Below are 72,089 nucleotides of genomic sequence, written 5' to 3'. Positions count from 1 at the left end.
TGGATGAAACAGGACAATCAAATATACCTATATGATTCATTTATTGAATTTTAGTAGTGGGGTGCCAAATACTCAGGTATAGTCAGTGTAATAAGGGTGAAACACATTGCTATCCTACTTTCAAAAATTTACATTCCACAGAATTGTGATTCTCATTTACCCAAAATATTTTAAATATGGACATATGTTTTCCTATCGACTTTAGAAAGGAAAAAAGACGTAATCCACACAAATCAAACTTTACAGGAGGCATAAAAACGTTTTGTTATGGTGTTCAGTTTAAAATACAAAATACACATAATCATCAAGCGCATGTTAATTAATAATTTAGTTTTTATATTCCCAATCTGATGTTAATTATTGAGCTAATTATAGAAAAAGCCACAGTTTTCCCCTTCCTTCTTTTTTTAAAAATTGTCAGCTCAATTTAGATAATAAATCGGCATTTACAGCTTACATCCTTTGGACACAACGTGTCTTTAGTTGTCTACAGCGATATTATCCAATAAAACCTATTTTGAAAAAAAAATGGGGTTAACTCCTTTTTCCTTACTGTAGTCGATATGACAAACTTTATAGTGAGTTAATTTATAGCATTTTTTTCTTTCAAGCTCTTACCTAACCTAACCTAACTTGATCATATTGTATTCTCTTCATTCGTCAGTTCACTGACCACATGGTTAACTTTTGACTGACTTCGTTCTATATATTTGACACAAAATAATGACTTAATTATCAATTTATTATTTAAAGTCATTAACTTTTTTTGACTGCTTGTCTCTCTATTTAATTAAATCTCGGTATAGTATTCAATCTCATTTGTTTATTTATTATTATAAAAAAAAAATTATTATTAATTACACTTTACAATGAGTGATTTTATTCATTATTGCCAGCAAATATGAATAAAATTTGGATTTACAATAAACAAACAAACAAAAAGTTAGCTGTTTCCACCATTATAGTTTCGTAAGGTCAATATTATTATAGTATGTACCTACCATTGAAATTTTATTTGCCCCTATCACCCAAATTCAATACACACCTATAATAGTAATATTCACGACTGGTGTACATATCACGTCCTGGTACCGTTATGTTATAACCAATTCCTACTTTTTGTCGAGACAACAAAATTTTTTAAGACAAGCTTAGACAGTGCAGAAAAGTAATACATTCGAGTATTAATACTATCGACTGAAGGTACTTGATGGAATTTAAATTCTAATGGATTTAAGTTTTGTACTATACCATTCAAGTCGTTTTTTGCGACTCCGGTTTCGCCTTTCGGCACCTTCAGGCGCAGTGTACACTCACCAAAGGTAAACATACACTGACAACGAACACTCTTCAAGACAAGAGTGTTCGTTGACAACAAGCAAGAGTAGATTATGAGAAACTTCCTTATTTTTTTTAAATCGGTCATTAAAATTTATACTTATAATAATTGTAGTAGTGACAAAAACGTGTTGCAATTTGTTTTTCAATTTAATAATCTACAAATTTTATTTAAGTGTAAGTATTCCTTTAAAAACTTGTCAAGTAGGTACAGAGAAGATGTTTATTGAAATATTTTAACAACAAGTCTTGTTTTGTGGAAGAATTACAGTCAAGATGAGTACTTGGCTAACAAAAATATGAAGTTGGCACATCAACAATCTCATTTATAAAATAAAATAATGAGTCATATAATATTTAAACATTGGGATTAATCATTATATGGACTACCTTCATTGTCAATAATTAGTTAATCCAGATAATCGAGTTCATTATTATTGACTTTGTAATGGAACTGATAATTTTATGTTAAAATTTGTCATTGTTTTTTGTTTGATGTAAAAATGTTAATTTAAGTAATTATACCTAATCATATAAGTATCTATTATTTATAGTAACAACCTACTGTAATTTACTCCACCATTATTGTTTACTATTAATTAATTAATGTATTATGATTAAAAAAACATGATGTGATGATTTTGATAAACCAGTTAGGTAAGTAGGTAATAAGCAAAATATAATTATTATATTTCAATGACCCAATCTTTTACATTACCCTTTACCTCTGAATCAATGTTATGTGAAATATCATTACCCACCCACCCGTCTTTGTAATGAAATATTTACTCACCAACGCTTATGACTAGGGATGTTACATCGAAAGAGAAGTACCTATTGGTATTTTAAGTAAAGTATCAATATTACTTGCAACTTTAAGGAATAAGTGACGCTTGTCTATGAAAACTTCTCAATAATTATTATGGTGACAGTTTTCCATTAACCTTTTCTATGGCTTACGATATTACCATGGCAGTATCCGACGGGCCACAGAATTTTAATGACACATGTTGAATGTAGAGCCAAGCTTTACTGTAATCGCTGTAATACCAATAATTTGTGGCTCCGGTTCGTAAGACTTTCCATTTGTGTGTATTAGTGTAGTATTCAGTGGATCTCTTTTAAGTGGGCAACACAGTGCGCTGTTGTCAATCACAAAGGCCTACCGTAAAACTTCAACGGACATGCTCCCTGTTTTGGCTGGGGTTTTCTCTCTTGATCTGCATGTACGGGTACGCAGCGCATCCACTATCCTCCTCAGAGGTGAGGAGGCGGATGTCAGTGACTTTCATCTTATGCTGCCTCCCCGCCTTGATAGTGAAAAACTATTTATGAGGAAGCAGACTATCTGTCTATGACGCTGGATACGGCGTTAAAGACCTGGCAGAAAAAATGGGATAGCTCCACTAAAGACAGGCATACATATATGTTTTTGCCAAATATCAAATGGCGAATGCAGATAACTGCTTTGGCTCCAGATTATTACACCAGTCAATTCTTGACTGGATATGGTGGCCCCGCTGGCAGGCTCTTTGAGCTTGTCTTGTTACTCATTCAACATGTCCATGTAGCCGAAAAATACAGGATGCAAACCACATACTCTTGGAATGTCCTAAAATGTCTACGGAAAGGGAAGGTTCAATCAGCATTGGGTTCATTGGACTGTCCAACCTGGTCGCCACAATGACAAATTTTGTTGCATTTAGAAAATTCATTCCGAACATTCAGTGAAGATCTCTTCACTGAATGTTCGGCAGTTTTGTATTAGCTTTTAGTAACTGCAATTTTTAATATTGCCTCTATGTGATCATCTCTTCCATGGGGAGGTACTCTTAACTTAAAGTCATGTAAATTCAGTCAAAGCCCATTTGAGTACATGGCGACCTCGACGCAAGACTTGGGTAACTGCTCCTGAGACATTCCCAGTCATAAAAAAAATATGCTTCACAGCCAAACGTAGGGTCCCGTGACACACCCGATTAAGACCGGGTGTGGTGCGGGGCGGTTGTGGTTTGGTGAGGCCATTAACTTCAGTGTCTAAATTAAACACTTTAAAAAAATACTGAATATAAACCACCGGAATACTAAGGAAAAACAATAAAATAGGTAGGTAAGTAAATTAGAAATATAATCAATTTAATCATGATATTTATATAAAATTCTGAATGATTCAAAAGTACCTCTGAAATATCTGATGAGTGATGAATATTTGATACCATTAAATATTAAATTAATGTTCTTTTAATCTAATAAATTTGGAACATTACTGTCTGCAATGCTCCACAAACAATGCGTCATTGATCTTAATCATCTCATATTTATTTTCTCCTACACCATCGCTACAATGAAAACTGTCTGGATTGGAATAGTCATATTCATAAATCAAAACTGGCCGCAATGTTACAACTTTCTTCTGTGCGCATAGGCGAGACTATGCCGGGACAGTAACGTCACGCGGCTAGCCGAAATTACTGAAAAAGCAGCTCCTGCATATGGGCCGGTGCGACATTTTGGTATTATCCTACGCCCCATGTCGGGTGAAATTTTTTGCTTGAAAAACAGCAGTTCTTTTTAAACTAACATGTCGCATTCGAGCTTTGTGCGTAGGTACATTAAATTTCATGTGTTTTGTGAATACCGACAAAATCACATCCACATATTCAACGCGTTGCAGTCGGACGAGTTTAGATGTGCGACACGGCTTAGGTAGGTACCAATATCTATAACTATACATGTACCTAGGTCTGGCAGGATCCTTAGTCCATCTTATGTATGGCTCTTGAAACGCAATAAAAATGTCTAATTTTTGATGTCTCAGAATGAGATTTGACATTATTATAAAATCAACCACCATTTCTCTTAGCAAGGTTTTTGTATTTTCTGTCACGGTCCAGTATTTTATTTGTGGGCAGGGATTTTAAACGGTAAGCCGTGTAAGCCTTAAAAAGACACCAAATATTATTATAATAATATGTAGATACTTACCCACTCGTACAGTGATTACCTATTGAATAATTAATCTGCCATTAAATTTATTAGTTGAGTCTCAAAGCTAACGCCACGCACAGACAACTAAATTCAACCTCTGGTGAAGCCTATAACGTTTCAGAGGTAAATTTCGCACTTGTTTCTTTATGCCCATTCAAAAGTGAATTACGTCACCTAGCTTGCTCACTGCCAAATGAACCGCGTTATATGGGCGCAGCACTTTTTTGGTACACTACGTCTTGCGTGAGCGACGTCGGCGAAGCGATGAGCGGCGCGCACAACTCAAACGTATAAACGTACAACCAAAAAAAGACTGTTTTCGAACATTTTCACACACGGTTATACGTTTGAGTTGCGCGTGCCGCTCAACGCTTCGCCGACGTAGCCTACGTAAAACGCCCCGTAAGACACGTCCCGATCTTATGTATGCATACGCAAAGAAAACGAATTCCTATAGCGGTATAGCCGGACAATATCGACACTTTTTAGTTTTAATCCTTTAAAATTCATTCACATTACTTACTTCACTTGCATACGTAATTACCCTACTGCAAAGTTTTTATACATAATGTACTTATATTTATAATAATATCCATCACAACTACAATCTCATATTCCAAAATCTAAATAGTAAATAATAATGATATTACGGAACCGCGTGTATGAGATATTTGCAACCCCTTATTCTTACAGAAATAAAAAAAAACGTAAAAAGAAATGAACCCGAAACCTACGCGCTGTGTAGGGCCATCAAATAATGGGATGACAAGGGTTGACGGTGGTTGATGTTCACCCTTTGATCGTCTAATGTTGCCATTGTGTAAATAAACAACAAAAAAACGTGGATGTTATCCAATATGCCATAAAACTGAAAGCTTTTGCGGCGATTGGAATTTAATAATGAATCTACATACCTATTCCGTCAATCGAGTCACCATCATAGGATGCATTGATCACCATTTACGAAATTATGACGATATAGGTACTTTATTGATCTAATAAGTTCACAGTTCACGAAAAATTGATTGCCTACGAAAAACTTGAATAACTCGAAATATTGAATAATAGTGACCTAGGTATACTTTCGACCTACGTCCTATAAATAGTAAGATAGATATTATATTTGGTTACATGTAAATTGTAACATTCGACTCGATGCGGAGTGTCTGTGACTCACGACTGTATCGACGTTTGCATTCTGACGGTGCTGCTTTACGGTAGGGAATCATAGCACCTTACGAAGGCTGGTGACCAAACAGATGTTTGAGGAGATAAGAGAATGCACCAAGCAGCTTATCATCACGCTGAGACTGAAGATGCAACGTTGGACCTGGCTTGGCCACGTGCTGCGGGTACCAGACGAGAAATTCAACTTGGCTTACCTGTTTTTCAAGCCAACCGATTCCGGCGTACTGACCGGCCACTAAATACTATCTATATAGTAGGTATATACGGCGGAGCTACGGAATGCGGAATTTGACATGGAACGATGCAAAAAAACTGGCGAGCGACAGGGATTCTTGGAGGCGCCGCGTGGTGTCCATATGCTCCATGTAAGTGGCGGATATGGCCAAAGAAGTGTACGTATGTAGTTCTCCGTAATACTGTAAAGAAATGGTCGTATAGTATTGATATCCAAAACTGACGCGTTGTTCGTGGAACATGATAACAATACGGATACATATTATATGGTTACAAAACCATTTAGATGCGACGCTTGTTTACAGAGAGTTAGTAAGTACTATTGCAAATTTATTAGATTCAATACGAACATTAATTTGATATTGAATGGTATAAAATATCTGATAATAATGCCATCATTATTATGATATTTGATAGGTAAGACTTGATCCAACTTATTTTAAATTCATTAAGTAATTAGATTAATTTACTTATTAGGTTTTAAATTTTTTATTTAAACATGCATTTCATCTCAATGCTATACTTCGTCTGTTACTGATCAACAGTACACGGTGAACTGTGGTACGGCGAAATGCATACGTACAATATTAAGGACACGATTATCTTTTGCCACCTTGGTTCTAATTTTCACCTATTGGCATTTTTAGCTTGTCTTTATATTAGGGTCCAGGAATAAATTTATACTGAAATTAGTCAAACTTACCACCGTAGGTACTGAATAAGTTTTATATAATATTTTTTTTATTAATTGCGGTGAAGTTTCGTCTTATCATTCCGTCCCATCTTCAAGGATATTCTTAAAACTCCACGAAACGGGTTATTAAAATGTTGAAAAGTTTTCTATTGTCATTTTAGTAGGTAATAAAATTTACTATTTGGTTCGAAGTATGTGTTTATTTTATAACTATATAGCAAAGTTTGAGGTAGGTAGGCAGATAATAATTATTACTAGGTATCTATCACCATATTATTATTCTATTCTCTGAACTAGGCAATATTATTATTTTGATATAAGCAAGGTATAATGAGGATTTTTTAGAGTTAATCTATTAATTATATCTATAAACAGCTGTAAAAATTACATATTATTTTTAATATAATCCAATACAATATCATTTATTATATTGATAAAAAGCAGTGCATTTTTTATCACCTAGGTACACCCACGGTGGCCGCGCGGCATAAGCGTTGGACTATCATGCCGTGGGTCCCAGGTTCGAATCCTGGGTCTGGCAAGTACACATATTGTTTTTCAATATGTGTGTGAGTCAGGGTATGGACCTAATAGGTTGAGCAAGTGGCTGACATCCATTTCTCGTAAAAAAATCTGTTAATACAAAACCTCTACTCTGTGGAGGCCCATATGATCCTATTAGGATCGGACATGGTCGAAAAAAAAAAAAACTTAATTTAAAATATTATTCTGTGCGGCTTAAGCGTTGGACTATCAGGCCGTGGGGGTCCCAGGTTCGAATCCTGGGTCTGGCAAGTACATATTATATTGTTTTTCAATTTGTGTGCGATTCAGGGTATGGACCTATGGACATAATAGGTTGAGCAAGTGGCTGACATTCATTTATCGTAAAAAACAAAATCTGTTGATACAAACCTCTACTCTGTGGAGGCCCATAGGATCGGACATGGTCGGAAGGATCTTTCAAAATCGAACGAACTAAAATTCATCGAGGTTTTTAGGCTATAGAGCACGGATTCCTAACTTTTATTTTGTATAGCGGAACTAAGAGCGGCCTTTGAAGCATTTCGTAAAACCTCACGGAACCTAGCTGGTCCAGAAAGGAAAATTAACTCAAAATGCCGGCTACGCAGTGGCGCACCCAGGGGGGGGGGGGCAGGGGGCCCTGGCACCCCCCAAACATAGAAATTATCAGAATGATTTTAAATATTGAAATTGAAAACCAATAAACCAGTGGTTTCCAAATTTTATGTTACTACGCATCCCTTTTAAAAAAATCTAATCTTGGCGGCTCCCCCACCTTTATTTCATTAAATAATACAAATGCCTTTATAAATACTCAACAATGTACTAATGCAAAAATGAAAAAAATATAAAAATAAACAAGTGTTTACTAGGTACTTATATTAAATTCATTTTTTAATTAATTTGTTTTTCATGCGACGAATGTGCTTGTTTATTAGCACAATCAATTTTAATAGTAGTCAACCAAATTCATCATCGTTCATTGACAAATGGATTCTATCATGGGCACCACATCCTGAAGCGGGCCCGCAGGCCAGGATCTTTCAACCACATATTTAAAATATTTAATAGCCCTGAAATTAAGCAGCTTTTTTTACTATTAAGTAAGTGCATTAGAAAACTAACCAAGAACTAAGAAAATAGATTTTTGTTTGCTTCAATATATCTGGCGTAGAAATCATTTAAAAGTGGAGATATAATAATAAGATTTAACGAACGGACATTTCTATCAATATTTTTAGATCAGTAAGTATTGATAAATTCACTTTAAAATGTAAAATATCAGTTACTTATTTAATAATAGTATACTTATATTAAATTGCATTCTTCGTAGGTCGTAGGTAGTTTTAAAATGTCCCTAATAGCAATACACAATAAACTCTTCATAAAATTGTTATAACTCCTTTATTTATGTTATAGGCATCAATAAATCAATTTAAAATGTCTTAAACCCCTTTCATTTCTCATGCTTTCATCTTTCGCGTTTAATAAAACAATATTTGGCAAAAAAATTTTACGACGTACAATAATAAAATATGTACCTTATTCTTTCGATGTAAAACAAAATAAACAGGAACGCAATTATTATTATGGCTATCAACACAATGCGAAATAAGATCCCTACATCCTACATGTCATAACAGTGATTCAAACATATCGTTTACGGAAATATTATATTATTATAAAATGTTTTGTACACACATTCGCATTGCATTTTCGACACGTGCATCATTCCGTGCAAAATAAAATAAGTATGATAAAACAATAATTATTATTATTTGCTGTTGATAAATATTATGGGTATTTTTCTCAAATATAATATAACACATTTCAGCATGCCTATTCTAACATGTCACTTAACTCCAAAATCAACAATACGACATTATTATTATGTCGTATTCAGGCGGTTAATTATCGCGAGACTGCCAGGCGTGATGTTTTTTTTAACACGGCCGGTCATGGCCGCGTTAACAGCGAGCTGTCAAATGACGTTCAATAGCACAGTTACCACGTCTTAGTTGAATCTAATCGGATACATTTGGAATCAAGTAAGATGTCGTAAAAACAAAATTTACGACTACTTAATTGTTTCTGGGCGACTGCTTTTTTATTGTATTTTTCTTTTCTTATACCCATTGCCTGTCCTTCATAATATTTTTCATTCTCACTTATATGTTTTTATTTTTTAATCATTTCAATAACTCTCCAATATATTTTTATTCAACATTTCATTTATTATGCTTTTGTGTCCGCCTGATATTGGGACCGTCATATTGTATTTTTTGTTTATTTTATATTCTCATTATACCATGTGATTTATCCTGTTGTTGACAAAAAAATACGTGTTAACTGTGGTAACAATAAAATTATTGTAGATCGCCTTGTACTTATGTATGACTGAATATGGAATTGCTTTGAGTGACATCATACCTTTACCGGGTAAAGCATGGTCACCATAGTTTGTAGCGGTCTTCTACATTAAATATTAAAATCACTTTTGTAAATCAATACGCCAGAATGTATAATGATCAAACATAACCAATATTACTGGATGAGTATCTAGTCACCATACAGGTGTCAATTTAAAACTGTATCACAACGTCCACAACCAATGATGTATAACGGACTTATTTTCACCAACTGTATTTTATAACCATAAGACAAAATTTTATATTGGAATCTCAATTAAAATATTATGCACCTCGTAAAGTTTTTAAAATTTGCTTAAAAATTATGTAGACGCATCTACCTACATCATTTTTAATAATATGTACTTACATAGGTACTGCGGCTGATTTTGAATGCGCTTCATACATTTTTGTTTGATTAAATATTTAATATTCTGACGTTGAATCACTCAAAAGTATCAAGATTTGCATGAGAAAGACATTATTGCAAGTTATTAAATTTGAGAAAATTAAAAAAGCTATCCGCGAGAACAGGCATGAGATAACGCGTCAAAAGCAAAGTTGCAGGGCTGTACAATAAAAACAAACAGTATGATTCGCACCATCGTTATAATGTGTTATATCTTCATATTAGAACTATTTAAGTTGCTATCGTAGGTAACAATAATTAATATGAGAAAAAAATGGTAATATAGTTTTGGATTTTTTTGAAATATTATTACTAAAGAACCCATAAGTCAGTAGCGCACCCAGGGGGGGGGGGGCAAAGGGCCCTGGCACCCCCAAAACATGAAAATTATCAATATGATTTTAAACATTGAAATTGAAAGCCAATAAACTATACATTTGGGCTTAGACAAATTAAAACACGTCAAAAAAATGATTTGTAATTCTCCAGCATCATTTTTAGAAAAATTTCTTAGATTTTAATTTCTAACCTTAGATTATAGAAAACTTAGATTATAGAAAACACAAAAATTTCAAAACACTAATTTCAGGTTTTTTTAGACACCCAATCCCTAATGGAATTGTCAAAAAATTCTCGGTGTCCACCCGAATTCCGGAGTGGTGTAGGTCATGGCTGGGGAGGGCGGACAGGGCTCTAGCCTGGGGGCCCGGACTATGGAGGGCCCGGCGTGTCGGGTTGACCAGATAAGTGAGATAAACACACATCATAAATTAGCTTTTATAGTAAAAAAAAGCTAATATACTTCATGGCCATGAACATTTTCAATTAAATTTATGTAATGTAATAATGTAATAAAAGTAATGTAGTGTTTCACACTGCCTTTAATCTTAGCGGTAGGTAGGGGGTCCGCCAAATATCCTGGCCTAAGGGCTTGTTTCAGGATTTGGGGACCATGGTGTAGGTACACCCCGTGCAATAGACAAAAGACCGATAAACGAGAAATTAGGCTGTGAAGAAGAAAAAGAGCCTATGACTAATTGACATTCTCCTCCTTGCCCCCCCCCCAGTATTAAATCTTGGGTGCGCCACTGCCATAAGTCATAGGTAAACGAAAAATCTGATACCAATTTATAATTGATTTATTGTAGAGTTACTGCCAACAGTTGGTAACTCTCGAAATCATGTTATGGGGTTTGCAGTTTGACATGCCGTCTAAAATCAGGCATAATGCTAATTTATTTGTGCTTTATGTTTACGTTCTATATATCAGAAGACCTATTTTTTTAGCCTACTTATTTATATTATGATATATTTATATAAAGACATAATCTAAATTTGAAGTTAATTCTAAATACCTAAATTATCGACTTACCAACCTTTGACAGCAACCCCACGATTATAATGTCATTTAATTTAATTATAATTGCATTGAGCACAAATTATATATTTATGTCGGCAACTATTTCGAATTTCATAGTTTATATGAAAATACACAAATAATCGACTCTACTTGCTTTCTACTTATCGTTATTTTTACGGTCATCATGCAAATATAAAAACTGAAATAGCTATTTCCCAAAAAGTATTTTTGTCAAATATAGACGTATTATCTTAGATTAAATATAGAAAAGAATAGAATTTGCTAGGAAAATAATTCTGAAAATTAAAGATGAATTTTAATATAAAACGAAAATTCATATCTAGACATTCAAGGAATAAGAAATTATAGGCCCTTGGTTTTGGATTAGTTTTTTTAAAAAATTGTCGTTTTGTATACAAGTTTTTCAACAAACTCTGACGTTTCGAAATATAGTGTGGTACTTACTTATGGTGATACGAATCCGATAAATAAGTGATAAATGATATTTAAAAACTATCGCTATATTTTATACACCAGCAGCCGTAGCTGATTTATTCATACAACAGATAAACTTGAATACGAAATATTAAAATACGAGTATGTGTATAATATCGTAAAATGTGCAATATTATTTTGAAACAGATGAAATCAAAAATCACAAATCTGGCAACATTTTCACCCACACTTGCAGAATTCTGGTACGTTCTGTACGCAACGAAATGTAAGCTAAGCAAGGAAATGATTTCAGATTACAGGATAATATAGAATAATCACTGTTTATGAAGTACTTATAAGTGGAAAGTAATCCCATGTTCCTTTTTTTGGTTCCTAGATGTGTTTTGACATCGTTTTATAGAACAAGACGGCATATTTTCCGATTTTCGTGTAGATGTTGTCGGCACAATGTCAGTTTATCGACTGACTCAACTGACTGCCGTTTGCCGTTTTCGTGGCGTGTTGGCTATGCACTTGCTAACATGACGCACTAAAATCGGCTATTGCGGAGGGCTTGCGTATTATGTTTTGATTCTGTGCTAATAAGTTAAAATTTAATTTTACCACGTAAATTATAATAGAAATTAATTATTTTATTTAGTATTCAGGGTAAATGAGACAAAACATTTTATTAATAAATAATATGTACCTAAATATTAGCGGTTAGCCATTGCATTATAAACAAAGTAGTAAAAGTCTCTGCGCATATATTCTATACACAAGGCTGCTATCGAGGGTAGTACCCGGAAAAGTGCGGGATTCCACGGGGTAAATACGGAAGTCAGTGACACCTGTTAGATTTTGTAAATCTGGCCATCTCCCGCGGTTTAAAAGAATCAATAATAAATTGTTATGGATATATTTTTTAAATGAACACCCCCTCCCCCTCCATAACATTTTCCTGTGTGCGCATGATAAGTGATAGCTAGTGTTAAACTAAATCTCATTCAAGAAACTCAAAGCTGTGGCATTGTTGTGTTGTTGCGAAAGACGGCACACGTCCCAATTATAATAATTTAATGCAAGGCGATAATCGAGTGTGGAGATTTCATCGGTGGACCGCCTCGGGTCTTTCCCTTCTTCTCTCCTCTTGATGATGCCTAAATGAATTTCGTACCTCAGGTGCTAAAACCAACACCAGCCCCAATTTTCGGCGGGCCAGCGCAAAGAGCACCGAATCACGACTTCTGGCGCGCAGGTGAACGCGCAGGAAAGATACAATGATTCTGATTTAAAAGAAAAACACCAATCATATTAGAAATACAGCTGGAGATATCTACCAATAATAATATAATAAACTTCAGTAAATAGCAACATAATATTCTTTAACATTCATAATTTGAAAACACCTCAGAAACATACCTACCTACCGGGAAAGATCTTTGAAAAAATACGACACCGGGAGACAATTTGATAAGCGCTTCATTTGTATAATATTATACTACTAGTTAATTTCACCGTAATTAGGTAGGACGCAGGTGGCTCAATTGTTAAAGCACTTTGACCGGAATACAATGGATGCGGGTTCTTGTTCCACTCGGCGTCATATTTTTTTCAAATGTTTTTATGGCAGGTATGTTTCTGACGTGTTTTCAAAATAACTACTTACATTTATGTTCAATAAACAATGTTACATTCTCAATTTCTTGTGAATAATAAAATTATTCTTTGAATAAAACATTTATAACGTGACATTGCTCTTGGGATATTAATACAGAATATTATGTAGTCAAGTTTAAACATACGTTACATACGTATCTAATAAAAATAAACAAAATTGCGCCGGAGACATTTTACTGTGCATGCAAGGAACAAATTTATCAGAAAAGTAAGAAATTGTGACTTTCTATCAACATTCGACGATTTGGTCGTACAATTCAGCTTAACTATGCAGAAATGAGTCAGTGAACACATGAACTTTTATGCACTTTTGTGTTAGGTGTGATTATTTAAATTTAAAACTACAACCCTATAATATACATACCTAGCAGTGGCGAAGGGTGGAGGTAGGCTCTTAAGATCCGCCATAAACAGTGCACATTAAACTTTTTCAGACATACGTATTTGTTTTCATTGAAATAAGACTACAATATACAGATAGTGTTAGTTAGTTTTTATAATTCAATTAAACCCTGAGAAACCAAGCCATAATAGATAATAGTCAAAAAATACATGTCTATCTATAAAATATGCAATTAAATCATACACAACTTTGAATATTTTATAAATAGAATACTATTTTTTATTTATTATAGTTTGGTTTAGGCAGGGCAACAATATGTGTAATATGTATTTTTAATCCAACGAAAACAAATAACTATGAATGAAAAAGTGTGCACAGTTTTGTCGAATTGCCCAAATTAGACCAAAACTATTATGGTTTCGTTTAGGCAGGGTTTAATTGATTTTTAAAAACTTACTAACACCATCTGTAAATTGTAGTCTTTGTTCAATAAAAACAAATACTTATGACTAAAAAAGTTTAGTGTGCACTATTTATAGCGAGTCTTAACAGCCTACCTCCACCCTTCGCCACTGATACCTAGATACAGTACCTATATTAGTTTTTTTTAATGGAAAATGCCAATATATTATATATTATATAATGGATGAATTTAAACAACTAGTAAGGCGATAAATGGAAAATTATTGTTATTTTTGGGTTTTTGTTTCGTGTTATTAACAGAGCGTTGTGGCGGAGCACGGAGCAGTGTAGCAATGGGGTTTTACCCGGAGCACCGAAAATTTGTAGTGCTCCACTGCTCCGGATGTTTTATTTGTAAATTTTCGCCCTAAAATCGAATGAAAATATTATAATTGACACTTTGGAACACTGGAATTATTTGAAATATCGTAACACTGCCGAGTGATAAATAACCCCATTTTTATGACAGAAGAGGCAGATAATGAAAGACAATTTGCTGTCGCCCATTTTGTTGAATATTAATAATGATAAGGACGAAGGTATATGAAAACTACTTACTTTTTATTTTTTTAACATTTGTACCTATACCTAGATATAATAACTTTTTATCCGGAGCGGAGAAGACCCTGGAGCAAGTATTAGGTCCCGGAGCGCAGTAACTCAAAAAAGGATCTGCTCCAACCATCTTGCATTATTTTATTTTTTGAAAATCAAATGTTGTATATTCTAGGATCATCGGTAAAATTGTCTTTATGGATTTGGAGAATATTTTTGTGTGAAAGTATCCTATGTGATTTGTACAGGACGTATAAAAACATGTTATTATATTGTGAACTATCTACTTTATGCGTAACTAGACCAATTTTGATTTATTGGGTTTTTCAAGTTTGTATTTTTAGCTGATTTTTTCCAATAAATCTAATTCAATGACGTTATTCTTCCTTATTATGGGTGCTAAATTCGAAGGTTTGTTTTAACCTAAGGCGATGAATGGGTGACGAGTGGTGATTAGGGCGCGTCGGGCGGAGGGGTAGGGGAAAACAAGTGTTGTTGGGAGCCGAAGGAGAAGAATATCCTCGATGGTAATTTGTTTCTTAAATTGCTTGCAACACCTGCCGCTTCTAAATTCGGGGGAAGTTGTACCGAAAACAAACATGCAACACTATTGCTAAATAATTATTTTTTATTCTTAAAACAATGTATTTAAGTACATCATATTATCACCCTATTATCAGGAAAAGAATGATTTGAATATGTACATACATAGCTTTAAAATTTGAGTATAAAACAAAAATCTATTTATGATACTATTGATATGTACTTAAATGTTTGCAACAACACACTGATTCAATTCGTTTAAAATTTTGTATAACTCACCCTCGTCCTGATAATATTAGTTATTATTATAACTACCATGATGGCATTGACTTATAAAAGGACACTACTCCACGTAAGTGGACACGTTAGCAGAATAGTTCAAAGACATGAACGTGTTATTGCAATAGGTACATACCATTAATAACAATTTTATTAATTTAGGCAGAATTAATTTTTTAACCAGATTCATCCGTATATTTTATGTGTTTACGAAATTATGATTTTTTATGATTGGAACAAAATAATATCGGAGTTGAATTAAAATATATTTATCACTTAGAAAATCTATTTCGCTCGCATGGTGAGCTTTTACAAATAATATAAGTAAGTACGGAGATGTAACTATTGAATTTGTAATATTTTAATTGTCGTCGATACTATAAAATTCGGGTAGAAATAGAAAAAGTGGTACTTACATATTTATTTAATGTGAAAAAGGGACAGTTCATAAAAATTCCAAGTTACATTACAATTTACTAGAGGGATGGGATTTTAAACAAATTGTAAATTCGTGAAGAGTAGAGCTTTTGCAATAAGGATTTAAAATTTAAAATTACACACTAATAATGAAAATGGTATTTTTTCTCATATGCGGAACAACCCGTACCCACGGCTTCAGTGACGGGCGCTCTACAAAATATGCAGTACATCGTCGGACTACCGAAATCAAATATTATATAAAATATAACATTAATATAATATCTCCTCACAATTTTTCAGATTCCTATCGACATTACCACTTTCCCCTGTCGAGCAGTAACCGATTTTATCGTGGGTCAGAAGTGACCTCCATCCCCTGATTGCGATGAACAAATATTTATTCACGCGGTCGCGTTTGAAATTGGTATGGGGGGTGTGATCAGCATCACAATCTCACTTACCCCCTCATTAAATATAATAAAAATACGAGGAAAAAAATATACCTATATATAATAATTTACACCTGTATCAAAAACGCCCAGAGCTAATTTATGTTTGTTGGAAGCGGGCGGTGTGTTAAAATTTAAAATACCAAATATGATTATAGAAATTGTATTTTGGTTGGTGGTTTTGTTTGTTTTTCATGTAAAGATAATCAGCTAGGTAGTAGAATTATTATTATTTTAAATTAATGCAAGTGCTTTCAAAATTTTATTTATTAAATCAATCAGATTATTGTAGCACTATCTACTGAAAAACAAATATACCTATAAGCATATTGGTGAATATATTATTATGATAATGTATAGTACTTATATAACTATATAATATATCAGTTACTTTACAATGCCTTCATAAGCCGACAGTCTGTGGAGGCCTCAGAGTATTAATATAAAGAGAGTGTGTATTGTTCAGCTACATATATGGAGTGTTTCTAGAACCTCAATTGTATTATTATCAACTTAACTATGAAACGTTATACCATCAAGTTGCTTCTCCGTATGGCTACCAAATTTAAACACAACATGGTTAACCATATTTCCTACTAAATTAACTAAAAATAATTACCACTATCTTTATATTTAACGCAAAAACAATAAACTTCAGCAATACGTGCTCGCAGTTTTTGAATAAATGGAGTCACTAAAACCAATATTTACCGGCGACGTGTACAAAAAAAAAAATTCAGCCGTAGAAATTATATCTTACTCCAACGCATATTGCATAATTATAATATTATAAGCGTACCGAATGCTTTCTCACTCGCACTTATGGTTCGTTTTTGTTCAGGCCTTGGTGGAGGCCCATATGCGTGTAGGTATATAACGTGTGAACATTGTTTAAAAATATGTAAGTATTAGGTATTATTATTAGATAGGTAGATCTTAAGATTTTCAATCACACAACAGATAGATTTATAGAGATGACAGTTATCACAATCGTGAAAATGTCTCGTATTCATGTTCAAATCTGGCCACCCTAAACATAAATAATTATCTGATATAAAAATAAATACTTTTTATTTATTTAAATTACTCAATTGCACGTAAGGTATGCAACTGATTTTATGATACCAATTATTATTTTTCTTCGCCAAAATAAAAATATAAAATGAAATAATGCAGCCGGGCTATTGCAGTTTGGATTTTTTTTTGGATTGTTTAATTTTCAGCTAATTTGAAGTTTGACACGGAAGAATTACCACAGCATCCTGTGGTGGCCCGCTGTAGGGTAAAAGCGACGAATTAGTGAACCCGAATACGTGCATTCGGTTTACCTTGCAAGTCTGGAATCACAAGCTGTCCGCAAATTTTAATAAATTGAAAAGACAATACGGTATAGTTTTGAGTTAATTAAATCTACCGCAAGCCTTTACAAGCACTGCAATGATACACCCTCATGTGCAAAGTGTTTGCGCCTGCCTTATCCATTTTTATTAATATGAGATGTCATCAGTTCACCCCGTTGGTTGGGATTTTTATGCAATTGTGTGTGTATGCTTAATTGAGTATTCGTCTGATTGGTTACAAAAGAAAAAATATTTATATGTGCCGAGTTATTTTAAAAATATGTTCTTCCCTGCTTTCAGGTTGGAAACTACATTTTGGTTGATTTTGGACTCCCTCTCTCATTAATTGTAAGATAAAAATAAATAAGAAAATCGCATATCCTCTCCCCCGAAGACGTAAGTTTTAAGATGTCAAACTATTTAGCAAAAAATAGAAAGTACTAGGTAATTATTCATCACTGAAGTAAACTTGCGTCACCTCTGCTAAACGTCATATTACATCAATTATAATCGGTGACATATAAAAAAAATATATTTCAGGTTGTGGATTTTAATAGTTTTGCATTCATGGAACGTAGAGCCTTCAATACACGTGACTCTTTCATACCGCTTTTCCCCTACCCCTTAGTGCCACATGTGGCAATGCTCAATTATTAGGATCGTAGACGCTTGCTGTCAACAGTGTCGCTTCGTTACTCCATTTATTATAAGATTGTGCAACTAGCTACATAAAGACGTCCCCATTTTCTTTTACCATCTGATTTCCCACATGGACAGATATGTCTATAATAATTATGTCCATCGTATGACTATGTTCAATACGTACTAAAAGTAACTGATTATGTACACGATCTGTGTAACTATCTACAATTGACACCGATCGTCGTTAATTTCTATGAATACATTGTCAATCACGGCGGGCTATAGGTAAGTATATTATATATTAAATATATTAGCGAAATTCAGAAATACCTACTGTTATTTTATTTTTATGAGTTATCAGTGTATCACAATTCGGATTGTGTACTCTACGGAGACAGGTCTTTGGAAAGATGGAAGTGGTATAAATAGTTGGCTCGGTGGCCAGGTAAGGAAGGTGCTAATTGCAGGTGCGCATCTTTCTGCGCAAAACGATTGCCGGCGCGTGGCGGCTCGTGATTTGATCACAATAATAAAATATATAATACCTAATCCAATAAAATATATACTTATTTATAAAAAGAGACATTTCAAAATATTGTTGATAAACTATTAATTGTCAATACTCACCAATACCAAATATTGCGCAATACCATTGATCGTTTCTACGTTATATTGTAGTTTCTATAATCAAAGATTGTAGTCTATGACGGTAACACTATACAGTGTGGTCGCTAGTGGGTGAAGTTGGTATTGTCGAGGAATAAAACACGCAATCAATCATCCAGTCAGCGGCACCAGATCATACTATTCTCTCTATAAGCTGTTTTTACTGTATTTTTTATTTGTTTAATAAAATATATCTAAATAGGTGTCATTTTTGAATGCATTCAACTATTTTACTTATAATTTTTCCACAATGTGTTGTTAAAATAAAAACATTTAATTAACATTATTATGTAGTACACACTGACAATGTTTAAATCGAATTAGATTGGTACCAACTTATGAGGTTTATATTTTTATCATTTATTTAATAAATGATAAAAATATTTGTATTAATCTTCTCCACTGACCACGATTAAAAACAAATATTTCTTTAAGTAATGACAGGGGCAGACTCAAGCTTTGCTCTCAACACCCAACTCACCTTCGCTAGATAGGTATTTAACATTTTCGCCTGAAGGCCTTTTACCCCGAAGACCATTTTTACAGGGTCGTCAGTCGATACCACCCCATGTTGAAATATAATCATAAAACATTGATCCCCATTCTTACAAATCTGTAATTAGTGGTATACGAACTAAGAAAAAAATCATATTTAGGTACATATCAAAGTTGTCGAAGAAAACCTTTATTCTCTACTAGAGCCTAAATACGTAGGTACTTATATAAAAGTGACGCTGAAAAAACGACCCATAAACTGGATCCACGTGTAGCAAATAATATCGTCCGTATCGGTCAATAAACGAATGCGTTTGTTTCAACAAAACTTTAGATTCAATCAAACAGTCAATTACATTTATAAAATGTGTAGCTATTGCTAAAAGACACATACTTACATAAATATATACATACTATATTAGAGCCACAGGCAAAAATTTTGTACCTACCCAAATATTTTTTGTATTATGTACTTATTCGTATTCCAACTCTAACATTAATTTGTCACCCATTCAAAATGTGTAAAAAAAAAACATTATTACACACCTGTGTAATACATTCGTACAGATCCACAAAGTAAAACTCTACACCCACTATTGCGAGTTAATTGCAAACTCCAATGTAAAGTTTACCGAATATATTTTACTGTAGCTTAATGATATTTATCATTATAAATAAAGGTAGGTATAATGCGTGCACGTAATGCACGTTTTGACAAAAGAATAATTTTTAATCAGCTATATTCTATAATGCCCGTAGTAATTATGATGTCCCGAAATATAGCTTCATTCTACATTTAAAACGTCGACATTCACAATAAAACATACCTTTTTGTTAATTTTTGATATGATAATGGTTGATAATCACGTAGCAGTGGCGAAGGGTGGAGGTAGGCTGTTAAGATTCGCTATAAATAGTGCACACTAAACTTTTTTAGTCATATGTATTTGTTTTTATTGAACTAAGACTACAATTTACAGATGGTGTCAGTTAGTTTTTAAAAATCAACTAAACCCTGCCTAAACGAAACCATAATAGTTTTAGTCTAATTTGGGCAATAAGACAAAATTGTGCACACTTTTTCATTCATAGTTATTTGTTTTTGTTGGATTAAAAATATATATTGCACATATTCTTGGTTATTTTTTTTTAATTCATTAAGCCCTGCCTAAACCAAACTATAATATATATAAAATATTATTCTATTTATAAAATATTCAAAGTTATGTATGATTTAATTGCATAATTTTAGATATTTTATAGATATACATGTATTTTTTGACTATTATCTATTATGGCTTAGTTTCTCAGGGTTTAATTGAATTTTAAAAACTAACCAACATTATCTGTAAATTGTAGTCTTATTTCAACGAAAACAAATATCTATGTCTGAAAAAGTTTAATGTGCACTGTTTATGGCGGATCTTAACAGCCTACCTCCACCCTTCGCCACTGTCACGTAGGTATAACACTTCTCAACAAAGTCTACAAATTGTACAGGTCTTTATACATAGGTAAGTAAAGAATAATTATTTCGTATGATTGATATACCTACTCGGCTTACTCCCTATTAATAATACTCCAACTAATATACATCTATATTTTGTCCTAATTTATCTATCCATCTGTCTGTAAAGAATGAGAGAAAACAAAATGTAAATGTGTAGGAGAGAGCGAGACAGGGAGAAGGCGTCTTAAAAGGGGTTAAATGAGATAAAACTAATGACGTAATGACATTCGATAAAACATACAATAAAACGCAAATTCTAAATTTGAAAAATAAACTGGCATGCAAATAAACGAATTGTTTATTTTAATCTACAGTTAAGTAGGTACTAGCATATCGCCACATCCATTTTTTTCATTTCAATTAAATAGGTCAGGGTTTCCCAAACTGTGTTCCGCCGAACCTGAATAGGTGTTCCGCGAAGTAAAATAGAAGTAAAATAAGTAAAACTAAAATAATTAAAGAATCTACTTCATATTGAAAGGCGAGTAATGATCAATCTCCACTGATGTTTATGAAGTCAAGTATCTAGATAGTCATGGCTCCCACAAGGGGGGGGGGGACTGACAGTCCTCTAGCCTGGGGGCCTGGGCTTACGGGAGATCGACCAGCCAAGTGAGATAAACACACACCACAAACATGCACTTATAGTAAAAAAATTTATGTCTTGTACTTCAAGCAATAATATGTGGTTTTGCAATACTTACAATTTTTGATTATTGTCGATATTTGACATGTCCATAATTGTGCATATCAACATAAAAGTGGGTGTATTAAAAATACAAAAAATCGCTAAAAATACCTTTAATTTTACCTCGAACACCATTTGGAATATGCAACTCTAGATCATCACATTGCCTTTAACCTTAGCGATAAGTAGGGGCCCGCTTCGGGATGTGGGGGCCATGATCTAGGTACAGACGGAAGACCATCTTTTCTCACACCGTGCGCATGAAAATATGGGGTACTTATATTGTTTTTAACTGACCGGTTGACAAATCTTGTCAGTTTTACGACAGTTGCCAAAATTGGCAGAACGGTTAGATGCGCTAATAAATAACCTACAAAATATACTAAGTGTTCCGTTAAAATTTCAGGGTTTGCGAAGTGTTCCATTGCAGAAAAAGTTTGGGAAACCCTGAATAGGTAATGATTATGAACATTCTATAAAATGGTTAAGGAAAATTCTTGAAAATGTTTATAATTTTTATATCATAAACAAAATACACCATGGTAATTAAAAATAACTTTTAATTTTTGACTATCATTTCTGAGTTTACCATGTTTTGTGTTTCCTTAGTTTTAGTTTACGATTTGTTTCCTGTAGGTATAAAACTGTTATACCTATAACCTATAGCTTTACTGTTAAGATACTTTTTATAAAAAATAAAACGGTCGTTTTAATATTACTTCATATTCCAAAACAACGCTACAATAATAAGAACTTGCGCAGACAGAGAGCGGTCGGAGTTCTGCGTTCAACCGACCGTTGACCGCTAGCGTTCAGGGACAGCAGACAGGTGGCGGTCAACAATAAGCGTTCCATTTGTTTACAAACGTTGTACTGACACAGGCGCTGCATAATGCGAGACCGCTATATTCCGACTGCGAGTGGAAGTAAGAAAGCACCGCTGTTGCGTACTCACTCCCCCGTGTGGTTTCGCTCTATGTTGTGTGACTGCTCAAATTCCTATGACGGGACTAGACGGGAGGTACGGCGTTCTTTGTAATTCCGGGAATAGAACTCTAGAACGCTAGCGTTCCAATTGACCGGCGCGGTCTGACCGCCGGCTGTGTACCCATACAGTATGAAGTCCATACAGTACTAAGAACGCAGAACTCCGAACGCGGAACGCAGACCGCCTGACCGCTCTCTGTCTGCGCAAGCCCTAAATAGGTAAGTACCTATGTATATTATTGCAAAATCTTTCAAAACTACATAAAAAAATGGTCGTAAAAACACAATATAGTGTACAATGTACATATTTTTTTTCATACTTTATAATGCCAATATAATATTAGAATTTATTTATAAAATCACTTTCTAACGTTACTTTTTAATGTGTATATGACTATCATAAACCGATAGCTAAGGCAAAGCTATAATAAAGCATGAATGTCTACAATATTATAAATTGTACGCCGACAAAGGGTACATATCTTATTCACTTAATTCTAATGGTCTTTTCAGTTTCTTTCGGCCTTCACAGGTTTTAAAAAAGTAAACGATATAAACATTTACATTTTTCTATAGGTATTTATGGTGGACAACGGACATCCTACCCTACGTAACCTACCTAATTACAATTATTCACTAAAGATAGTGTACCTATATAAATATACTATATACCTACCTATTTTACATTATTACGTACCTACTTGTTTAAATTATGAAATTTCCTACGTAAATTGTAGAGGTAGAAAACATTTTTTTTAAATAACACGTATTATAATATTATTAAGCCACGAGTAAACACCCGATTGATTAATGATTATTATTACATCGTGTCGTGTTATTTCGTTTAATAGATCTGGTGTAATCGAGTGCTGGAAAAATGTGTAAGTAGGTGCTTGTTTTAAATTTATTAAAATATATTAATATTCTGTATGGTACCTATCTGTTTGTGACGAGATTACTTGCAGAACCAAATTGGCATGGAGCGGATTTGGGCACCTGAATAGTACCTGACGAAATACATAAGTCCAATAAGAGTTAGTTAGTCAAATCCAGTCAATCCATGTTATCTAATAAGTAGAAAGCCGATAAAGGTAGACCTAGAGGCCGCTGGATCTATGAAATAGTTCAGTTTGATCGAAATTAATGGAAGCAGCTTGGAAAAGCTAGGCATACGATCAAGTCTAATAATAATAATTATAATAATTGTATGTAAAACACCGAAATGTGTATGGACATCAGTGGTGAAGAGTGCTGGTTGAAGGTAAGGCTGTGGTAGAACATAAGTACTTGGATTTGAATTTTCTTAATTACTTAGTATTTACTACTTAGATATGATTAAGTTTTAAGTAAAGCGAATATTCAGATAATAATTTCAAAAGAGCTCGTTTACCACGACTATAACATCACTGACATCTTAAATCGTAAACCCATCAGAAAAAAATATAATAATTTTACAATTGCCGGCTTTCATGTCGTCGGCTTTTATCAGTATGAAGTGTCCTTCCAAAAAGAACATTAAAGTTTATAATGTTTAATATACAAATAAATAGTGTTGGCTGGTTAAAATCATGTCCATTTCAATGCAGTGCAGTAGATATAATATTTTCAAAACAAAGTCTACTCAGGGAACACAAAATTAATGGGAACTGGCTTACTCTATTCGGTGTGGTATAACAGGCAACAGATCTCTAGTGTGGAAAAATGTGAAATAATCTCACGTGTTAGAGTTAGAATATGTTATTTTCAATAGTTACGTCTGTATGATAATACGTATGCATTCAAGTTTGTTACGTAAATGTAACGTGTATCGTGCATCGTACATCCAATATTGATTGCCGTTGGCATGCTATGTTTGGGTTTTACGGCTTGACCGCCATAAAATACCCTGCTTCAAAATATTGGTCCACGGTGATGGCTTTTGCATATTTTCTATATATTAATCTGTTTTGTGGTATGTTTTGCCCACCTTTTTGGATAAATATGTTTTTTATACATATGTGTTAGAACCATAGAGGTATTAAATAAAAAGAGGGGCAAGAAATCGGCTTTCTCACACAACTGAATGAAGCAGGCCAACAATAGCCGACAACTTACGAGAAATAGCGACGCAATTAAAAAATTGCAGGCCATCACGGAGGATTTACTTTGGCCATTATAACGTACCCATAAACTATAATATTAACGTGGAAATTTGGCTGCAACTTGATTACCAGCCCGCCTCTTCATACTTTTTCACCATACCAGCCTGCTTCACCATACTTTTATAATATAACCTGCCGCCCCTAGACTAGAACCTACCTATACACATATAGAAACAATCTTTGATTATTTGTAACTGGCCGTTTATAATCAAACTACATAAACGCATTCTTATCTGTATCATGAGGGAGATTTAACGATTTCTTCATCTTTCTTCATATTCATATTATGTATTGGCAAATGTAACTAGGTATGCCATTTAACTATTTCTCAATTATTTCAATTTAAATTAATAATTAATTTAATAAAGAAAGAAAAAATCTGAAAGGACTTTATGTTGAACTATGACCATATTAATAGGTTGTTTCCCACATTATCAGTTGTTTGGAAAATTGAAAATTCACTTCGGCCCGTATTTTACTAGTAGGTACATAGTACGATTACAGTGAGTGTTGTTTAAGTTATACATTATTAACAAAACCAGTACTATTCACTCAGGTACCAAAAAAAGAAAAGAAAATAAAATATAATATAATGAGTGCTTCGTTCACATTATTTAATAACGATTAAGCGGTGATCCCCGTATATGAATGTTTTTGATATATTGTCAGTTTTCTAGGTAGATGAAACCGGGAATAGGTATATTAAATTATTTGGATGTATAACATAATAATAGGTACATACTTCTATTGTATATTTTATTATTATACACTTACTATTTTTCTACCAATAATAATTGATAGTTATCATACATAAGTGAAAAAATACTGGCATGATTATCAAAGGCCATTGAATTTATAGTCCGAAACTGCTGTCAAAATCACTACTCTGTGTATAATGGAGTTCTGTCATATACCCAAACGCACATTTAATCGATACAAAATTATGTATTTATCATGTTAGGGAAAAAACTTTATTTTATTTTATTTCAATGGCACCGCCCCATTTACATTACGCCACTGGCTTTCAACTTTAAAATGTTATGTCCGCCGAGGTCATAAAATTAGAATTCTTTTGAAAACTGTAAAGGTACCGCACTGAAACTGTAAGTTATAAAATAAAAATCTATAGCCCCCATTATGTAGATAGTTATAAGTATCCCCTTTTCCACAAAAAGTGAAAACGGGATATTTATTGAAGGTTACGTCTTCCAGCAATTATTTAATTATCAATTTGTATGAAAAATGAATATTTTGCATTTATGTAGGTTGGTACTACATTTTATGTCTTAACGTCTTAAACTTAACCGAACACAGTTTTTTTTAAATATTGTAATTATTTATAGTCAGTTTACCTTTTAATTAAATATAAATAAGTACTAAACTTATTTTCTTTTTAATATCTGAGATAAGTTGGAACCTATCTAACTTACCTGCGTCTTGATAAATAAAAATTTAAGGTTTTTGTCTATTTGTGGTGGTAGCCAGGGGCCTTAGATTATAGAAAAAATACCAGGGGCAAACAAATTTTAAAAATAGACAATGGTACTGAATTATTTGTTAGGTTAAGTTTGGTTAATTGAATATTATATTAATTTGTTATAATATTCAATTAACACAATCGCTGCGTACCTTTTAATTACTTTTTAATTACCGCATTTAAATAACATGTTAATTGGATCGATCGGCCGCTTAACGGGGACACGGCAGCCGTGTCATCCGCGTCGAATGAGTTAACCTAACCTTGTAATTAATGAAAATTGCCGCTGTTCCCGCCTGGCTTCCAGTAAACAGACTTGCACCAAATTTAATTACTTATCATTAAATTGTATTATTATTATTATAAATGTGATGTTTGGACATTGCCAACGATGGGTACGATACTGCGGCGCACGAATAAGTGTTCTACATTGAACTGTTTACGTACAAATTTCCGGATACGGCCAACGATGTACCTGCCTTTTATTCATGGCAACCGGATTTCGGCTTCCTGAAAGACCGTTAAATCTTACGTCCAGAAAATTGTACTCATGTAGGTACCACACCGGTTCCATGAATAAACAGAACATTTCAGGAAAAACATAACATTATTAAAATTGAAATTGTCGTATCTTTATAAATGTTGTAAGTATAGATTTTTAATAACATAGGTTTTCAATACACCAAAAAAACATATAATATCTATAATTTCTGCATTTCTAATCGATAGAAAACCTCAATTAAACGGCACTCGACTCAGTGTTGCCGGCAACCGGCAAGCAATCAATCGAATACATTTATGTATATTCAAAATGCTTGGGTGACTACTGTCTAGGACAGTCTAGGTACAACGAAATAATAAAATTAGTTTAATTTAATTCTGCGGAGTTGTGCATGATTATCAGTTACCTATCACAATCAAGCAGGTAAATTGAGGTTTTACGCCGAATGACCAACATACAGAGACATTATAAATTAAGTACTTATATTAAATATTTATACTTATTATATTTCTTTTATAAACTTAAGTTTTATAAGTACTTAGGTACATATTTTATTAATAAGTTTTATTTTCCACTGGCTGTTCTGTTTTATCACCGTTCTGTTTATTCATGCTCTGTTTATTCATGTTCTGTTTTTTTCCAGTTACCCAGGTGGCCATATCACAGTTCACCGTGAGATGTTGTATCGGAAACTGGTTTTTGTAAGCATTAAGATCAAATTCATGTATAAATGAAACACTTTTTACCCTTTACTTACGAACATGTATCTTTATATTCACTCCATAGTATTCAGATAGGAATGGGATAAAACCTGTGTACATAGAGTCTACACATAACAATTTTATTTGTGTTCTATAGACCACGTCAATGCGTTAATTGACTTGCTTGTTTATTGTGATGGAAGCCTTCTAGAAACGTAAAAAAATATTCAAACAATAGTAATCGTGTGTCTCTAAACCTTTTCATTATAAATACGTTAGGTACCTACTTAGTAAAGTTGTTAAACGTTAAAGTGTTTAAGTAGGTAACCTTGTTTTTGTCTCTATTCACCCCATTTTACGGAGGTACTGTAGGGTGCGACACTCACTGTGAAATGTGATACGGCGAAATGTAATACCTACGTACAATTTACATATTGTAACCGTGAAGACGCGAGATGAACGGAAAGCGGCAGGGATTATTGAAGCGCCGCGTGGTGGACAAAGGATGAAGAAGAAGAAGAAGCACATTTACGCTAGTCAAACTTGACGACGTGACTACAATAACAGCGAAACCTTCAGCAGTCGATAAGGTTAACTTAACCCATTATAAAAAGGAAGCGTGTCTAACCAACTCTGAGAAAAGGCTTTAAATCAAAAAGTAGTCAACACTAAAAATTATCGATTATTTAAGTCCTCAAGGCTACCTACGACTTAATTATTGTAAACTGCCAGTCACAGATACATACCTACTTCAAAACAACAAAGCTGAAGTCCATGTCTACAAACAGTGTTAAGGACACGTGCATTTGTTCATGCTTATGCCAAAGATATTGAAAAAATCCTTTTTTTATAAAGTGAAACGAAACAAAGGTCATCTTTTTAATTATTTTTTTATGAAAATTCTATAAAGAAATTCGTTTGTCGCATAACAAAATGGTACTTACACACAATAGACTAGAACTAGAACTTGTTTCATTGATTCTGATAGGCCATATGGAAATTACAGAAGCTTCATTTGTATGACGTAGTAAGGTTTATTTAATATCTCTGGGTTATACACTCTGGTGCACTGTATAATCATTAATCACCTTTGTTTAACCTATATTTTAGAGTGCTGTATTGCCATAAAAAGTTAAAACCTATTTTCACACAAAGACGGGTATTTTATTGCCGTTTTGTAATGTAGAGTAGAATCAATGATTACTTTTGTAATAACATTATTTGTATAAAATGATATCACTTTTAAACTTTACCTGATAATAATATAGGTATAGACGTACTTAAATTTAATTATTTCTCTAGAAATAAATTGTTGTCAGTATTATTTTCTGGCTTAGACGCCGGTGGCACGGGCGTGGAAAGGTAGCAGTTCGCTTGAATAACGAAATAAATTTCTCCGCTGGCATCCCTCTCCCAATATTACGTCCACAAAGTAGTTACATCGTATACTTACTAATTGCACAGAATCTATAAGAAAATACACAAATGCACAATACGTGTCTTTGTTATTTGAGAAAGTAAAATACAAATCAAAACAGTACATAGTTATCACAATAGATTCAGCACAGTCGATTCTGTGTAGAAATTACATCTATGCCAACCAGGGAACTCAAAAATAATGGGAACTGAAATACCTAACGGGTGTGGACTGGTGTGGAGTAACAGGCAACCGATCTCGAGTGTGGAATAGTATGGGATAAACTTAAACACGTGTTAAGAATACGCTGGTCCTTCGTTCTGACAACTGCTCTTGGTTTATGCAATGACGCTCATTCAATATTTGTGTATTTGACGGTTGCAACACACACTATTGCACGTCTATAATGTGTGTTTAATTTTCGTAGGACACGCTTACATTCAAATCCCTGCGTCCAAATGTAGTGTATTTGGGGTATAGCCTATCGGAATTATATTTATTAATCTATTCTGTGATGCTAAAATTATAAGAAAATTACCATAATAACAATGTCTGTCGTTATAGCTCACTCTTCAGCGATCAACGTATAACAGACAAATTTTATTATTCCAAAGGTTTGAAATATATAATATTATGTTTCATGACTTTTCCCCGAATTTTCTTGTGATGTGGCGACCAATGCCGACCATAGCTAATTTCAAAATCTTGAGAAATCCAATGTTTCACTGTTTCACAAATGGGAGGGAATTTACCATACATAGTGATTAATATTATTTAAAGCTTGCCAGTACAGATTACTAAGCTAAAGAAATAATATTATGATATCAATGATACCTATAACCTATAATAATTAAATTGCGTTAGAATTTTATAGATAATACATTTGGTTATTATCAAATATTCAAATTATATTAAGTATCACTAATTCTGTCTGAGTTATTTATGTAGGACTGTGATCTACATACGAAACAGTTATCTAAATAACTGTTCTAAACGTTTTTATTGATTAATATGTTAATTTACATAGTAATTATTATAAAATTCGCATTTATTATTTTATGTAGGTACCTATTCGAATTTAATAAATTCTTAAAAGAAAACGTCAAATTTGTGTCAAAATTGTCTATCCTACATTACGCTATGTTTAACTATTGTCAAACTTTTACTCGTTCGTTGATCGTCCGTTGGTCAGTAACAGAGTATAGACAAATCGGACAACTTATTGTCTTCGGACTTTTGTCTACATAAAATAGACATGAACAAGCCCGAACTATATCCAAGGAACAATGCTATTTCAACAATAACGTCAGTTTATGAACAATAATACCCAACTCAGTGTGATATGTCCGCAGACTATAATACATCACCGATCACGAAAGCAGCGTGATTACTGGTAGTTACAGTAGTTACACAAATAATGATATACCTACCCTACCTACTTAGTTACCTTTATGGATACGATTTTAAACAATGACAAAGGCTGGGTAGGAGTTTTGTTTGCCAGCCACTCACCTGTCAAAAATGTGTGTTAATATATGACCGCATCGTAAAACATTGCAGAGATAATTGCCACCGGAACAAATTATCGTTCTCTCTGTGTTGCAAATCGTCAATAAGTCGTCGGTATGAGTGTAACCGTGAGACTGATGCACAAGAATGCAACATAAGATAAGCAAATCAGGTAAATTACCTACCTACTACCTAATTATAATAACACGAACAGTGTAAGTTGTACTCGTAGGTAGAGTTGGGTTTCAGGAATTTCCCGACGGGAATTCTCGCACAAGCAAACAAATTTTGAAAATTGCCAATATTCTGGATTCTTTGTTAGGTTAGGTTTTCTTCTTGAATTCACGAATGTTGCCAAAATCAGTTGAATCTAATGAAATTGCATTAATAAAATCTAACCTAACCTAAGAGATAAGTACCTACATCAATGATCAATGAATGACGCTCACTGTCTACCTACTTATGTAGGCACTTTCTTACATGACGTCAATTTATTGTGCATTAGATTTCATGTCTCACCAAAGAATTTTACAAAATGGTAACAATTGGTAACAACCCATGTTTATTTACAGCAGCCTCGTCTGCTTTGACAACAATAGACCAGTTTAAAAAATAGGTATTTTGACGTTTTGGCAAATAATAGAAGAGCAATTAGCTATTGACCACACCGTGACAAGTTAGTGTGTTTCGCGGTCAAATATTTCGTCACCACTTCGTTTATTTAATAGTGATCAATGGCCTATCCTATCCCAAGGCTCTTTCGTTTATTCATCATACCTACCTATATAATAATGCAGTGGCGAAGGGTGAAGGTAGTCTGTAAACATCCGCCAGAAATAGTGCACACTAAACTTTTTAGTCATACGTATTTGTTTTCATTGAAATAACAATATATAACAAATAACCTACAATTTACAGATGGTGTTGGTTAATATTCAATTAATCCCTGGGAAAACCAAAATTTATTGTGCACTATTTATTAGGACCAAATATCGTTTGTTCAACACGTGCGTGCTACCTGTGCATTACAAGCCAATGTTGGTCTTGGCTAGGGAATCCAATCCCGGGATCTCGAATCCCGGGATCCCGAGCTATTTTCGATACCTATGAATCCCGGGATTGATAAATATAATCCCGGGATTTCGGGATTGATTTTTTTATCAATTTTTATGGAAAATATAACAGAAAAAATACTTTTAATACAAAATAACTACATTAGAAATAAACTGAGTTTGAATGAAGTTTGATGTGTAGGTTGCCGATTCATTTTATTTTTTCACATAGATTATTAAAAATGAGAAAGATTGGTAAAAAAACAATGCTTCGCACTTTTAACAAAGTAATTCCACCATGATATCATACGTTTTACGGCAGTTTCATATTTGGCTGACTAATTAGAATTATGAAGCGGAAAGGCCATAAGTACGCCATGATTATTTGCCTTACTATTTTAAATCTCGCTGATCTATTCATTATGTCTTTACTATCAGAAATAGCAATCTCATATTAAATTCACATTATTATTTATATTATAATATTATTTACTCTATTAAACTTGTGTATTTCCAAGATTTAACGTATACAATATTAACAATAAATGTCTTAAATAGTATAAATTATACTAGATTTATTTTGACCGATTTTATCAATGTTATTTGTAAATATAAAAATTTTATATTAACAATGGAAAAAAATCCCAATCCCGGGACCAGTCCCGGGATCCCGGGATTGTCAAATTGTAATCCCGAAATCCCGGGATCAGAATTTTGGCTCGGGATTGGATTCCCTAGTCTTGGCTGTCTTCAGGATACTCTCCCTATTGTCTGTCGCGAGCTTAGACTATAGATACATCGTCGCGAGGCTTCCTCCACTGCTTTAGCATCAGGGATGCAGATAATTCAATTAAAAATATCTGTTAGATAAGTACCTATAAATATACTTACCGCGCCCACTTATCGTCTGATCGTCACGACTTATCCTATTACTTATATTAAATAAAGGAGTCAGTTGGTATGCGTGCGCGGGGTTTAAGAGGAGAATACATAAAAATGCGTTTTCATGAATATACAGAACATGAATAAACAGAACAATGACAAAACAGAACAGCGACTAATATAACTTTGACGTTTCAGAAAAAATGTAATATTTAATATTGAAATTGTCGTAAGTATCTCTATATTATGATGTATAGTTTTTTAATTACACGGGGTTTGAATACGCCGTAAAAAATCAAATTAAGTACTTATATAATTTCTGCATTCCCTATCGCTGGAAAGCGTCAATTAAACGAGTCTCAGCTCGTCGTTGCCGGCAAGCTAGGTAATATCTCGTAGTACCTATAGTATATTTATATTAAATCTATGATCTCGTCTTAAATATATTGTTCAAAATGCTTGGGTGACTATGTAGGTAGGTACAACGAAATAATGAGTTTATTAATTCTGTATAGAATATAGATATTAAACAGAAGATCACATCTTTTTCCAATTAAACATGGAGTCATTTTTAGGCTGCTGCTGAAGAGTCTTCTGTTTTGTCACTGTTCTGTTGCTCATGTTCCGTTTTATCACCGGTCTGTTACTTCATGTTCTGTTTTATCCGGTTACCAAAAATTCAACCCTTTTCAACGACAGATGGGGCACACGCAGTTATACATATGGGTATATACCTACCATAAGAGATGTCGTACCACTCGTACCTATTAGGTTGGTACTTTTTTCAATAAGTAAGCACAATAAAATATTCTTAACTGACCGATTCATATTATTTTTTACACAATATTTTTTTTCGAGAAATAACCATCTACATAACTGCACAAACATAATCTACCTACAAGTTTTAAACTGTACTTACCCGTAAGTAAAACACTTTGTATTTTTATTGCTGTAGATTTACTGTCGACTCGCAAAAAATGCGTTTTGGCGGCTCTAGGATTAAAATAAAAAATGTTTCTTAACAGTAAAATTAATGTCCATAGTTTCTAAGTATTCAGTTGTCATTGTAAGTCATATAACAATTTATTTTGGTAATGATAAAAACTACGTGATTTTTCAAAATGACCACTAAAAAGAAAAATCATTAGCATCATCCCAAAAGCATGCCGCACCCATCTCAAGCGCTCCTTCAACTTCTAATATAATTAATTTAACGCAATGTAATATCGTCACTGTTCTGGCAGAAGACACTAATTCGAAAAAACGACATATTAAGTTAGTTATACCAAAATGTTCCTTATTTCAAACTTTACCGTCTGGAAACCTTCTTAATAAATAAACCGTCTTTATTTTAAAGTCATCCTTTTTACGGTTGCTTAATAAACTCACATGATGGACCATTTCAAACATTTTAAAAACTTCAAATTCAAATTACTCAAAACTAGTATTCTCCAGTTAGTGTGTTCTGCCAGAACAGAGACGATATTATTTATTTAATTTAAATTAAGTTGATTTTTTTTCTTTGGATTTTTTTTTGATAAGCCAGCTAATTGAATGAGTTAAGTAGGTACATCAGTGGATGCTTTTTTTTATTCATTTCGAAATAATATAGAAATCATTAGCCGTCTCGCACATATAAGCTCGTCTCTACTGCAACACGTCGAATATACCGATGTGATTTTATTAGTATTCACAAAACACACGTATCTAAGTGTTCCGCCACATACCGCACGCTTGCAACGTTTTAGTTTGAAAAAAAATCAGCTGGTGTCGTATGCAACAAATTTCACCGACCTTCAATTTTTAAGATCCTGAAGTTAATAGGATTCTTAAGCACCCTTTGCACCAAATCCCAACTTCGTTTTCTGCCGTTAGTTCAAAAGTAATCCCTAAGGGTCCTCAGTCCAGAATTGTCATTAGGTAGGTATGTACCTAATATTATCAATAATACCATGTATATTTTCCCATAAACATAATATTAGTATGTTCTTATCATTATCAATTGTAAATGTTTTACGTATAGGTACTCTGTAGTCTGTCGTGTCATTAGAATAGAGTATTCTTGAATATGTGTTCATTTCCATTATATGGAGTCCTTATAGTTATGATGTTTCCTGTAAGCTTGTTTTAGAGCGTGTCCAGAATAAATTTCTTTGATATTTTTATTTTGATATATAATATCTATAATTATAGTCCGACTAACTTTCTTTAAAGCCTTGCATTCTCTCGAAACTCGTAGATCACTTCTGCTCTTAGAGCATTTTCTCCTGCTTTCACGTGGTTATATAGTTATAGTTTCCAATCCTGATATTCTGCAAAATTTGAATTTATATGCACCGACAATTACATGCGTAGCGGCAACCATGACTCCTTTTGGATGAAAACTGTTTTCTCGTGTCAGGCTCATCAGGCACCAATAGCAAGGGCGGTCAATGCACTCCATATGGATTTTGTTTTAAAGATTCTATTTTATTGTTTAATTTGTAATTTTCTAGTTTTATTCTTTTTTTTGCTATACTAAGAATTATTTTATTGGCTTGTTTTTTTTCTATACTAACTTGATTTACCTGTTCTTTTCATTATAAATGCTATGTTATGAACGTCTTGAATTATAATTTGTAAATTATATATAAAAAAATAATAAAGTGAGCTGAATTTTCTTAATAAGTCGTGATCTTTAAAGAAGTCGTAACGTAACACAAAACTTTTGAGAACCGTCGATTTTAAATTTGAACTGCAGGTACCTAATTATTATTTTTGCAGTTTCGAAAATATTTTACGGTCACTTCACAAAGCAAAACCAATTCAAACACTATAACGGATCTTTTTGTCTCCTTGAACGGTTCGAATCCCACAGGGGTTGTTTCACATTTAAAGCTCGCGGACGGCAATAAAACTTAGAGGGATAGTTAGTACGGGGAATATTACTTTGAAAATGTGCCGCTGTAAAAATGTCCTGTTTCATCATTCAAAGTTGTTTCGGTTCCTTCAGGTTTTTTTATTTCATTCACTAGGTATAATATACCTACTTTTATATAATTCCCTACATACCTACATATAATTGTTGATTAAAGTCAGGTAGATAGTCTTCCTCATGTTGAGACCACTGTGGCACAATTACAGTGATTCCGTCGACGTGGTACACCCTCCATCTACCATGCAGTGATGCTACAAAAACGATCTACGCGCTGCATGTCTCACAGTGCGGGGGCACGAGATGTGGCGATGGACCGAGGGCGAAGTGGCGTGACGTTGTGCTTGCCCTATGCCCCAACACTGGGGCGTGACGGGGTGAAGGAGTGGAGTAGTGGAGAAGAAGACGTTAGCCAGGTCGCACGACTAAACTCGAGTCGACTGCAATGTCTGCAGTACGTCGAATATGCCATGCGATTTTGTTGATTTTCACAAGTATACATATTGTACTTTCGTACATGGCCGAAATCTCCCGACATGGGGCGCAGTATACCTACATTGCAATATAGCACCCAGTTTTGATTTTTTTTCCAATGTGCGACTGGACTTCCGTTACGTCATACAAAAATCTGTTTTGCTCTTCGTCATTACATTACCTACAAACGATAACGAATAGGTACAAATATTATTACTTTACCGTTAGGCACCTACTTGCCCGGGGAAGGACATAATATGATTTTTAGTATTGTTAAATTAAAAAAAGTTTCAGTGCATTTTTTTCCAAACCTACCTATTTTAAATAACAAAAACCATTTCACTCACAGAACAGATTGCACTAAATACCTGAGTACTTACCTACCTTAAAATAATAATTTATTGCAAAAACTAACTGTAACACATTTTTTTCTTACGATTGGTCATAATAGCAAAGTTTCATTTTCACACACGTAGGTATTAGTTAAGTGCCTATTATTGAGAGATTAGTAACATTTCCTTATTGCTCGATTTAGGTAGGTACTTACTTATCTAAGTGCTACCCTCCTGCCATAGTCTTTCGAAGAATCTTACATAACTATGCCTACGTACATATTATGAAATGCTCAATGAAAAACTGTATCCAGGGGTGTAGCAAGGTATTTTAGCGCCTTAGACCAGCGATTTCCAAACTGGAGGGCGCGCCTACCTGGGGAGGCGCGGACTGTTGCAAAGGGAGGCGCGAAAAGTTTAACACAATAATGTAGCCACAGGTTTGCAGTTTGCAAGAATAATTCATAATTCGTTCATAAAACGGCAACTAGTTATAAACTACATAAAAAACAGTCCTATAAAGTTAGGTTGCTTGCAAACCTGTATGAAGATATGGAGACTAATTAATTTTATTATACTTACCTCATTTCTATACTATTGTGTATGGCCCCTACAAGAGGGGGGCTGACAGGGCTCCAGCCTGGGGGCCCGGCGTTGCGGATCGACCAGTTAAGTGAGATAAACACACACCACAAATTCGTCAAAAGTCGCCTGCGGCGCTGTTTCGGTTGCATAATATTAACATTTTATAATATACTAGCTGAAGTACCCGGCTTCGCACAGGGTCGCTTCGTGGTTATATTTATCTTAGATATTTGAAAAATAATAAGAGGTAATTATTTTTTTTATTATTAAAATATCTGTGTAATACAATATGGCAATATGAAAATAATTCTAATAGGAGTAAAGGTCAAACATAAGAACACTAAATTAAAATCGAATCCAAAATATGAAAACGTTATTAATGTTATTAATATGTAGTAAAAAAAAAATCAAAATTGGACGGGACAAACAAACTACAAACTTTGTATGTTATATAATAATAATTTAGAAACCTTCGTAGGTGTGCGCACACAACTGACAAAAGTTTCATCGCAATCGGATGAATGGTATAGGAACGCATACGAATAGTAGAAGAAGATGATTTTCTAATTCAGAAATCTTCGTGGGCATGCGCATGACAACTCACCAAAGTTTCATTGCAATCGGATTAATGGTATAGGAACGCATACGAATAGAAGAAGAAGAAGATGGTTGTACTAATTCAAAAACCTTCGCGGGCGTGCGCACAACAACTGGTCAAAATTTCATCACAATCGGATGAATGGCATAAGAACGCATACAAATAGAAGAAGAAGATGGTTGTACTAATTCAGAAACCTTTGCGGGCGTGTGCACAACAACTGGTCAAAATTTCATCATAATCGGATGAATGGCATAAGAATGCATACAAATAGAAGAAGAAAAAGATGATTTTACTAATTCAGAAACCTATGCAGGCAAGGGCACAACACTTGATCAAAATGTCATTGCAATCGGACGAATGGTATAGGAACGCATACGAATAGAAGTAGAAGATGATTTTCTAATTCAGAAATCTTTGTGGGCATGCGCACGACAACTCACCAAAGTTTCATTGCAATCGGATGAATGGTGTAGGTAGGCATTCGAATAGAAGAAGAAGATGATGGTTGTACTAATTCAGAAACCTTCGCAGGCATGCGCACGACAACTCACCAAAGTTTCATTGCAATCGGATCAATGGTATAGGAACGCATACGAATAGAAGAAGAAGAAGACGGTTGAGTAAATGTCAAACAAAAGACCACTAAATTAAAATTGAATCCAAAATATGCAAATGTTATTAATGTTATTAATATGCAGTAAAAAAAACCGAAATTGGATGGAACAAACTTAGAAACCTTCGCGGGCTTGCGCACAACAACTGGTCAAAATTTCATCGCAATTGGATGAATGGTATAAGAACGCATACGAATAGAAGAAGATAGAATAGAAGAAAAAGAAGATGAAAATGGTTGTATCAATTCAGAAACGTTTGCGGGCGTGAACACAACACATAATCAAATTTTCATTGCAATCGGATGAATGGTATAGGAACGCATACGAATAGAAGAAGAAGAAGATGGTTGTACTAATTCAGAACTCTTCGCGGGCGTGCTCACAACAACTGTTCAAAATTTCATCGCATCGGATGAATGGTATAAGAACGCATACAAACAGAAGAAAAAGAAAATAGTTGTAACAACTCAGAAACCTTTGCGGCGTGAGCACAACACTTGATCAAAATTTCATTGCAATCGGATGAATGGTATATGAACGCATACGAATAGAAGATAGAATAGAATAAGAAGATGGTTGTACTAATTCAGAAACCTTCGCGGGTGTTGGCACAATTACTGACAAAAATTTTATTGCAATCGGATGAATGGAATAGAAACGCATACGAATAGAAGAAGAAGAAGAAGAAGATAGTTGTACTAATTCAAAAACCATTGCGGGTGTTACCACAACAACTGACGAAGGTTTCATCGCAATCGGATGAATGGTATAGGGACCATACGAATAAAAGAAGATAGAATGAAGAAGAATAAGAAGAAGAAGAAGATGGTTGTACTAATTCAGAAACCTTCGCGGGTGTTGGCACAATTACTGACGAAAATTTTATTGCAATCGGATGAATGGAATAGGAACGCATACGAATAGAAGAATATAGAATAGAAGAAGAAGAAGAAGAAGATGGTTGTACTAATTCAAAAACCATTGCGGGTGTTACCACAACAACTGACGAAGGTTTCATTGCAATCGGATGAATGGTATAGGGACCATACGAATAAAAGAAGATAGAATGAAGAAGAAGAAGAAGAAGAAGATGGTTGTACTAATTCAGAAACCTTCGCGGGTGTTGGCACAATTACTGACGAAAATTTTATTGCAATCGGATGAATGGAATAGGAACGCATACGAATAGAAGAATATAGAATAGAAGAAGAAGAAGAAGAAGATGGTTGTACTAATTCAAAAACCATTGCGGGTGCTACCACAACAACTGACGAAGGTTTCATTGCAATCGGATGAATGGTATAGGGACCATACGAATAAAAGAAGATAGAATGAAGAAGAAGAAGAAAATGATGATTTTTCTAATTCAAAAACCTTCATGGGTGTGCATGCAACCACTTACCAAAATTTCATTGCAATCGGATGAATGGTATAGGAACCATACGAATAAAAGAAAATATAATGAAGAAGAAGAAGAAGATGATGATTTTTCTGATTCAGAAACCTTCATGGGTGTGCATGCAACCACTTACCAAAATTCCATTGCAATCGGATGAATGGTATAGGAACGCATACGGGACAGATACACAGACAGACAGACATTTATTTTTATATATTAGTATAGCCTATACTCTGCCCGCAAGTGCAAGCAATAAGTTTACAAAGTTTTATCGCAATCGGATGAACGGTATGGCTGCGCATTAAATACGAACAAACAAACACACAAATATTAATTTTTATATATTAGAAGATGTGTCTGTGAGATACAATTTGATGCGATTGTGTGATGTGTGTGATTGATGATAATTCACATGTAAAATTTTATTTTATAATTATTTGTAGTTTTTTTCCTGACTAATAAAAATGCCTAGGTATATGGAAACAAAAACCTTTGTTCAATTTTGGTTGAATTGAACTGAAGAATAATATAATACTTTGTCTAGAAAAGCAATGCAAGCAGGTACTGCTACCGTTCGTAACATCATATTTATGAGAAACGGAATTTTCTGCAATGAAATCCATAAGTATATAAAACCCGTTAAGTAGAAAAAACGCACTTTGTGTAAAAATGTATTTAATGAAATAAAGGGGGGGAGGCGCCAAGATTAGATTTTTTAAAAAGGGAGGCGTAGTAACGTAGAGTTTGGAAACCACTGCCTTAGACAGTAACGAAAAATGCGCCTCTTACGTAATAGAAAACGTGTAGGTTTCCTATGCACATTTAAGTACTACCAATCTATAAATATTAAGTTTTATTGTGTCCGGTTATCATTAACAAAGTTATAACCCACTTCCATTATAATAATTATGTAAGTAACTGAAAAAAATTCAAGATACCTACTCGATTTTTTTTCTTAGTAAGTAGGTACCTACGTATATAAGTACATACTTTATAAAGGAAGGTATTTAGAGTTAACAATGGATTATGTGTCTATAATAATATGTAAGTATGTTTGCTAGAAAAAAAATGTCATCCGCACAGAACAGATTAATAAAAATAATTCCGATAGGCTATACCCCAATACACTACGTTTTGAAGCAGGGTTTTGAATGTGTGAATGTCCTACGAAAATGAAACACACATTATAGACGTGCGATATTATATGTTGCAACTTTCAAATATATTATTATTCTATTATCCTATTAATTGTTGTGTTCCCTGGCAAATAAATTAGTATTGTGCCTGATTTTGTAGGGCATGTCAAACTTTCAAATTGCAATAATTCCATTATATGATTTCGAGACTTGAGACTTAACCCCACGAATATTAATTAACCAGGCGAAAGACTCAACCATCGACAACGTAATTTTTTTTATTACAAAAATACATTTTTTGAAATATCATCGGCAACAAGACTTGCGTCGCAGGCGATTTGTTTATGATAAAACATTACTTTTTATCGTAATCATAAGGTTCGTTACCTACCCAATATTTTGGTAATTTTAGGGTGAAATCTTCCTTTCACTTTTTATTCGTGCACATTTAACGAAACCAACGTCCACCTCGGCTCCCCTACCTAGGCCGCCCTTGGGGTGGCTTCCCCGTTCGCACACCTTGTTACGTCACGTCTAAAGCAGGCAGGTCCAACTTCGAGTAGGGTTTGGCCGAGAGGCGAAAATACCAGGCGTTAGAAAGATAATTAAAACTTCTCTCAAAATAGGTACTCAATTTTCCACACGTTCTGAAAATTATAAGTTTGGTCTTATTTTGGGTAGGTACTCATTGCAGTAGTCGCCAATCTATTATCCTACTGTGCAAAGAACTTATTGCGCGACGGTAATGAAACCATGCCTCAGTTTAAAACGCGGGGGTTTATATCCTTATTTCTGTGGCACATCGTGAGTGGTGTTATACACTTAGGCATAAAGCCCACCAAGAAAGCGTTCAGTGCGCTCACTACTGAGTAGGCCCCCTCCCACTCGCGCATTACCCTTCACCTATGTAATAAGGGGCTCAAGCAGCACAAAATAATTATTATTATCAGCGTCTCTCATAACAAAGCAATAAAAATATTATTAAATTTCTCGGGGCTTGTAATTAAAATCGGACACGCAATAACTAAACAAAGAGTTCGCTGTTCTTAAATAATGGCTTCTCGCCCGTCGCATCGACGACGCTTCGAGGAGCGTGATTTTGCTCGCCGTTTTCAATGAATGGACTACGTTGTATTTTCGTTAATTCGTATCGCCGAGAAGCCAAAAAACGATGACTCATGGGGCAAACGGGCATAATGCGTCGTCAAATCCAGTGTGCGCTGGCGTATTTGATTACGTTGTATTTTCGTTGATTTACGCGCCACTTGTGAAATTTTGCGCGAGAGCCCCACTTGCTGCGTTAAGTGGGTTTTACGCCTTACACTTGGTGTTGTACACGTCATCACGGTTCTTTTATGAACTAGTGGAACTAAATTCCAAAATTCTCCCCGCTTCTAGCGACGTGATGATGTGTACGCCAGCTTATAGAAATTGGAGTCTAGGCATCTAGTATTGCCTAGTGCTGCCAACCGTACTATAATTATAGTAAGTACATACATAGTTTTGAAGTATTCATGATGAAAAATGTTCATTTACCAAGATAGGTAGGTAGTTACCTACTATATTTTTTTTCAGAAATGCTATAATTTTTAGACCTTTGTAGGGTACAAAAATCATAGAAAAAAATTGCAACACTGGGACCTACCTACTGATCAGGGAACACAAAAGTGACAAAAATAATGGGATGTGGGTTGACGTCTGGGTGAGGCTGTAACAAGGCTTTACTATCGAGTGTGGAGAAACATGGGATAAACAGAATTATTTTAAGTATTTTATTTTCAATAATTACGTCTTTATCACAATATGTAATATGTATGCATTAAAGCTTGTGACGTAAACTGAACACGGATTAAATATTGGTAAATACCTAATGTTTTAGATTATCCGGGCGGGCTTTATGTTTCTTGAGTTTTATGACCATACCTACCGCCAATACTTTGTTAACTGAATTCCAAGTCTTGATCCAGGGCGACTGGTTTTTATGTTGTTAAGTAGGTACCTACTTAATTTGTTCTATGGTAGGTATGTACTGATTCATTTAAAATTTATTGAAGGCGATTTCTGTAAGTAAGGCCCGTTTCAGACGGGACACCGGTGTCGCGCTCGATATAATATATGAGGCCTTTGTATTCGAATAAACGGGCCTTTGTATTATGTTTATGAACGCCCCAGGGCTAATGAGTCAACGCATAATTTCGCGATATAAATTAGAACATAAAACTGACTGCGGTAATAAAAACAGGTGTATCGGACGGAAAAGTGTACCGGACTCTCGTTGACTCATTAGTTCTGGGGCGTTCATAAACATAATACAAAGGCCCCTTTATTCAAATACAAAGGCCTCCTTATTATATACGAGCGCGACACCGGTGTCCCGTCTGAAACGGGCCTAAGTAAGTATATCAGATATCTAGTAGGTATGCAAGGAGTATTATTTTCATTCAACGACAAAAAATACACATGAATAAAATAATGGATTGCGTTATAAAAAGTAGGTAGCACTTTAGTATTATACTATATACAATTAAAATAATATAATATTGTAATCTGAGTTCACGTAACTTCATACTACCTAGGTAGGTACCTAAGTATTTATTTATCTCTATCGCGAAGATAGAATGTAATTCATTCCCGCCAAAATTACAAAGGAAGCCGTTTCTAAAATTTTGCATCTGTTTTGTTGCGCACTAGTAGTATCAGCTGGTTTGTGCTGACGCAGTAGAGAGCGTGTGAAAGTATTGGTGAGCCAGCGCGCGATTCCCCCTGCGTCCCGCGGCGAGCAAACCCCAACCCGCATTCGAGATCGTAGGCAACATTGGTAGGTATCGCATCGAAGCCCGCTTGGCGACGCGTACGCTCGGCATAGAACGCCAACCTTTGGCTCTCTCGGCAGTCGCTTCTCCCATGTCTACTTCGCTTCATCTTCACATCCAGATAGTTCTCATCAATACGCTGTTTCACGAGTTTTCGGTCACGTGCAAAAAAAAATATGCCGCTCTTATTTTTAACTTGAAAACAATCGAGAAACAGTACAGGGCGTAAACATTTAAAGACGCGATTAGTCATTCAATTCCTTAGTGATTATGGGAAAATGTGTTGATGTTTAGCATTTTCCCGTCGAAATATTATAATATGTGCTTTGGATTGAAGGGGGGGGGATCAACCGATAACCCACCGTTTCCAATCATTTTGGTATGGTTTGGCATGCGGAAACAAACCCAAACCATTACGCAAATGTCTGCAAACCGTCTACACCACATGCAAGGACGAACCTATTAAAGCAAAACTGTGAGCTGTTAAGAGCCGGGCCTCACCAAAGAAAGGTTGCGCAGCCAGTGGCGCCAAACGTCGCCTCTCTGATTATTTACTCGGGAGACTTGCAAGCAACCAGGGAAGCAGGAAGCAGTCAAAAATCCGCTCACATTCAAGATAGACGTCGAAGAGATTGCACCCATGTTGTGCGGCGTAAAACATTCTTAGAAAATAAGAAGAAGACAACATGGATTGTTCGCAGTTCGCTTTCTGTGTGAAGTGGAGTGGAGTACCGTAGAAATTTCTTCAACTGTGTAGGTATATTGTCGATGTCATCATTTGATTCTGTGCAAGTGTGACTTCACCAAACAAGATACTAGGTATCTTACGGAAGTTGAACATATCTGAATCAAACGCCATGTCTGGCAATGAATGAACATTTGTAAGTATGTGGTATAAAAAATACGTTCTCTCCGCGGCGTGGCTGTCGGCAACTGGTCGCCGAGTGTGGCGGTGCTCAACACACAGCTAGAGTCTGTTTTCTATAAGGTTTCCCGCCGCTTCAGCATCTTAACACTGCATTCCCTTTCATTCCCTCCCATTGAAAACTTGTAACAGTAGAACGCGATGGCACAATGCTTTCCGTCTTCAAACGACGTGACGTGAACGCCAGCTTATAGAAGACAGACATATATATTATTTTCATGCATCGCAACCAATCACCCGATCAGAGTGATCGTGCAACCAGATAGAACGCAAAAACGAGATTTCACCGGTCGCCAGACTAAATTGGTTATGCGACCACGGGTCAACCAGCGAATCAATCCTATACACAATACTGCCATCGGCCGATATCGGTGGTTATCGAGGGTAGTTTATCATATGTTTGTATTGAGGTATTATAATTGTTGCGTTGAACGTATGAACATTAAAAACATACTAATCGCTGGACAAGTGCAATCATACAGTGGTACCTTCTCAATCTCACTAAACAATCACAAGTCTGCCCTAAAACTCGCTGTGTCGGCGAACTCTTCGGTTCAGAAGTTTGGCGGATGTACATGGCATCGGAGACATACTGAGGAAGGCGCTAGGATAATCCTTCGTTCAATATGGGATCAAACGCGGCTGATGATGGTGATGATGAACTTATTTAATAAAACCACTCATGCAATCCAACTGACACCGAAAATAACTGTAATTTCAAAATAACATTATACGTATCAAATCTATAGTAGGTATATTAATATATCGGTCCACATAGTTCAGTGCGCAAGGAGCTTGACTCCCGGTGAGGTCACAGTGTGTTCCTTCTAGTTGTGTTGGACTTACTGGACCATGGCCCCCACAAGGGGGGCTGATAGGGCTTTGGGGAGGCCCGGCGTAGCGGGTCACCATGATAAGTGAGATAAACACACATAAAAAATTTGCCCCAATGTGGAAAAAGTCGCCTGCGGCGCTAATTTATTTGTAAAGTCTTAACATTTTAAAATGTTTAGTTGTGCGATTAAATTTTTGATTACTGTGTGTGGATATTCGACGACTCCATAGTGGATTTATTCAACAATACAAAAAAATCACTAAAAATATACCGAATACCCTTAATTTTACCTGAGACCACATTTAGAAAACGATATTTTTAAAATTGCCCTGCTTTTAACCCGTGCGATGGGTAGGGAGACACGCCAAAGATCCTGGATTGGGGCCCGCTTCAAGATATGGGACTTTGTACTGTACATTGATCGTTTTTGATTGACTAGTAAAGTGGTTCGGCAGATCTAGTCAGTGGCATTCCGTGACGCTGGCAATAGTCACGAGCAGTTCTGGAAGTTTTGGCGGGTAACGGCTACCCTCGCTCTCCTGAACCAGCCGTTGCTGAAATTCTTTCGTAACGGGATTTAGTTAGCTCCGGATATAAATTGTGTCTATTCTATTCAGTGACGTTCCTAGACAAAATGGCGCCTCTGGGCAGCGCCATAATACCACCCCACTTTTTTATACAATATTTTTTAATATCCGTTCTCGTGTCGTTTCTGGTCACCGAGGACGTCGAAGGGCAACATAAGTAAACTAGACATCGCAAAACTGACAAAAATTAAAGTCCTGTTAAATCTTTTAAGCCAATTTATACATTTTGTTTCCAATCAGTGAGCTGAATTTTTGAGAGGAACGATATTTTCTTTACTAAGTACTCAGTTTAGGTAGTTATTTCTATATATACCAAATGATTTCCCCCGGTTTGCCGCTCTTCAAGTAACTGCCGCCCCCAAGCGACGCTTAATCTGCCTACCCCTACGGGACGTTACTGATTCTACTACTAATTACATTAATGATTCACTACACTACTATCATTAGGCCTCATGGCCTGTTGTAGTAATTAAATATAAACTCATCTGCAAAAAAACATTAATTAATTTATGAACATTTTTTCGAAGTGGAAGGTTTCGATATTGATTGTATATCCATATTTTGTATTAGAAGAGTGCCATATTCGTATTAATTCGAAAAAATAAATGTTAATATGACTCCGCTAACTAACATGGTCTATACGTATTATGAAATTATAATTGAGGGTAGATACGTTCGTGTTGAACGTATATTATATACGTTACCACTGGTTACGGTCACCTTCGGCCAGCCGGTCGGTATTGCCAAAGTGCGGGCACCGCGCAGGCCCGCGTTTCGCCAGTCAGCCCGAGCTAGCCGTGCGCCGAGCCGTATTCTGTTGTCGTAGATTGTCGACGTTTCCACTATAAAGTATTGTGGTAAATTCTGTAATTTATACCAAACCATGGATTACGACGACATAATTCGCGAAGTGAAGAAGTATCCCAATCTTTACGATACGCAGCACCCGATCTATAAAAGTCACAACGCGCGCGAGGAAGCTTGGCATGACGTAGTAAAATCTCTAGGTGGAAGTGGTATGTTAACTTTACTTTATTATTACTAGTATTGTTACTATTTCGTATATCACTATTCATTGATGAGTAAGTATCTGCGCCGACATGAACCACAGAACACAGCATCTGACCCCCAGGGGCCCTATGTTAGAACTTGCGAGTGCCAGCTGCCCGGTCGACATGACGTCATATGACATCATTGTGACGTACTACCGGAGTGATAATAGCATTCGAGAAATTAACGCTACTCAAACACTGGCGTTATTTTCTCGAATGCTATTATCACTCCGGTAGTACGTCACAATAATGTCATATGACGTCATGCCGACCGGGCAGCTTGCACTCGCAAGTTCTAACATAGGGCCCCTGCTCGCCTGTCGCCATTTCCGCCGTGATAAATGTAGAACTCAGTCGGCGCGGTGTGCTTGCGCAGGGGATAGAGGGTATGCAACATCCGGAGGTTCTAGTTGCCGCGCGCTGTAAGTGGGCTCGCACATCAGAACTCGCCGCATGCGTCTTACGACGAATTCGTCGATGAGACGTCATCGTAAACCAAGAAACAAACTTTATCAAATGGAGCTTCGCAGATTGGCCGATGCAACTGCGACTCTGCGACGCTGCGACATGCGTCGAGTTGCATTGGCCAAAACCTGCATGTCGATGTCCGGCCAATATCAACTCCGCGCATGCACACAGCTGCAGAATCAACCATTTCTCTCCAGACTGTCGCCGCGTTTGGCAGAGCTAGAGCTAGCAGCGCTAAGCAGATGTGCGAGGTTGTGATCGTGCAACATTCGCCGGCAGTCTCGGAGGTTTTGATTTATGGCCGTCAGGCACACAAGGCGAGTTGTGATGTGCGAGCCAGCTAATACGTTGAGTTTTGAACTTGCCAATATTTTTTCCAACCAAAAAAAAGGGGTGGTCTTCGGATTCGGAGTCCTTCCAGTACCTAACGATAACACAACATTTTCCGTGAATGGAATATTACTTACCTCAATGATATCTAATAAAATAAATGTTTTGCGGTATTTATCAAAGATGGAACAGCACGGTGCGGGTGATACAAAAAGACACAATCAGTCCCAATAATTAAATAAGCCCACTTCCTTCCGCATAATACCTTATTAATTTTATATAACGGATGTCTCCGAAATGGTAAACCAACCCCCCCTCCCAATACTATTATTATCTTTACGCGCTGCATCAAAACCGTGGTTTACCCTCGAGCGCTTTAAAGTCATTATTTTATATAACGGTTAGGTTAGGTAATGTGCACGAAAAGATAGTACAGGAAGGACCGAGCGAGACAAGCTAATACGACGGAAGCGATGTAAACAATCCCAAAGATAACAGCTCTACCTATTATACATCGATACAGGAACGATATTTTCACACTTTACTTTCACTGTGGTTGGGAGGAAAAAAAAGAAAACAGAATAAAGAATTGCCGTCAATCGATAAAGAGATCTTCACGTTCGCCGTAATAAGCCACATAAAAACCCCCAATGTTGGCCCTTGTAGTAACCATCTCACACAACAGTAGATTGTGCCAACTTGAGTAGCTCTTACGTTTCAATACACACCAGGACATTCCCAGAGGATTATGTGAATTACGGCCACAGGCGCATGCCTTATGTCGCTCTGGTGTCAGAACGGTTACCTTCATTGGCCACCCGTCGTGTCGGGTCTTCAATAACTACAACGTCAACCTCCAGAAGTTGGCGAAGGCAACACCATTTTCGTCGGCTTGTAGGATCTCGTCGAAATTGCAGCTTCCAGGGCAAGCCTTGCATGAAAAAGATGCTCCTTGCTTTGCATTTCACCGCACTCGTAGGTTTGGTCATCGGAGAAGCCCCACTCTCGAGTGCGTTATAGCATAGTTCTCAGTCTGTTTAGGGCTTTCCATGTGCGGTACCCGTGACTGGCTCCAGGTGGGAGAAGCTCTCATGGCTTTACCCAATCTTCGAGACCCTCAGAAGCTAAGTTCGCCTCCCATGCGGATAGTTCTTCGGGTGGGACGGTCAGAGGTTCAGTTGTCCGCCATAAAGCTTCTTCTGGATTTTAGCCTTATTTTGCACATTAGATACCAATGCATGTTTTGTCGCGGGCCCCTCTCTTGGGCTGCCTTTTCAACTCGGTCTGCAGTTTCGCGTCGGATTGGGGAGGGGAAATTCCTGAAAGCACGGGAACTTTGGTGTAGGCGTAGGTTTCAAGCACCCCGTCACGATCCGGCAGGTTTCGTTAAGCTCAATGTCCAACTAGAAAGGCGTACTCGGCCACCGAGTTGCATAGTGCAAAGGCTGAGACCCTGAGTGTATGTGGTTGAGCTCCCCACGTATTGCCGCTTAGTTTTCCCATGATACTGTTCTTTGCCTCTGTCTTCATTTTGGTATTGGCCGCCTAACATTGGAAAGAAGCAGTTGTGTCTGTCCTTTTTCAGAAGCTTTGCATCTGCTCTGCCTGGGTGCAATCAAGCTTGTCACTTAATTTAATGCGCATTCAATATTGAAGGTCAATCAGCGTGCTTTTAAAATTGGTTTTTATGGTTTGACCGTTGTAAAGCACCGATCTTGGTCCATGGTGGTGGGTTTTACATTTATATCTTATTAACCTATGCTGTATGCAGATATCTTATGTCAAGATTGGGTGTGATACGAGTTGTTAGATGGTGGATTCTATTATACTGTTACCTTATAGGTATAATATCTTTTGTCAAAAAGAAAATTTTATAAAATGTTTAAGACTTTCATGGTTGTTTTTTTGTCGTAATAGATTTTTGGGTTTCCACCATGTGTACGATCGAAAGAGGAGGGATGCTAATATCTTTTCTACGTTAGTTGAGCCGAACGATATTTTCATCTGGTTTCCAGGATAAGCAATTACTTAGCAGTAAAGTTGATGAACTGGCGGCATCATAAAGTAATCAAGTTATGCGCATTCCATTCATAACCAATGTCTCGCGAAGCTCCTCATCAATTAGAAGGCAATTTCCCCCAAAACAGCGTTGTGATAATATCATGGCAATAATAACATGGTTGGTAGAGGGCAAGAATGCGGCTGTTACGAACGCTATTTTAAGGTCTTTTATCACGTGCAAGATATTCATGTTCATTCATGACATATGTATGAGTTGATATTTCCATTTTGGCAGCTGAATAACTGGTTATGCAGAATAAACCTAGCAAAGATACCATTGACGCGATGATTTAAACTGTCCAACGACTGCATTTTTATAATGCCGGCTACCATAAGTTAACAAGTTATGGCACTCTAAAAAGACAAAAGAAAACGCATGTTGATCTTCGAAAACGAAAACATAAGGCGGATACTGGGTGTGCAATGGCTTAACACTAAAAGTGACGAAGAGGATATGAGAATGCAGACTATACTGTCTCTATTCACACCTAAGGTGAAAATGCGGCGTTGGACCTAGTTCTGCTACGTAAGCCTCAAGAGAGTTCATTCACCAACGGGTTTCCATCGTCTTAGGTTGATGCTAAATATACATCGGTAGATTATATACCGCAAAGCTTTTGAATGCTGGCATGGCCATCATTCTGGCCAGGAAAGACAAAAGCATTTTCAGAACTGGCATTTCTGGTGGCTTTTCATGCATAGGACTTGAACTAAGACATAGGACTTGGACTACGAACACGATTTAAAACAGCACGAAGAAAATTTATAAATTATACGCTGTAATATTGAGTGGGTATGATGGTTTTTGATACCCACATAAGCAGAAGACATGATCAAGCTTAAATCAGAAAATAAACGAAATTACTGAATTTCGCGTACCTATGCATGCTCGCGTATTGTTGTATATCGAGTATCGACCCGATATGACGAGACGACTCTTAGAGCCTGTTCATATGGCGCGATTTCCATCGCGATTTACGCCCGAGAACCAGAAATGTCTTCCGTCCAGATACGGCGTAGTTTGCGCGTTTGAAACAATTAGGTGACGTAATTCATTTTTGAATCGGCATAAAAAACAAACGCGAGTGTAGTAAAAAGCACAACAACTCAATTGTGTTAGTGGGCTCGCACATCAGAACTCGCCGCATGCGTCTTACGACGAATTCGTCGATGTGACGTCATCGTAAACCAAGAAACAAACGTTATCAAATGGAGCTTCGCAGATTGGCCGATGCAACTGCGACTGCAACATGCCTCGAGTTGCATTGGCCAAAGCCTGCATGTCGATCTCGAAAAATGTCGATGCGGCCATCGGCCATTTCTGTCTCTGTCTCTGTCAACACTGTTATTGCTCGCTCACCGCTGGTCACCGCGTTTGACGTTTGTTCATACAATCAACACAATAAAAATGGCAGACGAGAGACTTCTCCTTTTTCGCGTTTGACGTTTGCCGCTAGGCAGATGTGCGAGGTTGTAGCATGCAACATTCGCCGGCAGTCTCAGAAGTTTTGATTTATGGCCGTCGGTCGGCCGGCCTTAGTCGGTTTCTATGAGATTTTCTATTTCGCGATTACTTCCAATACCTATTCTTCGCACTTTACAACCTAGATGACGTAATGTATTTTGGAGTGGCAATAAAAAATCTCGGGCTTGAGCGCCAAGCGGTCGTATTTCATTTTGTGATGGCTGTAAACGCCGTGATTGTCGAATTTGACATGCGGCGCATGAGGCGAGTTCTGATGTGCAAGCCGGCTTATAGTTAACGTTTGTGGTGACCAAGGCAATAAGCTCCTTATGTGCTCGACTGCTAGCTTTAGGGATTAGCTTCAACCGAATAGAGAGATAATCTCTGGCGCAACAAAGACCCATGGGCGCTCGACAAAGATTTTGCGGTGAGTTACTGTATATGTATCCAATTACCGCTCACATCGTGGCAAAGAATGAGGCCACTCTGGACACCCCGCTACCCTGGATGTCCGTGTGTGCGTGGTTCGCGGGGTGTCGCAAAGTTGTCCCCCGCACTTTGCAGTTAGTTATGAGCGGCAAATACGATGCAGCGCTGATTTCCGCGTACATATTTTTGTCAACATACTGGCCGAACTTACGCATATATTTGTCACTCACCCCTACCTAACCATCTTACCACACTTTATTATTCCCACAGTAGGGTCTTCGCCTTTTTGGCGTCGATTCTGTCCACGGGACTCATTGCTGCATAAGTGCTAGAAAACGGTGGTCGAGCGGGTGGCGTGCGCAACTCAAACGTATAACCGCGTGTAAAATGGTCGTAGGCAGTGTCTTTTCTGGGCATTTCACACACGTTTATACGTTTGATTTTCACCCGCCGCTGCCGCCCCGCTGTCCGTGCGGTCTGGCAAAACACTAAATCGGTATGCATTCGATGACCACGCGTCATTGCCCTCTGTACACCGCGCAATGTACATTTCGTCGTACAGCTCCTACAGTCGCCACGGCGGTAGGGTTGACAGGCATGCATGGGCAACGATTCTAAACGATTCTTAAAAATCATTGCTTTCGACCCATGCACGACTCTCCACACTTCCACCGTAGCGATTGTATGAGCCATATGCAACGCGTCGTCGTCGTGTACGGACAAACTTAAGTCGATGAGTTCGCAGCTTGTCAGGGCGATTGACCACCCATCTTAACTCAGACGCATGCTTACCGCATCTTGGTGGTACGGCGACATCTGGGATGCAGTTGTAACAATTAGTAGGTATGCTCACTGGGCTGCGAGCTGTCACAGCCACAAGACAAGTCACGAAGTGTCTAACAACGTCTGATGTTCGAAGTTTTAATGCGGCAGGCTTTCTGTTAAGCCTAAAAAATCAAAGGTACTAAAGATCCACGAGTATAAGTTATCCGCTGAGGGAGGGCGCCACGTGCTAACATTTGACATATTATTCAATACTTTTTTATACTGTGGTGATCTTAGTTCAAAATTCGAACACCGGACGATCGATATCATACGAAATATATTATGATGGTATATCTATAGCATTATAGTGATATTATTAACTCCACAAACGGCCGTGTAAATTCCCCATTAACAAAGGTGTCCGGCAAGGTGATACAATTTCACCTAAACTATTCACCGCTACTCTTGAGGACTTATTTAGGAAACTTGATTGGGAGGAAAAAGGTGTTACAATTAATGGGGAGCACCTCAGTCACCTGCGCTTTGCAGATGGTATTGTTATACTCTCACAAAACCCGAAAGACCTCCAAGGTAGAATGCAAGAACTCGCGGATGTCAGTCAAACGGTTGGCTTAAAGATAAACGTCTCAAAGACAAAAGTGAAGAGTAACCGTTTTTCGGACCCTGCGATTATCTGTATTAATGGCACCCAACTCGAGCAAGTCAGCAGCTACGTCTGTCTCGGACAGCGGGTGCCCATAGACGGAAGCATGCACGATTAAATTTCTCGAAAAACAAAGCTGAGATGGAGTGCTTTCGGACGTCTGAATAGTATCTTCAAGAGTGACCTACCATTATGTCTTAAGCATAGGGTGTTCAATCAATGTGTGCTACCCGTGCTCACGTATGGCTGCGAGACGTGGACCCTCAACACTAGAGATGTCCAAAGGCTAAGAGTCGCACTGCGAGGCATGGAGAGATGTATGTTGGGCATCACGCGAAAGGACCGTAAGAGAAACGAATGGGTTAGGAAGCAGACAGGAGTACGCGATATAATAGACGTTGCCAAACAGCTGAAATGGAGATGGGCGGGGCACATTGCTCGCCGAAAAGACAGCCGCTGGACAAATGCCGTCATCCAGTGGTACCCAAGAAGCACGACACGGCCACAAGGTTGCCCTAATAGCCGCTGGATTGACGAACTGGTAAAGTTCGGCGGAAATACGTGGCAGCGAATGACACAGGACCGAGAGAGTTGGAAGTAGCTTGGGGAGGCTTTCATCCAGCAGTGGATTGACCCCGGCTGTTGATGATACTGATATTATAGTAGACTAACTGGGCGGCAATTTGTTTCCTTTTTTATTAACCGTAAAAAAAACTTTTAATTCATATACATCGTTTTCCCACTTCGAACAATAATTAATGCCCATCGCCCATTATGAGGGGAGAAGCAACCACAAATTGCAGGAAAGGTGATCCTTAGGTGAACGTTTACGGGAATATTCGGCCAAGAGGTTCTTGGGGACATGCGGAGGTGTCGCACGCCCATCAACCCGTAGCGCAATCAAAAGAAATGCGACTGAACAGTATGGTTGCGGTATGTACGGTCATAAATTCCCATTAGCCGCACAGTACTTTTGGAACGATTCCTCATAAAAAGTCTGTTAATATCATAGAAGCCGCGTGCCGTGCGTTTGGCTTGTGGGCGAGCGAACGCATTCATCTACAAATGTTCGAGACCATAGACTATTTCGCTAGTGCTCGCATTAGACGCTCAGAATTAAAATATTATTTTTAATTTTTTTACGTTATGTAGTACTTATTTTTAAGCGGTCAAAATGCAACCATTAGGTAAAAATATCCATAATTTAAGTTATTTTAAAGAAACACTAGGTCACTGATATTAAAATATATAATAATATACACATAAATTATAACGAACATGTGTCAACTTACATATGAAGCGTAATACCATCTTCTTGCTTATCAGTACGGCTACCATATTTTAACCCATAGCTTACGGGCCGCACAAAATTGTGTTTTTGTTAATTACTTTTCTAATGCAAATTAACACGTTTATTACAAAATTAATTAACACACAGAACCATCTTTTCTACTTCATTAACTAAAAATAGTTACCACTGACTTTATGTTTAACACAAAAAATAGCAATTTTAGCAACACGGTTATCGACGCTTAGTTATGCAATAAGCTAAGATTTGCCGGCCACATCGTAGCAAACCATCTCCCAGATCTGTAAACCTTTTATCTTACTCTAGCGCGTGTCGCAGAGATTATAAGGGTACCGAATATTTTCTCACTCGCACTTATGCATCGTTTTTGTTCAGGCCTTGGTTAATATAATATTATTCACTCTGCAAGCCAAGTGCAAGTCCATGTGCTTCGCTTTCCGCTTTATACCTACAGATTAATAGATTTACTTCATACCAACACTTCAGAAACCTAAATGTGTCTTGGGATAGAAATTCCGATTTTCCTTTGTCCATCCTATGAATAATCTCGAGATTCCTGACTATGACATGATTAACTTGGAAATTTTGCCACCTGTCTCTTCCCACATTATATACCTCTTCTGAGATAATATCTCACTTTCAACAGATATTTTGTTCAATGTGTATTTAGTAACATTGACTGCAATTTCATTTCGAAATGGACCGAAGCCCGGCTCCTGTTAGTGAAATCCCTGACATTATAGCTGTCTTGTGAAAAAATGAAATTTTATATTTCGATTTAAGAATTATTAAAAAGTAATATAATTATTCAGGTAGGTACTTAGAGCGGAATGCAGAAGCATTTTTCATAACTAAATTTTCCTTAGCACAAAACACTATACAGAAACATGTCCTTAATTAAGACCATGTTGTCTATGGTTCACCTCGTCTTGAAAGCTTCGTTCGTTTTTCCTATTGAAAATAATACCATATTAAAAATTCTTTTTCCTATAGTTTAGTAACACACCCTCAATAGCACGACACAAATCTGGCTAGCTCACTTGTTAGTGCACGTACCATAGGGTGGTTATTAAATGTTTATAGTTTTTTTTGGAAATGTATACAATGTGAATTAAAGTCTTAAAGAAAATATTAAAATCTGTTTATTTATTTATTTTGTTATAACACGGTTTTTATCATTTAAAACATTTCAGGGTTTATACATCTAATTTTTAACTTTATATAAAAAGGATTATTTATTTAGGAACTTATTTTTTTAATATTCAATTGATAATTTTTACTTATTTAGTTATTAACTGGCACGCCATAAAGGAGCGTGGGTTTTATACTATCCTGTTAGAGGAACGGACGCGAACTGACGTACAACCAGTGTTGCCATATTTTGAAAGTGGAATTATAGTACAGAGCCTCCAAAATTATAGTATTTGGGGATAAAATATAGTACGCGTTGTCATCTGTTGAAAATGAAAATTTTCCCAATTTTTCATGGTCGGCTCGTTTTTTTTAGAAAAAATATTTCTTCGCGGGCCGCAGGTTCCCGATTTTTCATAGTCTTTTTTTAGGAAAAATATTTCTTCGCGGGCCGCAGGTTCCCGATTTTTCATAGTCGGCTTGTTTTTTTTAGGAAAAATATTTCGTCACGGGCCGCAGATTCCCAATTTTTCGTGGTCGGCTCGTTTTTTTTAGGAAAAATATTTCGTCGCGGGCCGCAGGTTCCCAATTTTTCATGGTCGGCTCGTTTTTTTTAGGAAAGATATTTCGTCGCGGGCCGCAGATTTCCAAATTTTCGAAGACCACTCGATTGCGAAATGGCAAATGCAAAATTATAGTACTTTTATATGAAATTATAGTACGATTTTCAAAATTATAGTATTTTGGGCGTACTATACATATTTTATATCGTACATAGTACGCGGACCAAAATTATAGTACAAATACTATAATTATAGTACGGTTGGCAACACTGCGTACAACTCTTATTTCGGGAGAGGGACTTTCCCTCCCGCTCCTCAGAGGCACCAACAGATTAGCAGTGCGTCGCGAGTTATTACTTAACATTTAATTTATTATAAAATCATTATTCTAATCTATAAACAACTAGGTAAAATTATTTAAAACAAAATTACGGAAGAAAGCTACGCAGAAAATTAAATATTAAAGAAGTTATAACAATTTACAAATTATATGCATTTTGATAGAAAGAAATAGATAATTTATCTCCCGCCGATATAATTTTGTCCGTCTCGTTTCGAATCGGTGTGAGCGGTGCACACACACTATCAAAATAGTCCCGATTCACGCATATCGAGTGATTGACAGAATACGCAGTGCAGTGCGTGTATTATTTTAAATTTACAGATTTTATTTAAACACGTTATTTATTTTAAATTATAAAATGCAGCTACTGAATTTAATTATACAAAACAAAACTACTGAGTTTAATAGTAACCCTCTTCGGTAATTTTGCTATACATATTATTATATTTTAATGAATGCTTATATTTATTTATCGTAGTTCTCATTCTCTCCGGCATTCATCTCCTATATAGTATATCAATTTTACATCTTCCTCAAATACGAGTATACATAATTATTAATAAGATATTTCTTTATTTAAAACTTACGTGCTATGTACATACCATATTATTTGAAAACATAATTAAACAATTTAAATATTTACTTAATCTATTGACTCCATTCGTCACCTCGCATACTTGTTTCAATTTACCAAATTCTTCCCACCTAGTGTACACCAGTGCATACACAGGGCGAGGACTTAAACTGAAATAGAAAGATAGATTGACGATTTTCCAAGGGATTTTAGTTACGAGTTTTATAAAGCCGCCGGGGTAAAGATTAGGTGACAATGTTTGGGCCATCAAATATATATTATATTATCATAGATATTTAAACGGTATTTTATGTTGGTGTTAATTCGCCCCTAATTTTTGATGCACAAACGTCGATCCTAATCTCACGGCCACGTGCTTTGTCCCTTGGACGATCGTCAATACATGTTATGGTACATACATTTACATTTTATTTAGTTATACGATTCAAACTTTAAAGTAACTTAAAAGACTTGTATTAGCCTACAATCCTGATAGGTTATTGGGGAATCTGGTTATATGTTTTTGTTAAGCCGTTTATTTTACCAGTTAAAGAGCGGGTGTAGGGATCGGCAAAACAAAATGTCCCCCCTTTCAGCGATTTGTACGTTCACCCTGATTTCTCGGCCATATTCCCGATTCCTCGATAATTCGTTCAGTGTATATTTTAATGCTTACATGTTTAAAACCTTATTTATTAAAATTTTCGTTCAACAATTCTCTTTATTACCATCTTTTTTTTTTTTTTGTTTACCTTATTACCGTTTCATCTTTACATTTTCGCGTTACTTTTTGTTAGATATGACGTAATTGGTTACGTTGTCAAAAGCGTTGGGACTTACTTTCGTTATTTATTTTATTTAGTTAATTGTTTACTTCTAGTCATCTCCTCAAGATGCCGTTGTGCGGGATTATTGAGTGTGCTAGGTATATTTATTTTATTTTCCAGTCATCCACTCAAGACGTCGTTGTGCGAGATCATTGAGTTTTGCTGGGTATATGTTTTTCGTATTGATGTCTAGAATTAGAATATCAATCGTTTTTAGTTTTCTTTTTATTTTATTTTATTTCTTTTTGAGCGTCGGTCGCGTCTTTTGTTGACGTCGAGCTCTTCTTTTCACTGGGTGAATAAGTGTTGTGTCATGAGGGACTGTACCCGTCGGTACAGTGGTTATCCTCTGGCGAGAGGCGTCTAAGGCAATTTTCACCTCACTAAGCGGTATATCATCGTCAGTCAATCCTTCTACGTCAGGTACCTTTGTCAAGGAGAGATTATGGTTAGTTGTCCCGGTTTCGAACCCGGTTACCTGCCCCTCTTCCCCACAAGATTCCGAGGACGTTTCTGGAGTCCTGATTCTTTTCCAATTTCTCACTACTTTGTCACTTTTTGACGTCGACGCTTCACATGTCCTTCCAGTTGCATCATCATGTCCCAGGGACAAATCATTTGTAGACTCGTCACGATACGGCGACGCAGGCGGGGAGTGTACGGTTCCCTGCGCTATGTCATGTCCAGTGGTCGTGTCTCGTCTTGTAACGATGTCCTGAGTATCAGGTACTTCCTGAAGGGATGTGTTCGGTGCCTCCGTGTTATCTTCCTCTTCTTCTTCATCGGTATTAATATGCTCCAGTTCTGGTACAATCGGCGGGTAATACTTGCGTAAGTGGTCCACGTGGAACTTAAAAGGTCTGCCCCGACGCAATACGTAGTACGATACCCGACCTACCTTCCATATAATTTTATGAGGCCCCGACCAACGAGGGTCAAGGCCCGAATTCGCCCCTGGCCTCGTCTTTGGAAATTCTTTCACACTTTTATTTCCTATATTCTTTACATGTACGCCACTGTCAATTTTCTCCATATATTTAACACTTTTATTATCTAATTCAAACGTCAGTGCATCATTATTAATTTCATCTAAATATTTCACACTTTTATTTTCTATATTACTTATATGTACGCCACTGTCGATTTTCTCAATCAAAACTTTATCTGGCTGCATAACACTGTCATTATCTATATCAGATGTCGTTGCATCATTCTGGATTATATCTAAACACTTCACACTATTTCTTTCATTAATATTTTTTTATATTCTGTGTAGAACAAAGAGGACATTTATTTTCGGTTTCGTAAGAAGTCTCAAAATTTTAACGCATCATAACATGAGTTTGTTTTTATAATTTCATAAGCCCAGTCTCAGGATTTAAACAATGACTTACTGTTTTTCTGCGGGAATTTTCTGCGATGACAGCATCGATGAAGTCACGTACCTACACCATTTTTTCTGACATTCTGCATCCATTCAACCTTTCATACTAGTTATAGTTTTTATCTTTAAGTAACTTATTATTTAAACAAACGTCGGCGAGCAATGCCTGTGATTTTTCATTTCTTTCTTTTGAATTTATTTTTATTATTTTTAAAGTAGATATTGACATTGCCCGTCGAAGTATTGTTTCTATTTTCTAATGTACCACATAACTTCACAGGCTTTTTAAGAAAGTTACTATGACACTTTACACTAGTAGACTTTGGAAGAAAGTTCTCAAACGTATCGCCGTCATGTGGGGAGACATCAGCAGCGTCCGGGCTCCTAACCTTGACTCGGAGGCGGTGACCAGGCCCTGCGTCGTCTCCTCATTGTTGTGACTGGTCTTCTCGTCTTGATGCTTCCTGGTTCCTTCTCCAGGCTGGATAGTCCGGGCACGTGTAATACTCGTAGTACCCGTTCCTGCAGATTTGGCACGGCCGGGTTCCACACTCGTGAGGCAATCGAGGCCTGCCACTTAAAAATCCCCTTCCTCCAATCTCCATAAATCCTTCGAAATCGGACCAGCCAGATTGGCCCACTCGTAACTGGTCTCCTTCATTTAGAAGCTCGATGGTCTGATGACCAGTGATAGCGGAACAGTTCCTAGTTTCGAAATAGGAGTCAGCACCTCCTCCTCCGAAAGTTTAGGGTCCTCTGCATTATTTTTGGCCATGATGCGTGTCTTAGAGCGCGTTTGCATTTATACACATTTAGTATTATTATTTTTTTTATTTATTTGCGTTTTACCAGGTCATGGTTCCGGAAGAAGCCATGCACTTCCTCAGCCTGCACGTTCTGGGCGCCAAAATAACACACCCTCAATAGCACGACACAAATCTGGCTAGCTCACTTGTTAGTGCACGTACCATAGGGTGGTTATTAAATGTTTATAGTTTTTTTTGGAAATGTATACAATGTGAATTAAAGTCTTAAAGAAAATATTAAAATCTGTTTATTTATTTATTTTGTTATAACACGGTTTTTATCATTTAAAACATTTCAGGGTTTATACATCTAATTTTTAACTTTATATAAAAAGGATTATTTATTTAGGAACTTATTTTTTTAATATTCAATTGATAATTTTTACTTATTTAGTTATTAACTGGCACGCCATAAAGGAGCGTGGGTTTTATACTATCCTGTTAGAGGAACGGACGCGAACTGACGTACAACTCTTATTTCGGGAGAGGGACTTTCCCTCCCGCTCCTCAGAGGCACCAACAGATTAGCAGTGCGTCGCGAGTTATTACTTAACATTTAATTTATTATAAAATCATTATTCTAATCTATAAACAACTAGGTAAAATTATTTAAAACAAAATTACGGAAGAAAGCTACGCAGAAAATTAAATATTAAAGAAGTTATAACAATTTACAAATTATATGCATTTTGATAGAAAGAAATAGATAATTTATCTCCCGCCGATATAATTTTGTCCGTCTCGTTTCGAATCGGTGTGAGCGGTGCACACACACTATCAAAATAGTCCCGATTCACGCATATCGAGTGATTGACAGAATACGCAGTGCAGTGCGTGTATTATTTTAAATTTACAGATTTTATTTAAACACGTTATTTATTTTAAATTATAAAATGCAGCTACTGAATTTAATTATACAAAACAAAACTACTGAGTTTAATAGTAACCCTCTTCGGTAATTTTGCTATACATATTATTATATTTTAATGAATGCTTATATTTATTTATCGTAGTTCTCATTCTCTCCGGCATTCATCTCCTTTATAGTATATCAATTTTACATCTTCCTCAAATACGAGTATACATAATTATTAATAAGATATTTCTTTATTTAAAACTTACGTGCTATGTACATACCATATTATTTGAAAACATAATTAAACAATTTAAATATTTACTTAATCTATTGACTCCATTCGTCACCTCGCATACTTGTTTCAATTTACCAAATTCTTCCCACCTAGTGTACACCAGTGCATACACAGGGCGAGGACTTAAACTGAAATAGAAAGATAGATTGACGATTTTCCAAGGGATTTTAGTTACGAGTTTTATAAAGCCGCCGGGGTAAAGATTAGGTGACAATGTTTGGGCCATCAAATATATATTATATTATCATAGATATTTGAACGGTATTTTATGTTGGTGTTATTAGGTAAATTATTTTGTAATTGTTGAACGATGACAAAAATATGACAACTGCACTTTATAAATGCAATAACTATAAATACATAATTATACGTGATTTCACAGACACCGGAAGATATTTTTTTTACATGGTAACACTAGCGTCAAGTGTCATTCTGTCTGGCATCTTGTATTTCTGCGGACTGGCTTATAAAAAGTAAAATAATATTCTGTATGTACTGTCACCAAAAGAAAAAGGAAGGCCCTGGTGCCCGACAGTTTCAAATTCCAGATCAGCGATTTAATCAAAAACACCATTGCCCCTGACGAATGTTTAGAATCTCTGACAAAGCTAAGTAAACAATAGCACCCTCAATGGGCCAAAAAAAAACTGTACCTACCGGCGAAATCGTCGCTCGGCCGAGTGACAGAAAAAAATCACCGTTAGGTTTTGACTCGACCGAAGGCATTCCCTTTGTACCCCTCCCCGCTGTCTCACCACCGATAGGGTCGTTGTCGTTGCAGATAAGGGTGGACAGTACTCATTCTCCCGCCAAAGTGGAAGCTGATATCCAGGGTGGCACCTTTGGTGTGGCCCGGATTCTTTACGATGTAAACCATAAAGTCGCGCTCGCTTCATTATTATAAATCAGTGAATCCCTTTTGTGTAAGTGGCCCAATAATAATCCCTATAATCACCTCAAAACCATGCGTCGCGTCCTCGATAAAACGCCACCGCGCCGATTCGGCTAATGTGTTTAAACACGTGTTACCCTATAATGACTGTGCGATAGCTAAATCTAAGACTCCTGTGCAAGTGTAATTAATGATGTAATCCAACCAATGTCTGAAAAGTTAATGTAATTAAACGTCCCTGCGCAGGGAAATTGTCAAATCAAAGACGTGTTTTATCTTGAATTATATGTCCTGATGTCCACACAACCCTCAATCAAGGTGATGCTCGTGAAGAACGCTGCCAGCCTACATGTGAGTTCTCTCCTTCTTCTCGGTATCAGTACATGCCAAAACAAATTAACACTATCAATATCCATATTGAGATAAATTGAGTTTATGGACTGTTTTATAGATTCGCGAATTTATTTTGACAGCAGCTGTCAGTGATACATGGTAATACAGAAGGGGGCGTGTTCATAACAAAGTAGTCTATGGTTAAGGATTCCTTAACTCTATAGTAAGTATAGTCTATAGTTATGTCATTCTTTTCGGCAACTTAACCTTAAGATCGAAATATTGGATTCTGCATTCCTCTCTTAAAATATATTTTCTTATTTATGAAAATTATCGAAATCGTATTAAAAACAATGTTTACGACGTGACGTATGAATACGACCTGAATTTTCATTTGTGGCGCCAACAAACTTGCATGATATTGCATGCCCAAGAGTCGTAGTTTTACATAACAAAATATCGAATAAGTACATTTATTTTTATATAATACATAAATATGTTCATATTTTCGGAAAATTACTTAGCGCTGCGGTTGGTAAAATTATCCACTTCGAGTGCTGCTTTAAGGCTATACTTCAGTTGGGGCATGGTCTAAAAAGATCGTGGCTAGGAATATGTCATTGTGGCTAGGCGATGCGCGGATTGTGCAAATGACGCGTGCTGAACGAAATATAATTTGTCATAAAAATCCAACATGCGTCCATTTAATGTTATGTTTATTGTTATATTACTAATAATAATAGTATATTTATTGATATGTTTTCTTTTTTAAGTACATATGTAAAGTTTTTAGTCATCTTTACACGATTTAAGAATATTTTCATCCGACGTCATGACAAAACAAATCGATGTGCGCACACCTCGACTTTCAGTCTCCGATTGGCGACGCGTGAGAAATTTCGTCGCACCTACTGTTGAAAATTATTTTCCGTTTCACTGAGGTACGCTCTTAATATGAAAACCAGATTTGAATGGTATGACAACAAATTAACAAATGATAATAAATAATCTTTACCTACATTGTTTGAAGTCCTAGAATTAATAATCTTCTAAAACAATCGTTTATAGAATTATTTTTGTTTATTTTTCAGCCCAAGACATCAGAAAGAAGTGGCATAACGTCAGAGCCAATTTTCAAAAATGGCATAAGTCGTACGTAACACCCGGAAAAAATTTTGGAATCATTAGGAGCGAATGGAAACACTACAAACAAATGCAATGGCTTGCGCCTGTCATTGAATACAACTTAGGTGTATCGTAAGTGTTCTTAAATCATACATAGTAAATAGTGAAATTTAAAATGAGAGTGTGTATAATAAATTATATCGAGAAAAAATGAAGGTGTAATGTATTCAGTAGAGAAAGTATAATCTTCTGACTCCGGGACCTCCGGGAATTGTTGTGGTCATAGGCCATAAGCAAGCCCTCCGCATGAGCCAATTTTAGTGAGTAATGTTTTACCAAGTGCATGGCCAACACTCCAGTGTTGCCATAATATAATTTATAAAAAAACATCACTTGTAAAATTATAACATTGGAATACATATTCAATATCTGGCAACACTACGACCGCACACAGTCACACATATTTTCGAATAACCCAGGAAATGGTCGCGGAGGAAGCGTGAAGGGGGCGAGGCAAGTGCGTGAAAAAGTTCGTCATGTTTTGAGGGACAAACACTTGCAATAGCTCTATCTATATTTTTCTATAATCAAAGGCCATAGGGCTTCGCTGGCAAGGTCTTTGAGCTTATACATGGTGACACATTTACCTATACGTCTCTGTGGGTATGGTTGTGTCTACAGTTGTTCACTTCATCTTCCACTTCCCTTCATCATTTTAATTCTGATTTTTACACCGAATAGTTTTGCGCATGCCTTACGGCCTATCCATGGAAATGGGCTGTCGAATGCCGTTTAGTACCGTGTCACCTTAACCTATAACCGTGTATTACCATCATGGCCCCCCACATCCTGAAGTGGTCCTCCTACGTATCGCTAAGGGTAAAGGCCTTAGACTATAGATACATCTAGACGCCACCCGTTGCATTGCTAAATGAAGCCGAGTGCCTTGCGTTTGGTTTGTGGGCGAGCGAACGCAATCGTCTACAAATGTTCGAGACCATAGACCATTTCGCTAGTGCTCACACTAGACGCTCAGAACTAAAATATAATTTTCTATTTTTTTACGTAGAGTATTTTTAGAGTACTCGAGTATCGATACACAATTAAAAAATGTATAGCACAATCACATATTTTGAAATATTAACATTATTGTAGTAATGTAGCGCCGTTGGCGACTCTTCTACTGTTATAGAAAATTAGTGATGTGTGTTTATTTCACTTATCTAGTCAACTCACCACGCCGGGTCTCTCCTGAGCCTGGGCTCCCAGACTTAGAGCCACAGAGCAGATAATAAATAGAATACCGATAGGCTATATTCAATACGCCTCATCTTGATGCAGGATTTTGAATGTGTGAGTGTCCTACGAAAATGAAGCACGCATTATGCACGTGACATAGTGTGTGTAATACACCAACATTAAATGAGCGTAAATGCATAAACCGAGAGCAGTTATCAGTATTCGACGTAAAACGTATTCTTGACACGTGTGTAAGTTTAACCCGGATTCTTCCTTACTCGAGTCGGTTACCTGCTATCGCCTTACCCGTTATGTATTTCAGTTCCCATTATTTCTGAGTACCTGTTTAGAGCCCTGTCAGCCCCCCCTTTGTGGGGCCCATGATTACCATATACAAACTATTATTATACTATATACGAGCGTTCATCCAATTGTGTGCGAGTCTGTATACTCAGTTGCCGGCATGTTCAATTATGCCTCATTCAAATATCGGGGCTTGGATAAGCTCGTATATTTGGATCAAGTATTCCTTGTACAAAACAAGAATATTGTTCTCTATGGTCACTTTTTGATAAATTTACATATTATAATGAACATAACAAATTATAAATCGATGTCTATGGGACGCTTAGTATGTCAAACAATAACGATACACGAAGTAAATTTTTGTCGCTAGATACCCCTAGTATTAATAATATAGTGGCAATGAAAAATGTTTAAATCACTATAACACACCTATTATTTCTTATATTTATTGATTTATTTTATATTATATTATGGCCGCATAATCTGAATGCCGAATAAACGTTATTGAATAAATATAATGATTACAGTATTATAATATAGGACAGGGATGGCGGACAGGGAAGAGAAAAAAATGACCCATTAAAAATACAAAAGAGTTTTACAAATAAATTTAAAAATAATGACCATTTGCGTACTTTCTTCGATTTTTAACATTATTTTTACGAATAATATTTACCTATCAATGCGCAAACGGTAACAACGAAACGCGTAAATGACAGATCGCATCGTATGAAAAATATCATCCAAATACGACAAATTTCAAGAATAAGCATTACGTAATCATCAGGCGGCGGGAGAAGCCGTCTCGCGAACCCTGGTTTTTATCGATTTACAATGCTTGAGATCAATTAGGCAATTAAAAATGAAAATATTCAATTAACAAACCTGATGAAATTTATCGACATTCGTTCAAATACTAACAGCCGATTGCTATTTTGCCTCAAAGATTATCGCTAAAAATGGAAGAATATATGAAGGAAGCGTAGTTAAAATGCTTCCACGATCTCTTTGAACAGGGAAAAAATTATTCAAAGAATAAAAGATATAAAAAGGCTAGAAACACGGCGAAAGATAGAATCTCAAGAATTCAATAATTGTAAGTTACCAACTTTATTAACAGAATTCTTAAAAAAGTTTTTTTCTGTCTATGAAAAACAGTCGAAAAATAATATTTGGGATAATTTGGCACGCGTACGTAAAAAGGTTCGCCATCCCTGATATAGTAAATCTCTTGAGAAGTAGGTACAATGATTACTATTACTTAAAGTGGAAGGTAAACAAATAAAAGTAAATGCTTTTCGTGATAGTAGGTATACCCATTTATTATGCATACATCGATTCCAGCACAATCATATGAACTGAGTTATTAAAAATATATACTTATATTAATTAGATTATATTTGTTTACCTTCTAATCATGTACTTCTCAAGAGATTTTCTATGTATTGTAATGATATTCATTCAATAACGTTTATTCGGCATTCGGATTATCCGATCATAATGTAATATAAATCAATAAATATAAGAAATAATAAGTAGGTATGTTATAGCGATTTTAACATCTTTCATTGCCATTATATTACTACTTGGCAGTGGCTAAGGGTGGAGGTAGGCTGTTAAGACCCGCCATAAATAGAGTACATATAGTAAACTTTGTCAGTTGTACGTATTTGTTTTCATTGAAATAATATTACAATTTACAGATGGTGTTAGTTTATAAAATTCAATTTACCCACGATGCCCGAGCGGCTTAGGCGTCAGCCTATAACGTCGTGGGTACCAGGTTCGAATCCTGGGTCTGGCAAGTACACGTCATATTGTTTTTCAATTTGTGTTTGAGTCTGGGTATGTACCTAATATGTTGAGCAAGGGGCTAACATCAATTTCTCGTAAAAATAAACATCTACTAATATAAACCTCCAACCTGTGGAAGCCTATATGATCATAGTTGCTCATTCATAATAATATATTCATATTTTTGTAGGTCCAAATCCAAACATGAAAACTCAGTAAACGAATCGGATGATTGCATGTATATTGAATACGAACCGGATCCATACTTGGAAGAAATCCGTGAATCCCCTGTCCGTAATGGCCCTCCTGCAGATTGCGTTGTGTTTGTACCACGTAAGAGAAACCAGAAAAAGTCACAGCGTCCAAACAGTCCAGATACTTCTGAGGATGAAGAAGAACGTTTAGAAACCCACGAAGACGATGAAGTAGAACCTGCAGAGAATCATAAAGAACATTATGAAGAAACATCACTAAACGTAGATAAGTCTAGTAACGTGTCTAACGAACCGACCTCATCTTCTGGAAATAGGTGAGTACATATCGTTAAATTCTTGTCTGATGTATTTACTGATTATGTTTAAGGGCGGACGTGCTCAGCGTGGGTCAAAATGGAGCTTTTGTTCTATTTTCAAAGCATGATACTGGACATACCTTAAACGTTGTAGATAATCTATTTATATAATTTTGAAGCCTTATTACCTTTTATATTTATTTTAAACATTTGATGACTGCATAAAGTATTTTTGTTACATAAAATAGTATTCTTTTAAACCTCTTGCTCTAATGTTTTAGAATATAGTCATATTTCAGTACATAACTGTGCAGTGGTGTTAAGATTTTTTACATTTATTAATTTTTAAACGCATTTATAAAACCATCAGTATAATTTATGTTGACATTATTATAGTGAAATATTTACGATAAAAAATTATATTGATAATCTCTATGATCCCAAATTTGACAAGAATTAGGCATTTTATTATTCAAAAAATGGGCAAGATTAACACATTTGAAGATAATTCTAAAGATACTGATTATAAGCTATGTCTTTGACCATTCAAGTGTGATAAACATCCTACGAATAATGATTGCTTTATAATAATTATTGACCTAAGAATAAGGTAGTGTTTTTTCGAAATACGCCATTTCTTTTGGCATTCCCCAGTGGTTAACCTACAACATAAGGCCGTAGCCATAAATTGACAAACTATAATTGAAGTAGGGAGTAAAATGATGTTAACGCATGTGTTTGAACATGTACCGTTTAAAAAGAGAAATCGGTTAGGTTACCCTTATAGTACCGGTATTGAGGAATAAATAATAAAAACACTTACGTATTTAATTGAGAATTTTTAAAATAAGCTTTTGAATTCATCCGCGTGTAAAAAATTGTCTGTTGGACTTGATTGAAACATTTTATATTTGCCATGATGTATTTATTTTATGATACTCGTAAATATTATGAACTCGAGGTCCATTCTTTCCTAAATTTCAAGAAACTTCTGTATAATTATGTACTTGCAATGATATCAGCTGATAATTTGCAACATTATGAGTCGAGGCACGAGTTGAGAAGCGCGCGCCTAGAAATCGAAACAACTTTGCGTGAATAATTATTTAACAACAGTACGAGGTGAGGTGAGGTGCGTGTTGAAAGCATTCTCCCAGAAATCGAGCATAAATAGTGTCAATAATTTACACCAAAATTCGAAATTCGAACAATCAACCAATAAGTCTATTACTTCAGGGAACATATCACTGTCTCTCATTTTTTCCATAGTCTTTATAAAATAGGCGCTTTGAAAATGATTTTTTGTTATTAAAGAAAACATTCGATTTTATTTTTAGGCCAGTTTCGTCATTGAGTCAGAATAAGAGAAAAGCAGAAGAAGTTAACATTGATTCAACACAAGCTAAGCGGAACAGCATTGATGATGACAAGCACAATACACAGTTTCTATTGAGTCTACTTCCAACGTTCGGAAGATTGAATGCCCGCCAAACTGCCATCGCTCGCATGAAGATCAACCAAGTCATGTACATGGTTGAGTTTGAGAATGATGACAATTATTTTTTAATCAAATAATTATAGTTTTAATACTTTTAATGATCTCTTAGTGATGTATTTTATTGTTACGGTGACCATATTTTCTTGGAGGGGGGAGGGACAAACTTCCAAAAAGTACAAACCAACAGAACAGATAAATGAATAAATTTATCTTTTGTTACTATTATTATAAAACTGGTAATTATTGTGCATGCTTGAAAAAAGAAATGGTTGACACCGTAGCATCGACTTTTTTGTGCTGTATGTTTGTATGCATGGCCCCCACAGAAGCAGGCCCCCAGGCTAGGATCTTTTGCGGGCCCCCTTACCTATCGCTAAGAATAAAGGCAGTGTTACGCTCTACAATAGCGTTTTCCAAAAATGGTGTACGCGGTAAAATTAATGTGTGTATTTAGTGTTTTTTTAAATATAGGTTTACATCCATTTGAATTATGGAGTTGTCGAGTATTGATACACAATTAAAAATTTTATTGTACAACCACATAATTTTAAATATTGGAAGGAAAATAGCAAGTGACTTTTTTTACTATTAAAGCAAAATTTTTATATGTGTTTATCTCACTTATCTGCTCGCCTCGCCGGGACCTTTCTGAGCCCGGGCCCCCAGGATAGAGCCCTGTCAGTCCCCCCCTTGTGGGGGCCATGTTTGTATGTATGTAGGTATCTGGTATGTATGCTATGCAATGGCGTTTGTGCTACTATTAATGTTATGATACTAACATTTAACTTATATTTGACAATTATTCTGACATCACTTTAGATGAAGTACTGATTTCTTGTAAGGAAAGAAAATTCTTTTTTTTTCATATTGGAATCATGGCCAACGTTGGCAATCAAAATAAGCGGCGCGTTTTCTTCGACATAGTTGACGCAATCGATTCGTCAGAAAATTCAAAAGGGGGTTTCGAAACAGTTCAAACCTGTCATACATCACTTAAATAATTATACTAAAATATTAAAAAATACGGATTTATCACAAATTGAGTAGCTATAAAATAGTACACAAAGCATATCATGTAATTAACATTGAGGCTATCCGCCCATGGCGAACCACATGTCGCAGCCACACTCCCCCATTGCACACCTTATTTCTACAATCGCTACGGCGGAATAGTGAAAAGGGTGGATTCTGTGTTTGCGTGGTGTATGTGAAGGAGGGGGGAAATGGCTACGACGTGTGGTTCGCTATAGGCGGGGAGCTAAACGGGCCCCGTAACAGAACCACTGCATACGAATAAGTACGTACTTATCTAGTTCTAGAAAAATAAACACCTCACATCATTCATCATTGTCTTCTTAAATAATATTAATTATTAATTTTAGTTAAATGACGTGATTCTAGAACGAGATATATTGATGTTGTTACTACAACAACTACCTACTAACTATCTACCTGTAATATGTGAACGGGTTTGTACCTACTTAGTTTTATTGAAAGTATTAAGACAGGTCATAAAAAATAATTTTAGAATTTATAATTTTTATTTTTACTGAGGGAGGGGGGAATCAATCAGTGTGTCAGGCTTCCACGTCCCTAAGCCTGTCACTGATCATGCTTAATAATAATAGTTACCTAAAATCCTGTAATAACTACAACTGATTATATTAAGTAATAGTTAAGTTGTTAATTGGTAGTTTATTGCTTCAACACATATCTATTTTTTTACACAGGACTCATACAATATCTATAGCTATAGGTACATTTTTAAATTTGTAAAAGTAGGTTTTTTAAAATGGTAACATCCGAAAATAAATTAAGTAGATATCTACTTATGGCAATGACATTATTAATATTCGGATCCTTTGCAGGTATTGATTTTAAAATATATATACTATGTATTTATTTTTCACCCTTCACTCATAATATTATTATACACAATAATATGCTATTATCTGTTAATATATTTTATATCTCCTTTAGTTTACTAAACTTTACCTAATCGAAACTATGTATTTATTTATAATTAAGCTTAATGCATAATCAATGTCACCGTTAGCGCTGTTATCTCAAGGAAGCTTCTTGTTAATATCATATTATTGAAAGTCCCTAAAAACAATTTATTTGTGGCTTAAACTGGGACCAATATTAATTTAGTCAATTGAGATTTTCACCATTCATCGATTTATAAATTTTTTATTGGCTTTGGAATAAGGGAGGGGGGGGGGGCGTTCAAACACATTTTTATGTATTTTTTGTGTTTTCATATTAAATGCCAACCCCATTTTTCATTTAGCATTTTCTGGATCTGCTAGTGACATGTGATCACCGTAGATACCTATAATTGAAAGATGTTTTTATTTACAATAAATACAAAAAAATGGGAATTCAAATGAGTGACGTGGATTTATGTAGGTAATATTATAATTGGGTAGTTCACAATAATTATGGATCCTGAGCTATTTGGACCTCAAGTTTAAAATTCAGGAATGTTTTCAATGTATATACTTACCATATTTTGATAGTACCTACATGGATCAATTTAAATAAATTGTCGAAAGTATATCCAGGCTTTATTAATATTAGCAAATTTATGTTAGTAAATACCTCTTTATACTGCTGAAGGAACTGTCAAAATGGACATGATTTATATTCAATTAAATTTGATGTCTTATCAATACCAGTATTGCCATTTATGCGGAAAATTGTAAAGCTACGATTATGATATTAACACACAATGATAGAAATCTCTTTTATCTAGCCACTGAAACAAAATTATTGAATATTCGACTTGAACCATAATTATTGTGAACCATCCAATTATCGAATACTCGGTATAGCGAAATTGAGCTCTTGTTGTAGACAAGAATAGAAATAATGTTCTTAATAATTTAAGTCAATCTTACCTAGTTTGTTTTGCAATAATGCTCTATCACTATGTTCAATACGTATTAACAGCAATTATAAAATAATGCAATGAGTACTCTTGCTTTTTATACTAAACGTTATTCTCCCCAGCCGTATGGCACTGCATTGTTACATTTTTATACCCTGTTTATCGAGCATGTATTTTTGTTAAAATAATAAACTTAACCACAATTTTATTACTTGAATGTATGGATTGCAATACCGGTATTTCAAAAACGGGATTCTAGTATTTATTGATACCAAAATATTGGTTTTAAATATCCAAAATACCGGTATTTTAGTAATTAAAAAAGCATGCGTTTTACGTTCACGTGTTGATCGATCAAAATACCCCATTAATCAATTAATTTAAGAATTAAGGATACAATAGAGGTGGTTGATATTTCAGATGTCTTACAATACTTATTCAGCTTTAAAAAAATACAGACTTCTACATACTTTCATAAATATTTAATCCGACCACGAAATTTAATTCAAGGTGTTTATAAAAATAAGCAAATGTACAATTATAATAATATTGTTATACTTACATATTTTGAAAGACCAACAGATTATTATATAGGTACATATATTAAAATATGAATGTTTTAGATAGATTTTTATAGTTATA

At 35.8% G+C, this 72,089-nt stretch overlaps 1 protein-coding gene across 1 annotated transcript; it reads left to right on the top strand.

Moving 5' to 3' along the window:
• Positions 1 to 46,303: 46,303 nt before the first annotated feature.
• Positions 46,304 to 69,402, top strand: LOC147073775 (uncharacterized). Its single transcript, XM_085944597.1, has 4 exons — positions 46,304 to 46,550; positions 63,173 to 63,338; positions 66,736 to 67,074; positions 68,394 to 69,402. Exons 1-4 carry the CDS (start codon positions 46,418 to 46,420, stop codon positions 68,629 to 68,631), a joined length of 876 nt encoding a protein of 291 aa, XP_085800723.1. The 5' UTR covers positions 46,304 to 46,417; the 3' UTR covers positions 68,632 to 69,402.
• Positions 69,403 to 72,089: the final 2,687 nt, after the last annotated feature.

This window comes from Rhyacophila brunnea, unplaced genomic scaffold, assembly GCF_057557595.1.
Source record: "Rhyacophila brunnea isolate RB1 unplaced genomic scaffold, BYU_Rbru_1.0 scaffold_17, whole genome shotgun sequence".
Classification (NCBI taxonomy): domain Eukaryota; kingdom Metazoa; phylum Arthropoda; class Insecta; order Trichoptera; family Rhyacophilidae; genus Rhyacophila; species Rhyacophila brunnea.
The sequence above is the reverse complement of the archived record's forward strand: the minus strand, read 5'-3'. Positions and strand labels throughout refer to the sequence as shown.

Excerpts from the sequence above, each read along its gene's own strand:
- LOC147073775 (XM_085944597.1), top strand. The coding sequence starts at position 46,418 with ATGGATTACGACGACATAATTCGCGAAGTGAAGAAGTATCCCAATCTT. Across the intron at positions 46,551-63,172 it reads AAAATCTCTAGGTGGAAGTG|CCCAAGACATCAGAAAGAAG; the intron begins GTATGTTAACTT and ends TTTATTTTTCAG. Across the intron at positions 63,339-66,735 it reads GAATACAACTTAGGTGTATC|GTCCAAATCCAAACATGAAA; the intron begins GTAAGTGTTCTT and ends ATATTTTTGTAG.